Genomic DNA, 64,788 nt, shown 5'->3' with positions numbered 1-64,788 from the left:
AGGATTGCAGCAAAACGGAGGCTCACTTTATCCTCGTATAAATTCATGCCACACTTTTCATTTGTGACATCCATTTTTTTTTTAACCTATAAAATAAAACCACTAACCAACTAGTGTTGCTCTACCACTACAATGCCAAAGAAGCAGATTCAACACTGACCAAAGTGAGGAGAACATCAGGCACAGCAGCTCATTGGTGTTTCTGTTGATTGTTAAATGAATAAACTGTTTAGGTTTTAATCAGGTCAACCAAGTCGTTGCTTCTGACTAATCAAGGTTTCAGCTCAGACCACCATGCCACTGATAAAAAAAAAAAAAAAGAAAAGAAAATGGACATCTGCTTGGAAAAGGAAACAGAGCCGGAGTGTTTTAGTCTTCAAAGGAGTCGTTGTAGGTCTTTATCTCCATCTTTAATTTATGAGCTGCTGTCTGCCGGAGGCCAAAATCCACACGGTCCTTTGTTTTCTTTTTTTTTTTCTTTAAATAAGCTCCACCAAGAACATCCAGACTCCATCATGGACCACCGGCACATCACTCGCCGCCGGGCCGGGGAGTCCTGCCAGGAAGCCTGTGACCTGGTGGAACCGGGTCGAGCTCCCCGGTGGGTCAGGCTGTTTGCTTTAACCGAGCCGGTGACCGCATGCTCCGTCTGCTGGGCCCGCTCTGTCTCCTCAGCAGCTGCTCGTCCACCGAGTCTAGCTCCTCTAGCTCCTCTAGCTCCTCTCCACAGCCGCCCTGCATCAGTCAGGAGGAGATTTGGAGCTCCTGTTTGAGGCTAAAAACCACCAGCCTCAAAGGTTAGAAACGGGTTGTTTTCCTTTATGACAGTAAGAGGTCTGTTTCTTAATCTACAAAAGGATTTTTATCCAATGAACGGTTTCACATTATTGATCTCTGGAGAGATTTACTTGTGACATCGGCTCTTATAAAAACAGAAGGTGCACAAAGGAGGAAAACGTGCATGAGGTATACACAGTACATCCAGATATACTATATATACACTCACCGGCCACTTTATTAGTACCCATGCTAGTAACGGTTGGACCCCTTTTTGCCTTCAGAACTGCCTCAATTCTTCGTGGCATAGATTCAACAAGGTGCTGGAAGCATTCCTCGGGGAGTTTGGTCCATATTGACATGATAGCATCACACAGTTGCCGCAGATTTGTCGGCTGCACATCCATGATGCTAATCTCCCGTTCCACCACATCCCAAAGATGCTCTATTGGATTGAGATCTGGTGACTGTGAGGCCATTTGAGTACAGCGAACTCATTGTCATGTTCAAGAAAACAGTCTGAGATGATTCCAGCTTTATGACATGGCGCATTATCCTGCTGAAAGTAGCCATCATGGTTTGGGTACATTTGTGGTCATAAAGGGATGGACATGGTCAGCAACAACACTCAGGTAGGCTGTGGCGTTGCAACGATGCTCAATTGGTACCAAGGGGCCCAAAGAGTGCCAAGAAAATATTCCCCACACCATGACACCACCACCACCAGCCTGAAGCGTTGATAAAGGCAGGATGGATCCATGCTTTCATGTTGTAGACGCCAAATTCTGACCCTACCATCCGACTGTCGCAGCAGAAATTGAGACTCATCAGACCAGGCAACGTTTTTTCCAATCTTCTATTGTCCAATTTCGATGAGCTTGTGCAAATTGTAGCCTCAGTTTCCTGTTCTTAGCTGAAAGGAGTGGCACCCGATGTGGTCTTCTGCTGCTGTAGCCCATCTGCCTCAAAGTTCGACGTACTGTGCGTTCAGAGATGCTCTTCTGCCACCTTGGTTGTAACGGGTGGTTATTTGAGTCACTGTTGCCCTTCTATCAGCTCGAACCAGTCTGGCCATTCTCCTCTGACCTCTGGCATCAACAAGGCATTTCCGCCCACAGAAACTGCCCCCGCCTCACTGGATGTTTTTTTCTTTTTCGGAACCATTCTCTGTAAACCCTAGAGATGGTTTTGTGCGTGAAAATCCCAGTAGATTAGCAGTTTCTGAAATACTCAGACCAGCCCTTCTGGCACCAACAATCATGCCACGTTCAAAGTCACTAAAATCACCTTTCTTCCCCATACTGATGTTCGGTTTGAACTGCAGGAGATTCTCTTGACCATGTCTACATGACTAAAATGCATTGAGTTGCCGCCATGTGATTGGCTGCTTAGAAATTAAGTGTTAATGAGCAGTTTGGACGGGTGTACCTAATAAAGTGGCCGGTGAGTATATATATATATATATATATATATATATATATATATATATATATATATATTCAAACAGAATGCAAAAAAATGGCTTGTAGAGAGCCAAACTAGTAGGCTCTAAGGTTTTCTGTGTGTATTTAAATAATTTCAAATTATTTTACATGAATTGTATTTCTTAACCACTAGAAAAATTTCTGAAGAAATTTAGCAAGGCGCCTGCCACTTGGTGCGTACCGTACCGTCAGAAATAGCAACAGGAAGTAACACTGCGAATTTCAGGTTCCTATGGTCTTCACAGCCCTCACAGTGGCTGTTGAAAGGTGCCATGTTAAGTCAATGGACCTCCTAGGAGCCTCTTGCTAGCAGCGTTGTCATGGAGACTCACTGACAGCTACAGCCCTCTCTGTCTGTAAAGGTTGAAGAACTCTGGCTAAGCAGCTGTTGGTAGGACCTTCCTAAAGCTATTTCCGGTTAGCAACATGCTAACGGTTAGCCGCTAGCATGGCTGTGTTCAGTATCACCGGGTGATGTTACTCTGTTAGTTTGGTTGAAATCCTGTACTGAGAAGTGCCTAAAAAGGGAGAAAATCCTAAAATTCACCAAATCTGTCAAGCAGAAGTTTGTACAGGCTTCCTAGAGCTAATTCCGGTTAGCAACATGCTAACCGTTAGCCGCTAACATGGTTGTGTATGGTATCACTGGGTGAGTGTACTCTGTCAGTTTGGTCCAAATCCTGTACTGGGATGTGCCTCAAATAGGGAGAAAAAACGTCATTTATAACGTTGCCATGGTAACTCAGAATGGCGGGTGGTACAAAAAATACTTCAAGGGATCAGCACACATGTTTTGATATTCACACTGTGAGGATTATAATACAAAACTCCAAGTTTTCCATACCGGGAATCAATCCCACGACCTCTTGCATGCAAAGCCTGCACTTTCCATCTGTGCTACACTGTAGCGCCATATATGGGCATGCATTATTGGAAACATAAGTGGTTTGATCCAAAATGGCACCGAAAACTGACACATGGCTGAAAGTCACATGGAAATTTTAAAATGTTCAGAGGAAGTGACTGTGCGAATTTCAGATTTCTACATTAATCACAGCCACTGCAGTGAGCAATGAAAGTTGCCATTGTATCTCAATGGAGCGTCTAGCTCTGGCCCTCAGAGTTCCGTCGTCATGGAAACTCACTCACACACCTGCAGCGGCCGAAGTGCAGACACTTTGGTCACAATAAGTCCCATTGGATTATAATGGAGAACTTTGCCTCGAACAACGCACGATTTCTCCGGAACCGTAAATGGTAGAGACGTAATTTTTTCTGTGTTTATTTCGTAAAGGATAGGGGAAGAAGACTTGCTATCGGTTTTTGCTGGAAAAAGTTTAATAAAGGCGTAAAAAAATTATGATCTAAAGGACATTTTTATGAAATTTCAGAAATCCTCTGAAAATGATCCCGAACAAATCGCTCTGGCTAAAAAAGTATAAGAGATATCAAAATAATTCTTTCACTGTGAGTATCAGCAGGCTTTTGATGACCATATAGCTCATTTTCATATTTTTACAAAAATCGGTGTAGGCACAGCGACGATGTAAAAAAGTGGATGATGTGGGAAAATGCAGCTCCAAAGCGATTTCAGGATTTTGCACATTCGCTACTCCCGAACAAATTGTTCCTGTGGAAAAACCCGTAACAGTTATCCACAAAATTCATTTTTCTTGAGTGCCAGAAGGGTTGGGACATTCATGTGTGAAAGTCTCATGTCTGTACATAAAACGGTTTAGGAGTAGCGACGATGCGAAAACATGTGATGTTTTGGATTTTTAGACGTCATTTTTCAAAACCGCTCCATAGGAAATGAATGGGGGAGGTTTCGGGTTTTGTGTCGCTCTGAGGTGATTTGCGAAAAATCTATAAATGCCACACCACTGAGGGTTACATTTCCCGAAGCCTGACAAAAATACCTACGTTTTGATGTATAATTTGTCTACATAGAGCGAAAATTGAGCGAGTAAGGTCAAGTTGTTCGGAGTTTTGAAATCTTTAAAAAAGCTAGAGTGGCCCACTCTAGCGGTTGGAGAATTCCGTCATTGACTTTCATTGTAAACGATGATTTCGCTGATTTTTGGACATGAGCTTTGAGGAGTAACTGTGAAGAGACGATAAAAGATATCCACATCCCGTTTTCACTTCTGAGTAGGTCACAGATATATCTACAAACTGGAAGTTAAACGGTGTGTCGTAGGTGGAAGCATGGCGACACAGTACAGCTTTGAAAATGGTCATTTGGAGGCTTTTTTGAGGCTTTCTTTCTACCCGACTCCATTGATTAATATGGGTTTTTTGGGGGGTGGTTTTTCGCTAATTTTGTTGCCATGGTAACTCGAAACCCCAATAAAAGTAGTAGCACACTATTCCCAACCGAGCCACAGGTTTTGATGCCTATATTGTGGGGGTGCACGCTACGGTTCGGGATGCATTAATCGTGGAATAATAAAGAATAATATTAACTAGAAAAATTTCTGAAGAAATTTAGCAAGGCGCCTGCCACTTGGTGCGTACCGTACCGTCAGAAATAGCAACAGGAAGTAACACTGCGAATTTCAGGTTCCTACGGTCTTCACAGCCCCCGCAGCGGCCGTCGAAAGGTGCCATGTTAAGTCAATGGACCTCCTAGGAGCCTCTTGCTAGCAGCGTTGTCATGGAGACTCACTGACAGCTGCAGCCCTCTCTCTGTCTGTAAAGGCAGAAGAACTCTGGCTAAGCAGCAGTTGGTAGGACCTTCCTAAAGCTATTTCCGTTAGCAACATGCTAACGGTTAGCCGCTAGCATGGCTGTGTTCAGTATCACCGGGTGATGTTACTCTGTTAGTTTGGTTGAAATCCTGTACTGAGAAGTGCCTAAAAAGGGAGAAAATGCTAAAATTCACCAAATCTGTCAAGCAGAAGTTTGTACAGGCTTCCTAGAGCTAATTCCGGTTAGCAACATGCTAACCGTTAGCCGCTAATATGGTTGTGTATGGTATCACTGGGTGAGTGTACTCTGTCAGTTTGGTCCAAATCCTGTACTGGGATGTGCCTCAAATAGGGAGAAAAAACGTCATTTATAACGTTGCCATGGTAACTCAAAATAGCGGGTGGTACAAAAAATACTTCATGGGATCAGCACACATGTTTTGATATTCACACTGTGAGGATTATAATACAAAACTCCAAGTTTTCCATACCGGGAATCGATCCCACGACCTCTTGCATGCAAAGCCTGCACTTTCCATCTGTGCTACACTGTAGCGCCATATATGGGCATGCATTATTGGAAACATAAGTGGTTTGATCCAAAATGGCACCGAAAACTGACACATGGCTGAAAGTCACATGGAAATTTTAAAATGTTAAGAGGAAGTGACTGTGCGAATTTCAGATATCTACATTAATCACAGCCACTGCAGTGAGCGATGAAAGTTGCCATTGTATCTCAATGGAGCGTCTAGCTCTGGCCCTCAGAGTTCCGTCGTCATGGAAACTCACTCACACACCTGCAGCGGCCGAAGTGCAGACACTTTGGTCACAATAAGTCCCATTGGATTATAATGGAGAACTTTGCCTCGAACAACGCACGATTTCTCCGGAACCGTAAATGGTAGAGACGTAATTTTTTCTGTGTTTATTTCGTAAAGGATAGGGGAAGAAGACTTGCTATCGGTTTTTGCTGGAAAAAGTTTAATAAAGGCGTAAAAAATTATGATCTAAAGGACATTTTTATGAAATTTCAGAAATCCTCTGAAAATGATCCCGAACAAATCGCTCTGGCTAAAAAAGTATAAGAGATATCAAAATAATTATTTCACTGTGAGTATCAGCAGGCTTTTGATGACCATGTAGCTCATTTTCATATTTTTACAAAAATCGGTGTAGGCACAGCGACGATGTAAAAAAGTGGATGATGTGGGAAAATGCAGCTCCAAAGCGATTTCAGGATTTTGCACATTCGCTACTCCCGAACAAATTGTTCCTGTGGAAAAACCGTAACAGTTATCCACAAAATTCATTTTTCTTGAGTGCCAGAAGGGTTGGGACATTCATGTGTGAAAGTCTCATGCCTGTAAATAAAACGGTTTAGGAGTAGTGACGATGCGAAAACATGTGATGTTTTGGATTTTCAGACGTCATTTTTCAAAACCGCTCCATAGGAAATGAATGGGGGAGGTTTCGGGTTTGTGTCGGTCTGAGGTGATTTGCGAAAAATCTATAAATGCCACACCAATGAGGGTTACATTTCCCGAATCCTGACAAAAATTCCTACGTTTTGATGTATAATTTGTCTGCGTAGAGCGAAAATTGAGCGAGTAAGGTCAAGTTGTTCGGAGTTTTGAAATCTTTAAAAAAGCTAGAGTGGGCCACTCTAGCGGTTGGAGAATTCCGTCATTGACTTTCATTGTAAACGATGATTTCGCTGATTTTTGGACATGAGCTTTGAGGAGTAACTGTGAAGAGACGATAAAAGATATCCACATCCCGTTTTCACTTCTGAGTAGTTCACAGATATATCTACAAACTGGAAGTTAAACGGTGTTCATAGGTGAAAGCATGGCGACACAGTACAGCGTTGAAAATGGTCATTTTGAGGCTTTTTTGAGGCTTTCTTTCTACCCGACTCCATTCATTCCTATGGGTTTTTTGGGGGTGGTTTTTCGCTAATTTTGTTGCCATGGTAACTCGAAACCCCAATAAAAGTAGTAGCACACTATTCCCGACCGAGCCACAAGTTTTGGTACCTATATCGTGGGGGTGCACGCTACGGTTCGGGACGCATTAATCGTGGAATAATAAAGAATAATAATATTAACTAGAAAAATTTCTGAAGAAATTTAGCAAGGCGCCTGCCACTTGGTGCGTACCGTACCGTCAGAAATAGCAACAGGAAGCAACACTGCGAATTTCAGGTTCCTATGGCCTTCACAGCCCTCGCAGCGGCCGTTGAAAGGTGCCATGTTAAGTCAATTGACCTCCTAGGAGCCTCTTGCTAGCAGCGTTGTCATGGAGACTCACTGACAGCTACAGCCCTCTCTGTCTGTAAAGGCAGAAGAACCCTGGCTAAGCAGCAGTTGATAGGACCTTCCTAAAGCTACTTCTGGTTAGCAACATGCTAACGGTTAGCCGCTAGCATGGTTGTGTTCAGTATCAGCGGGTGATGTTACTCTGTTAGTTTGGTTGAAATCCTGTACTGAGAAATGCCTAAAATGGGAGACAATCCTAAAATTCACCAAATCTGTCAAGCAGAAGTTTGTACAAGCTTCCTAGAGCTACTTCCGGTTAGCAACATGCTAACCGTTAGCCGCTTACATGGTTCTGTTTGGTATCACTGGGTTAGTGTACTCTGTTAGTTTGGTCCAAATCCTGTACTGGGATGAGCCTCAAATAGGGAGAAAATACGTCATTTATAATGTTGCCATGGTAACTCAAAATGGCGGGTGGTACAAAAAAATACTTCATGGGATCAGCATACATGTTTTAATATACACACTGTGAGGATTATAACACAAAAATCTTACTCACTTACGCCGGGTTTCGAACCCACGACCTCTTGCATGCAAAGCCTGCACTTTCCATCTGAGCCATACTGTAGCGCCATATAAGATCATGCAGTATTGGGACCATAAGGGGTTTGGTCCCCCATTGAAAAACATTGGATGTTTGACACCTCATAGCTTGGAGATGCTTTATGCGACGTAGCCCAAATTTCTTGTGGAGCTTTCTCTCTAAAGGAAGAACAGACTCTGTGAAGCAGAAGTTGGTGAGACCTTCCTAAAGCTACTTCCGGTTAGCAACATGCTAACTGTTAGCCGCTAGCAACATTGTGTTCAGTATCACCAGGTGATTGTACTCTCTCAGTTTTGTCCAAATCCTGTACTGGGAAGTGCCTCAAATAGGGGTGCCAATACTTAATGTCACCAAACGTGACAAAAGTTCATGGGACAGATTGGCCTCCTTTAGAAACTCAGCCTCACCACATCTGGGCCCAGAACTCAACATTTGACCAAAATGGTGTGTAGTGCCATTTCCCACATGTGGGTGGTGCTGTATTGGCCAATTGGGTCATGTCTGGGCATCATGCCAGGTCCTGTTAGAAGCAAAGGCCCAATAGGAAAGCATGTGAAATCCAAAATGGCACAGAAAACTGACACATGACTGAAAGTCACATGAAAATTTTAAAATGTTAAGAGGAAGTGACTGTGCGAATTTCAGATTTCTACATTAATCACAGCCACTGCAGTGAGCGATGAAAGTTGCCATTGTATCTCAATGGAACGTCTCCCACTGGCCCTCAGAGTTCCGTCGTCATGGAAACTCACTGACACAGCTGCAGCGGGCCAGTCTAAAAGAAGTGCAGACACTTTTTGTCCAAGTCAGCCTATTGGATTATAATGGAGAACTTTGCCTCGAACAACGCACGATTTCTCCGGAACCGTAAATGGTAGAGACGTAATTTTTTCTGTGTTTATTTCGTAACGGATAGGGGAAGAAGACTTGCTATCGGTTTTTGCTGGAAAAAGTTTAATAAAGGCGTAAAAAATTATGATCTAAAGGACATTTTTATGAAATTTCAGAAATCCTCTGAAAATGATCCAGAACAAATCGCTCTGGCTAAAAAAGTATAAGAGATATCAAAATAATTCTTTCACTGTGAGTATCAGCAGGCTTTTGATGACCATGTAGCTCATTTTCATATTTTTACAAAAATCGGTGTAGGCACAGCGACGATGTAAAAAAGTGGATGATGTGGGAAAATGCAGCTCCAAAGCGATTTCAGGATTTTGCACATTCGCTACTCCCGAACAAATTGTTCCTGTGGAAAAACCGTAACAGTTATCCACAAAATTCATTTTTCTTGAGTGCCAGAAGGGTTGGGACATTCATGTGTGAAAGTCTCATGTCTGTACATAAAACGGTTTTAGGAGTAGCGACGATGCGAAAACATGTGATGTTTTGGATTTTCAAACGTCATTTTTCAAAACCGCTCCATAGGAAATGAATGGGGGAGGTTTCGGGTTTGTGTCGGTCTGAGGTGATTTGCGAAAAATCTATAAATGCCACACCAATGAGGGTTACATTTCCCGAATCCTGACAAAAATACCTACGTTTTGATGTATAATTTGTCTACATAGAGTGAAAATTGAGTGAGTAAGGTCAAGTTGTTCGGAGTTTTGAAATCTTTAAAAAAGCTAGAGTGGCCCACTCTAGCGGTTGGAGAATTCCGTCATTGACTTTCATTGTAAACGATGATTTCGCTGATTTTTGGACTTGAGCTTTGAGGAGTAACTGTGAAGAGACGATAAAGAATATCCACATCCCGTTTTAACTTCTGAGTAGTTCACAGATATATCTACAAACTGGAAGTTAAACGGTGTTCGTAGGTGAAAGCATGGCGACACAGTACAGCTTTGAAAATAGTCCTTTTGAGGGTTTTTTGAGGCTTTCTTTCTCCCCGACTCCATTGATTAATATGGGTTTTTTGGGGGGTGGTTTTTCGCTAATTTTGTTGCCATGGTAACTCGAAACCCCAATAAAAGTAGTAGCACACTATTCCCGACCGAGCCACAAGTTTTGGTACCTATATCGTGGGGGTGCACGCTACGGTTCGGGACGCATTAATCGTGGAATAATAAAGAATAATAATATTAACTAGAAAAATTTCTGAAGAAATTTAGCAAGGCGCCTGCCACTTGGTGCGTACCGTACCGTCAGAAATAGCAACAGGAAGCAACACTGCGAATTTCAGGTTCCTATGGCCTTCACAGCCCTCGCAGCGGCCGTTGAAAGGTGCCATGTTAAGTCAATTGACCTCCTAGGAGCCTCTTGCTAGCAGCGTTGTCATGGAGACTCACTGACAGCTACAGCCCTCTCTGTCTGTAAAGGCAGAAGAACCCTGGCTAAGCAGCAGTTGATAGGACCTTCCTAAAGCTACTTCTGGTTAGCAACATGCTAACGGTTAGCCGCTAGCATGGTTGTGTTCAGTATCAGCGGGTGATGTTACTCTGTTAGTTTGGTTGAAATCCTGTACTGAGAAATGCCTAAAATGGGAGACAATCCTAAAATTCACCAAATCTGTCAAGCAGAAGTTTGTACAAGCTTCCTAGAGCTACTTCCGGTTAGCAACATGCTAACCGTTAGCCGCTTACATGGTTCTGTTTGGTATCACTGGGTTAGTGTACTCTGTTAGTTTGGTCCAAATCCTGTACTGGGATGAGCCTCAAATAGGGAGAAAATACGTCATTTATAATGTTGCCATGGTAACTCAAAATGGCGGGTGGTACAAAAAAATACTTCATGGGATCAGCATACATGTTTTAATATACACACTGTGAGGATTATAACACAAAAATCTTACTCACTTACGCCGGGTTTCGAACCCACGACCTCTTGCATGCAAAGCCTGCACTTTCCATCTGAGCCATACTGTAGCGCCATATAAGATCATGCAGTATTGGGACCATAAGGGGTTTGGTCCCCCATTGAAAAACATTGGATGTTTGACACCTCATAGCTTGGAGATGCTTTATGCGACGTAGCCCAAATTTCTTGTGGAGCTTTCTCTCTAAAGGAAGAACAGACTCTGTGAAGCAGAAGTTGGTGAGACCTTCCTAAAGCTACTTCCGGTTAGCAACATGCTAACTGTTAGCCGCTAGCAACATTGTGTTCAGTATCACCAGGTGATTGTACTCTCTCAGTTTTGTCCAAATCCTGTACTGGGAAGTGCCTCAAATAGGGGTGCCAATACTTAATGTCACCAAACGTGACAAAAGTTCATGGGACAGATTGGCCTCCTTTAGAAACTCAGCCTCACCACATCTGGGCCCAGAACTCAACATTTGACCAAAATGGTGTGTAGTGCCATTTCCCACATGTGGGTGGTGCTGTATTGGCCAATTGGGTCATGTCTGGGCATCATGCCAGGTCCTGTTAGAAGCAAAGGCCCAATAGGAAAGCATGTGAAATCCAAAATGGCACAGAAAACTGACACATGACTGAAAGTCACATGAAAATTTTAAAATGTTAAGAGGAAGTGACTGTGCGAATTTCAGATTTCTACATTAATCACAGCCACTGCAGTGAGCGATGAAAGTTGCCATTGTATCTCAATGGAACGTCTCCCACTGGCCCTCAGAGTTCCGTCGTCATGGAAACTCACTGACACAGCTGCAGCGGGCCAGTCTAAAAGAAGTGCAGACACTTTTTGTCCAAGTCAGCCTATTGGATTATAATGGAGAACTTTGCCTCGAACAACGCACGATTTCTCCGGAACCGTAAATGGTAGAGACGTAATTTTTTCTGTGTTTATTTCGTAACGGATAGGGGAAGAAGACTTGCTATCGGTTTTTGCTGGAAAAAGTTTAATAAAGGCGTAAAAAATTATGATCTAAAGGACATTTTTATGAAATTTCAGAAATCCTCTGAAAATGATCCAGAACAAATCGCTCTGGCTAAAAAAGTATAAGAGATATCAAAATAATTCTTTCACTGTGAGTATCAGCAGGCTTTTGATGACCATGTAGCTCATTTTCATATTTTTACAAAAATCGGTGTAGGCACAGCGACGATGTAAAAAAGTGGATGATGTGGGAAAATGCAGCTCCAAAGCGATTTCAGGATTTTGCACATTCGCTACTCCCGAACAAATTGTTCCTGTGGAAAAACCGTAACAGTTATCCACAAAATTCATTTTTCTTGAGTGCCAGAAGGGTTGGGACATTCATGTGTGAAAGTCTCATGTCTGTACATAAAACGGTTTAGGAGTAGCGACGATGCGAAAACATGTGATGTTTTGGATTTTCAAACGTCATTTTTCAAAACCGCTCCATAGGAAATGAATGGGGGAGGTTTCGGGTTTGTGTCGGTCTGAGGTGATTTGCGAAAAATCTATAAATGCCACACCAATGAGGGTTACATTTCCCAAATCCTGACAAAAATACCTACGTTTTGATGTATAATTTGTCTACGTAGAGTGAAAATTGAGCGAGAAAGGTCAAGTTGTTCGGAGTTTTGAAATCTTTAAAAAAGCTAGAGTGGGCCACTCTAGCGGTTGGAGAATTCCGTCATTGACTTTCATTGTAAACGATGATTTCGCTGATTTTTGGACATGAGCTTTGAGGAGTAACTGTGAAGAGACGATAAAAAATATCCACATCCCGTTTTCACTTCTGAGTAGTTCACAGATATATCTACAAACTGGAAGTTAAACGGTGTTCGTAGGTGAAAGCATGGCGACACAGTACAGCGTTGAAATTGGTCATTTGGAGGCCTTTTTGAGGCTTTCTTTCTACCCGACTCCATTCATTCCTATGGGTTTTTTGGGGGTGGTTTTTCGCAAATTTTGTTGCCATGGTAACTCGAAATCCCAATAAAAGTAGTAGCACACTATTCCCGACGGAGCCGCACGTTTTGATACCTATGTTGTGGGGGTGCACGCTATGGTTCGGGCCGCATTGAGCGTCAAACAATTAAGAATATTAATAATAATAATAAGATAGAGACGCGTTTAGAGGTGAATAGTAATAGGTGCCTCCATGCATTTGCATGGGAGGCAGTGCTGTGCTTCGCACAGCACTGCCTCCTCATTGCAAATGCTATGGCAGGCGCCTAATAAAGAGTCCGTTTAGAGGTGCATAGTAATAGGTGCCTCCATGCATTTGCATGGGAGGCAGTGCTGTGCTTCGCACAGCACTGCCTCCTCATTGCAAATGCTATGGCAGGCGCCTAATAAAGAGTCCGTTTAGAGGTGCATAGTAATAGGTGCCTCCATGCATTTGCATGGGAGGCAGTGCTGTGCTTCGCACAGCACTGCCTCCTCATTGCAAATGCTATGGCAGGCGCCTAATAATGTTTTTTATGTAATTGGCATTGTAATTTTATCTTGTGATTTTATACCTGTGATTATTTTTAAGGTTGCCTTTTTTACACCTGGCTGGGGGACTACCGATGAAAATTAGCACTCTTTAACTAACTCGGATACATTTACATTGTTTTAATGTTGATTAATGTACACTGTCCCCTTTTAAATAAAAAAACAAAGTAAATAAAGTAAAATACAGTGGATGGGGAAAAAAAATATCAAATAGTAATGGCACAGTTATTGCAGTGTACAGGATTATTGTACAGGTTATTGCACAGTTGTTACAGTGTTATTACACCAGGTTATAGTGCAGTAGCATTGTAAAGTCTGATGGTAGCAGGGACAAATTACCTGCGGTAGCGCTTTTTACACACAAGATGTATAAGTCTGTAATTTTCACCTAACAACCCCAAACTTTAATTAGTATGAATTAAATTTTTTGCCGCCCCCAAAATAACAAAATGCGTGAGCATTTCAATGAAATTCAGTGTGAACCGATGTCCGCCACAACCCTGGCCCATCATGGTAGAGGTGTTCCTGCAGTTTGCTGCCAAATGCTGTCTGTGGCGGGAAACTACACCCACATGGGGGAACATGGTGGCGGCAGCATCATGCTGTGGGGATGATGGGAAGGATGGAAATCCTGACAAGACTTTAGACGGACGCGGCAGCTCTTAAAGTAACTTTTGTTTTTCGACCCACAAGCCCAACATGTTGAATCTCCCTCCAACTTCACAATGACGCGATATTTTAAAAAAATATATATATATAATACATGGAAGTTTGCTGCTAATGCGAGAAAAATGTGAAAAAGTTGAACAAGGATGAATTTTTTTTTTGCTAAGCATCATATTTAGTGGAAACAACAAACAGGACGGCAGGGGAAACTACGCTCCCAGTTATTTGCAGCCGTTGCCCAAAGGTGGGTCACTGTGCAGAATCAGCAGCTTTAAAGGTTTTACTTTAGGCCAAAAACCCATTACTTCCCTCACGGTTAGGTTAATTTCAATAGATGTATTTTCCGCTCACTAAAAAATAATTTGAAAATAGCTTCTTTTCCCTCTTCTCTTGGATTGTTTTTGTCTTTTGACCTTAACTTTTAGTTTTCTGTCGTTTATCTCTTCCGAGAGAGAAAAAAAACAGCTTTTTTCTGCTTCTTCCTGCATTTTAAAGCTCAGCTCAGTTGTTTTGTTGCTGCTAAATATTTAGCAGGTCTCTTCTTGCATTCTGACTGAGATGGTTCCTCCCCAGGTTGTGACAGCAGCAGGTACCAGGATCCCTGGCCTTCCTTTCTGAATCGTCTTACACAGACGTGGCAGGTGGCGAAGTGGTGAGGCTTATGGAAAGAGGACAGGGGCGGTTCTAGACAGGGGCCAACAGGGGCCCATGCCCCTGTAGAAATGGTCCTGGCCCCTGTTATGGCCCCTGTACTAAAGACATGATATTAAATATACTTCTCATAATTATTTGCAATGGCAAAGAAACCATAACTGATTGGTCACTTTGATCAATGTTATTATTATTTTTTTACCTATACAGTTTTACTCTACTTAAAAAGAATTTAAAACTTAAGAGGTTTCAGGTTTAGCTTTAGCTGTATTGAGCTGGGGGCAAAGTATTCAACAGCTAGATCAGGGGTCTGAAAACTGCAGTTCCAGAGCCACAAGTGGCTCACTTAATATTATTCCACAGTTAAATGTTGCCATTTTATTGTTGTTTTTTTATTTTTTTGTTCTGTCCCCCTGTGAAAAAACACTGGCCCCACCTTGGCCCCCCTGGTAAATTTGGTCTAGAACCGCCACTGAAAGAGGAGGTGGCCCACACCTCGTCACAGAGGAAGCATGGGAGGTATGGCGGGCCCAGGGCAGATGTTCCACATATCTGCAGCTAATCCCGGCGGTGATTTATGGAGATGTACTGGAAGCGAAGGTGAGGGCGGACATCAGCTCCTCTTGGATGGAAACAGGGGGGGGGGGTTGAAGCGTGACTAGAGGCTCCCTCTGGTTTGGATGATCACACCTCCAGGAATGCGAGGAGAGGAGCAGGGTGGCAGGGATGATGGATCTGATCCTGCAGCTCGGAGCGGCCCGCTGTTCTCCGCATCGGGACTTTGTTCCTGGACAGCCGGTTCCAGGAGATCCGGAAACTCTGAAGCCTGTTAAACCGTGTCTGCCGTGACAAGAGGGTGCAGGAATGTGAAGAGCGGGAATCGATTAGACCTGAATGCGTCTGTTCCACGGAGGGAGCCGGCACGCAGCAAATCACGTCTGCTCGCTTCAGACGGGCCTGTTTTCCTCTGCGCTGATGGGCAAACACACGATGCAGCATATCCAAGCCACTCCTGCACAGGAAGCCTTCTTTGACCAAATATGACCAGGCTGGGCCTCTCGTGGACGATAAACCCGACGCTGTGTGGAAAACCGAAAACAACCGCAATGAAATAATATAAATTCCTCCGCAGCAAAGAGTCCTTTTACAGGATTGGACGGCTTGAGCTGGACGGGTTTTTATTGATTGATTGATTTTTTTGGGGTGGGGAAATAAATATGTCCGTGACAGGAAAAGGAAAATACTTTCATAATCGCTCCGAGGAGCTTGAGGCATTTACGAGGTTCTGCCTTTGATGGGTTTTTACATAGAAACTGTTCTGTTAGAATAAAGACATAAAAGTGTTTGATCACAGTGTTAAAATTTACCGATTTACATCAACTCACAGTAATGTGCAAAAAGGAGGCAGGTTTTATTTTAAACTACTATCTTGTGCAACAGTTATCCAGAGCTGTGGAGAAGCCGTGAACATCTCACGAAGGTTTCAGCAAGACGTGGCCTCAGTGGTGTCCAAGCTGAGGGCTGGGGGGCCATTTGTGACCCCTAGACATTACTTTTTTTGTTTGTTTTTCCATTTCTTTATTCATTTCAAAACTGATATGGCTCAAATGGAGAAAATGGCAGCCAGATTATTACAGACAAGTTAAAATCTGGCACAACACAGAGTATTCGTCTTGCAGTTTTGTTTTATTCTGGACAGCCTGAAAAGTGCTCTCTGATCTTCAGTAACCGACTGGATCAGGTCAACGAGAAGCTGAGCCATCGTGAGGGACCACGCTCGCATAGACATATATAAAAGATATTATATTATATATATTATATATAAAGATATAATCTTATATTATGTCTATGCATGCGCGGCTATCCATCTTAATTTCGAACGCGGAAGACAATATGGGTCCAACTTCCGGGTTTTTGTGCGGCACTTCCGTTCCAGCGCTCCCCTATGCCAACTAATGTTAGCTGGGCTGAATTGGCAAACTATCGCGGCAACGTTTTCAAAAATTAGACATAGACAGCTTTATTTGTCATTTTGTATGCACAAAGTGCGTGCTGAGCAATTAAAGTGGCAGGTCAGTGCCACCGCCTCAAACTATTAAGGGCAAACTAAGAAAAAACGCTTTAATGCTAAATTAGCCTGAGCTAGCGCGTCACTCTTTTTCGTGTTTTAAATAAAAAAACGTAACAGCGAGTCACGAGGAGATCCCTGGTTGGTCGCCCGCGTTTATCAGCTGAGTTCCCGGAAGCGATTGAGGGAATAAACGCTGATTGATGTCATGGCAACAGCTGAAAATGCCACTCATTAACTGCAAGAGCAGCGATAGACACTTACAGAGGAAGTTCTCAGATGTTAGAGCCGCTGAACTTCCTGGTTCACATGAATCCATAGACAACCTTTGACCACCTCTACTTTCATTCATGCCATCTGTGGCCAGTTTGAGATGTTCTTCCAAAACTTAAAATGATGAAACACCGACAAACACCCTGGAAGATGAACGCTTTGCAAAGACCCGCCCTACTCTCGTTCTCATTGGCTAATGTCCCGACTCTTTCAGTTTTCATTGGCTGAGAGCAGCTTCAGTTTAAAACCTTGACTAAAAAGTCTAAACGGAACCAAATGGATCCGTTCTTTGCTCCACTGATCTCTATTATACACTGGAGTGCTGATTTTGCTGAAAAACTGAAGTCACTGGCCGCCATCTTGCTACTCCCTACTCTCACAGAATCCCATAGGATTTGGTTGCAACAACAAGCAGTTTTCTGGCTGTGTGAAAATGTTTCACAGGTAATTCTACAGTCAGTGGATGTACTAACACTATCAACTACTAGGAAATTATGTGCTGAAATATTTTACATAATAAATATATAAATATGTATATATATGTATACATATATGTAAATTTACATGAACCAAATTAATCTGTTTGCTCTCATTTAGGAGATCTTTAACCCTAAACTCCAGGGTCACCCGATGACCGCTGGAGATCCCCACTAGCCCCCTAACGACCCTACACGCATAACCAAGTATAGATGATGAATGGAGTTTAGATTTTTATTGTATTTTTTTTTTTTTTTTTTGTTCTTAAGTGCTTTTCACTTCTTTTTTTAATTTTTTTTTGTGCTTTTCACTTGACGATTTTGGTGACGATAAGTTTTGACACCCCTTACCGTAACTGGTTGAACAAAGAGGATCTCTGGAGGAGGTGCACAGATCATCAGCTCTGGTGAGATAATCTCATATTCTCCCTGCATTCTTAATTAAAGTTAAATCAACTTGACTTGTAGTATCCATGTATCATATAACAAGTATTTATTTAGTTACATGACCTAACCCTTCCATAGACAGCCTGCTCTATGACTCTATGTCAGTCAGACAGATGTGAGGCAGACTGCTGGGTCAACATCCCTGCAGCTCCAAACGTCAACCAGATCAAATGTACGGCATCAGAGAAACTCCCGCAGTGCACGGCCGGTCAAATAAACACTCACTCTCTTCAGTCTTCATTATGATTTTTTTTTTCTTTTCTCTTTTATTCAACGGACCAGAAAAAAAAAAATGATACAAAATGACAATGCGGCGTATTCCTTGAGGAGCCAGAATGGGAAAGAAACGTGTAAAAGAAGCAGGGATGTGAAGACACACAGAGGGGAGCGGAGGGCTGCCGTCAGACGTCTTCTTTGTGCCTGAGGAGAGAAACACAAACGTCAATCAGATTAAACCTCTAGATCAGAACAAACATCAGGACATAAACACAATGTCGGCTGAATTTAGGGAAACTACGTCCATCGTTAACAAGCGAGGATCAGCAGGAACTTTGCTGCTCTCAGCTACGGCCCAAAAGAGAAGCATCATCACCTTTTGGATCAGGCAGCGGTCAGGACCGCACGTTCTGGGCGTTTAAGCGCCAGCCAAACCAAACCCACGAGGTCAAGCCAGACCATCCTCTCTGCGGCTGTTAATCCGTCACACGGCGATTTGGTCATCAACACTTCATCACGTCTCGAACGCACGCAACACTGAACGTGGGGGGTGGGGTGGGCGCTCCAACACAAACACGGTCAAGCAGCCAGGGCACGTCATGGCGCTGAAGACCAGATGCCATCAGAACGTTCCTCTAGTGCTCGATGAAAGCCGCTCAGGCTCTGAGGCAACCTGGGCATCGGGATTCATCGGCCGGCGTTGGTTCCCATTAAAGACGCCTCAACTGATGTAGGACCGTCGACGATCAGTGGGATTTTATTCCCCACGCTGATTTTAGAGAAATCACCCTCTGGCACAGTTCAGAGGGAGGGACTGCTGATACACAATCTTTCTACAGGGTTTCTGCAGCTGTCTCCAGCTCACATTTATGAAATTTAAGACCATTATGAATGAAATTTAAGACTTTTATCCCGACATACAGAAGCGTCTAGAATCATTGCAGTCACAAAAATTACTCACAAGATAGGTGAATTTATTCAAACTGACTAAAAGATCGATCCATCTATCCAGATTGCAGGTGTCCAAAGTGTGGCCTTTGGAATAATTCTGAGTTAAAAATGGCAGAAATTAGGGAAATTGTACACTTTTTAAGACAAATATCTGAGATCTTTTTTCAGATCTTAGACAATAAGTTATTTTCTGATTGAATAATTCAATGTTAAATTATTTTGGATGTTTAATTGATAAAATGTATGGCCCCAGAGTAGCTTCAACTTGCCGATTTTAGCTCGTCAGAAAGTTTGGACGCCACTGATCAAGATAGATGATAATTCTCTGAATTTAAGACTTTTTAAGGCATTAAATTTTGATTCTGAAAGTTAAGACTCTGTGGTTTATTGATAATCCAGAACTCCTGGTAAGGATTTTCTTAAGACTGAATTCAATTCAGTTGATCTTTGCCATTTTTGTTTATCCTAGCGCTACTGAGCAAAATACACCTCAGGACACTTTCAGTTCGACATTAAGCTTGTTTTAATGCCTTTAAAAATGTGTTTTAATTGTAAAACTATTCCAATTTGTCAGAAAATTCACAAGGGCAGCTCCTACTCCTGTATTTCCTACTGTTGCTGTTTTCGGGGCTTCAAGCGAATGTCTTGTTCTCTGATGTTTCCCATTGTGAAGCGCGGCTGAGAGGAACGGACCGCTCCGTCATTTAGCGGTTATAAACCCCAGAATCAATGTCCTAGATTTACATTTTCATCGACTGTTAAAAGTAAAAATGTGAAACTGGTTCGTTATAAATGAATTAGAATTAAAGGATTTTCATTAAAAGTGTATTTATTTGATTTTAGGCTTTTTGCACATCTTTAACAGAGGTTTGGGCCTAGAGGAGAAGCCAAAACAGCCGACTCTGATGGTGCTCAATAATAGTCACAAGGCTCATGCATGCACCTGAACGCACCATAACTGGGGGAGCCTTTCTACTCGTCGATGTACTCGAAAGGCTCAGGAGGCTCGGGCTCCTGCTCTTCCTCCTCTATTTTGGGTCCGTGGGCTGAGACGGGTTCCACCAGCTCCTCTTCCTCCTCGCTGGTGTCCTTCAGGATGATGATGCCGCCCGTGTGAAGCTGGTAACAGAAAGAAAAGAAAGAGTTCGTAACTAGGTGGACTAACATGCTTCAGGTTGAGCGATCCATAGATTTTTAACCAGTTTGATCAGAACAAAACTGGAGAGAAATAGCCTAATCAAATAGGAAGATCCTCCCTTTAAACCCTGCTTTTAATAAATGCCGTTACACTTAACAGATTTCAAGATAAGTCTGTAAAACCTCTCCACTTCCTAAAGCCGACCGCTGAATGGAAAACAAACCCTTAAAAGGAAGGCGGTGTGACCGAACTTCAGACGAGCACAGACAACCTTTTGGCACGTGACGCCGCGCCGCGTACAGCGTGAAGCTCTGAAGCTCCGCCGGCCGGACCCGAGAATCAAACAGAGCTTCCTCTTTATGAGGCCGCGGTGAGCGCCTATTGGGTGACTCCACGCTGCCCTGCCGTTTACTGCAGAGGCATGTCAGCGTTTACAGCAGGGCCGCAGGCCTCTCTGCTTTATAGCCACGCAGAGGAAGTTTCTAGACTTTTAAAAACCAAGCAAAAGGTTAAAAACCCAAACAAACTTAAGCTTTAGTTTTTTTCTAAAGGGAAGTGTCCTCTCTGAGGTGTGGAGATTTTACAGAAACTGCATGTGAGACAGAATCGTGCTGGAAGCTTAGAGTACTGAGGCTTTTCACATGTGAACACGGATGCTGTGGGTACCGGTTTGAATGGCTGGTAGCGGCACGTCTCCGGCATGGTCAGGACTTTGAGCTGGGCCGACATCACTCTGGCCGGGTTCTCCAGGAGCTGGAAGTTTGGCTCGACCTCTTTCTTTTTCTCCTTTTCCTTCTCCTCATCCTTCTTCTCCTTCTCACCCTCCTGGACTTCCTGTAGCAGGAAAAACAAACAAAAGAAATTACTAAACTGCAGCACAGTCTGTCGCTTTTAAATCCCCCTTTTCTTTTATTCAAATGCCTTGAAAAAGTATTCACACCCCTTGACCTTTAACATTAATGACCAACGTTTGCTTCTTTATTGCTCCCATTTGTGAAATACTATCCATAAAATAAGAGTTACTGGCTATAAAAGTAAGATTCTGATCAGATATCTTTACATCGGTGCATCCATGATGAAAGCCATGAGTCGTATTTAAAGGGATTCACGAACATGTTGGCCTGAATATGTTGTAATCTTGCTATTAACCTAGAAATTGCTGCTTGTGATGAATAAAAACTCAACTACTTCAAAAATTTTGTATATCCTTAGTTATATTTTTCACCAATTTTTTCGCCTGCGCAATGCATGCTGGGTTAATGTAACCTACAGAGTCAGCAGAGTTGTTGACTGGTGTAAATTTAGACACTGTTGGCTCTAATTTCAAAACAATAAACACCAGAAAAAGTGAGTCATCATCGCTTCCCTCATGAAAAAGAAAGAAAAGTGAAATGGGGAAAAAAAACGCTGGAAGGACACAACTTCCCAAGGACCCACATTTGTGCTCTCACACTTTTCTCCAGAAGAATTTTATTAATAATTTTTAACCTACAAAACTGATGAAGGGGCTAACAGGAGGACGTCTCCCTCGCTAGCTAAAACCAACTGCTGCGCCTAAACCCCGCCGCCTTGTGAGCAAAAAGACGCTGGGAGAAACATCAGACAGGCAACACCGGAAGCTCATTTAAATCAGGAAGGTACTGACACTGTCGCCAGTACCGAATGTGAAATCACTGCAGAAACGGATCTAAAAGCAAGTAAAATGTTCTTAAAGTTAGTCTATTCGTCCTTGATTTGAGCCAGTAAATAAGATTATCTGCCAATGGAATGAGTATCTTTGCCCCTAAAATAAGATAATTAGACATCCTGCACTTGAAATATGGTGAAGGAGATGAATTGTTCCCATTTTAAGTGGGAAAATCTCATTCTATTGGCAAATCATTTCATTTACCTGCTCAAATCAAGGACAAATGCACTCATTTAAAGAAGATTTGACTTATTTTTTGTTCTGTTTGTGCAGTGAAATCACGGGCCAACACCGGACCGATAACCAAACCCTAAACAGGTGTTAATGAAGAACAGACCAATCAGATTGTAAGCAAGCTTGCTTGGATGTGGCCCATGCCTGAGCAGCAATAACCTCCACAGGAGTGTATCCACTGTGTGGTCACAAAATATAGGATTTTTTTGTTTTGTAACTTGACAAAACGTGAAACATTACGAAAGGTGTGAACACTTTTGCCAGTTATTGTCTGGTTTTAGGTAAAGCAGCAGATCTGAACAGTAGCAGCAGGAGGTCTCCTTCACGTTAAAGCTGGTCAGGAATAAAGAAAAAAAAACCTCGGAGGTGAACGACCCAGACGTCTGCAGGCTCGTCTCTCAGTACCGCCGCGGCAAAGCGAATTAAACATGCAGCACACGCCCAAAGAAAGGCCGGTGAAAGTCCAGCCTGGCTCTGGCTCGCCTCAGGGCGAAGATCAAGGAATGAAGCTCGGTGTGGGTTCAGACTCAAAGAGCTTAAGTGGCGGCAAAATGAATTCACACTTCAGAGACTCCAATAAAATCCCATTTAAACAGTTATTTTATTAGAATACCAGGGGCATTCAGTAAAGGCCGTAATAAAGTTTTCCCATCAGCCGATGCATGTGAACATTTGGTGAGTACCTCCCTGCAGAGTTAGAAAAAAAACCCAAAATCTGTGCTGTATCAAAAAAAGGCCTGTACACAGTAAACACAATTAGGTTTGTTTACGCATTTCCTCCCAAACGGCTGGTGTTCATCACAGAAAAGCAATAAAAGAATCTCTCCTTCATAAAACAAAGCAAGAAAACGGCAGACCGGTGAAGACGAAGGTGTTTGGAGAGCTTTCCACTCACCACTTCCATCTTCTCCTCCTCCTTCTCCTTCTTCTCCTTCTCCTTCTTCTTGGCTTTGGCCGTGATGGAGAGAACGGCGGTGGAAACCTGCCACGCAAACACACACACACACGCAGACATTTCCACGAGGTAAGACAACACCAGAGACAGCTCTTCTACAAACATCGCTTTAAAAAAAAAAAAAAAAAAACGCACAAAATGCTGGCTGACCATAAAATAAACATCTGCCGTTACTTTCTCCGGCGAGAGCATCTCAGAACAACGGAGAAATGCTAGGAAAATAAACATTCTAGGGGAAGAACATGATGAGTCCTGAAGGTGGGCGTGTGAAATTATGAACTAGTCAATATGAAGCGAGATTGTTTTTCACCCCCAGAATAAAAAATATGTCAGAAATGCACCGCGGCGCCTGAAGCTCTCACCTTCTCCTTCTCTTTCTCCTTGGGAACCTCCAGAGCCGGAGGGTAGGCGAAGGTGGACGGCTTGCAGTTGGAGCGGTACTGGACCTTCGGCATCTGTACAGAACGGGACAAGCGGGACTTTTCAGAGAGAGACGCCGGGTTTTTACAGCCGTGTGACACATGTAACATAAACACCTATTTTCAAATTATAAACATCTGATCATTCAATCCAGGTGAGGTGAAGCAGAGAGACGGCTGAAAGCTGCAGCGGCCCTAGACCCCAGATAACCAGACTGCATCCACTTCATTCATTCTTACTTTTAAAGAGCTTTTCTGCACAATATTTTGGGTTTTCTCCACTTTTCTAAAACAACACAAGCACAACTATCCGATCTGACTTGCAGGCAGCTTCTAACAATAATACAAGGTTCAAGATGGCGTCCCAACCAAACCGCTCTACTGATCTTTCTCAAAGGAGGTAATGCATTATAGTAGCCTTCTATCAGCCAGCTGGCTGGCAGTGTGCAGCAACGGGTGGAAGAGGGGCAGCCGTGTTTTAGTCGACACACTTCCATAAAAATAAATGAGGTGGTTTAGTTTTTGTAAGCCACCATAAGTACGACCAAGTTCATTCATATATATATATATATATATATATATATATATATATATATATATATATATATATATATATATATATAACAAGCACCAGACTGAGGCACGTTTATTTCAGCTCAAATCAAGACAATGTGACGAGAGTTTTGGTCAAAAACAAAAACAAAGGCAGCACTCGAGCCTGGAAATGATCGGATTACAAAGATTGAGCTTTAATCTTGTTTTTTTAAAGCCTGTCTGGCAGGGTAGCATTAAGAACTGCTGTCTTAATGTCTCAGAGAGCCCAACAGAGTGACTTTCCCCAGTGGAGCATTACTGCTTTAATCAGACCCTAATTGTTACAGGAAGTGTAAACAGGTGCACCTGTTTACACGTCAAGAGTACAAGTCTTGGTTTTTGAACAAACGGATTGAAATAATGCACCAACACAGAAGGTGGCGACCACAACGTTGTCATGACCCGTAAGTTTATTTAATTTCGAAATGCTGTCAAATGTAAAGAAGGTGTGATTATAACAGAAAAATCCAGTTGATCCGGTTTTCCAAATATGGTTGTAGCCAATCAGAGTGACGTAAACTTGGTAGAGCTGAATATCATTACTGCAACCAGCCCTGTTACTGGGGAGGGACTTTTAGTCTGATAAAATAATAAGCTGACGTTATTCTTTTTAATGAAATCCTTTTGAGTACTTATACATGCAGCAATATCAACGACATGAAACTGTTTATACAGTGATGTCATGTATAAACAAACTAAAATATATTTAGAAGAATCCAATTGGTGTATATAAAGTAATAAGAAAAAAAGCTTAATTTTTGAATGAGAAAAAACCCTTTAATAAATAAAAGTGAAATGATATTTCTGACTGACTGAAGATAGATCGGACCGATCCCTATTCTTCATTTCTTCTCACAGCAGCAGACTTTACACACCAGGTGCTTCTGTTTGGTGTAAGCTTTCAGGTTAGGAACGGTTCACTAAAACAAGGTGATTGAAGCGTCTCCAACTGCGCCGTGCTGCAGGATGCAGCAATCTGAAGCCGAGCCCAAAGCTTCCTGCCCTCCTACGTTCGCTCTGTGTTATTTAAAAGCTTTTCAATCGAGCAGATTCTGGTTCATGTGCTGCGTACAAACAGCTCATAAAGTGGCCCTGATATGTCAGGTGCTCCTGATTTGAGAGGCAAAGAGGAGATAAAGCCTATTTAATGTCAGCTTAAAGCTACTGGATGTCACACTGATCCTTTGGCACCGTTGTCCGAGGGGCAGGAGGCCAAATCAGGCCCACGGCAGAAAGATGGCGTCACATGTTCTGCACCAAATACTAAATCAGATGCAGAATTTTGCTTAATATAATTATGAACTGCAACATAAAGTAGTGCATAATTGTCAAGTGGAAAGGAGATTATAATTTTCTACATTTTTTAATGATAATAATAAAAATCTGAAAAGTGTGGCCAGCATCTTGATTTTGGTCTCTTTACTCCAATACCCCTACATTAACCATTTGCACCGTAGTGCCTTATGAAATATCCATAATATTAATATATAAGTAACTACGGTCATAATCAGCAAACTAGATGAGTCGTTTTGCAGATTAAAAGCATCTTTCTGAAACTAACCTTAAAGTAGGTGTTAAACTAATTAAGCCCATATTTCTGTATTAAACATGTTTTTATTGGCCTGCAAGCAGGAAATCATTATGCTTAACTGAAATAAAGGCTTAAAAACATCAGTCTGTGTGTATTTAATGTATATAGTTAATTTTACTAAGAATATTATTGAAATGTTAATTTATTTCAGTAAGTCAGTTAACTAATTTCTTGAATGTGACTTGAGTTGCTATAAAAACATCTGAATGCAATAGGATTCAATTAACGGGCATCAGAGTTTAAGGGGTGACAATAAATGCACCAGATTTCTTTGTATTTCTAGAATTTGGATCTTTTCGTTGTAGACCCACAGAAACTAGAGTTTTTGACCGATGCTTCACTTCAAGCATCTGTCGGAGGCGGCGACCACAGCCAACGTTTTGGTACCTTGAGGTCCTTGTTGAGGCCGATTATGGCGGTCGGTGTGAAGGCCAAGGACAGGAAGTGCGACAGAGGGAACCAGAACCAGAACTGGGTGAAGACCAGCAGGCCGACGACCGACGGCATGTGAGTGTGGCCGGTCCTGGACTGCAGAGAGATGCTGACGTTGCGTCCGCCTGGGCAGAGGAAGACGGTAGAGGTTTCAGGCTGAGTGGCGTTACATTGTCAACGTGACCGAGAAGAAAATACAAATCTGTCGGGTTGATTATGCAACAAAGAATAATGAGAAGCTGTGTGATAGTCTCATCTGACATAATAATGTAACATAATGGCTGTAAAACAAACAGACCTAGTTTTATAATACAATAGCCTTAACTTTACCTTTCAACACCAAATATATCTTCACTAAAAAGTAAAAAGAAAAACACCGATATTTTCAGCAGGTTAATCTGCAGCGGTTCAACGTTTCAGCTTTCAGACAACAAACCTTTTTATGCAGCACCTTTTGCTATGCTTTTACATTTCAAACAGAATATTCTGTAACCTGATGAGGTTCTTCATTATTTCACACACATTTCTGAAATAACTGAATGTTCTTTAGATTGAAAAACAGAAAACTATTTTACACTTCAGCACAGATATGGTACAATGCTGCTAACAACACGACACAAACCCTAAAAAAAAAAAAAGTGTAATTTCTTTAGATTATAATTGTTTAGACAGTTTTGCTCGACTTGCATCATAATGTGAACCATAGAGGGTTAATAAATAGGGTAAAACATCACACTTGCCATCTATTTTATACTGTACTACAGATTCCCCATCTGTGCGCTTTAACTTTTTAACAATGCTAAGCAGGAAGTAAGATTTCTGATCAAGGCCTTCTTGTTAAACAGATACTGCGTTCAACAGCAATTGTAGGAATATTAGTCACTTTTTGCCCCACAAAACATAAACAAAACTTTTTAGGGAAAGTCAACCATAATGGGGACTAATTAGTAGTCAGTAACCAATTAGACAATTAGTGAAATGATATATATGTCACAGTTGGTGGTACTGTTACAGTAAGCAAGTCCTGGGTTCAAATCTTACCCTGAGGTGTGTGTGTGTGTGTGTGTGTGTGTGTGTGTGTGTGTGTGTGTGTGTGTGTGTGTGTGGTTATTTGTCCCTTTGTGAAGGATTGGTGACCTGTACTGGGTGTACCCCTAGAGACAGCCCCACACGACCCGGCTCAGACGAGCGGGTGTAGACAATGGGTGGATGGATGATGGTGAACCAAATAAAAAAAGGTTAACTTTTTAAAGCAGCTTTCGTCTGATGCACTGAATGCCGATTGTGTTGTAAATGATGACATGATTGACTGTGAGGTTAACTGGGGCTCGGTCCAGGATGTTCTCCGCCCACAGATAGCCGTCTTTTGGCTCCAACCTCTTGTTATGTTTGGTCATAATTAACAAAAGACAGCGTGACGAGCCAAGTACACCCAGACACGCATTGTCTGCAGTGTCCTGCATTTTAAATGTACATATTAGACCAGATTTCTCTTAATTTGAGCAGCACTGATTAACGAGCCTCTTCTTTTGTTATTTTTAGAACAACCTTTCGCAGCCTGCACTTTGGCTGCACCACATTAGAAAATCCTGCCATAATATTAATAATGACGAATAAATCCGCAACTTCCTGACTTGTGTTATTCTCATCTGCGCTGGTGTGTGGGGTTTCACCGCAATGACACCAAATCCATCAGGCTGATTACTTCGTGGCATGCAAAGTGTGGATTCATGACACTTAGAATAAAATTGCCAACAATTATTTCTCTCTCTGACATCAGCACTGAGCAAACTGATATTGCAATGGCTGTAAATTAGTGATATATTGTGCAGCCTTTTACTGTGCATTTTAGACATTATTACACTGGTTAGGCTTTTAAAAATAAAACCTGGAATAAAACCAGAATAAGCAAGGAGATAAATGGGAAGGTTGATGATCTACATGCATATTCTATTGAAATACAAAACAAATAGCTGGTTGTAGATAAAATACTTCTAGAAATTCATATATTATCATATTGGCCATGGGGCAGATGAAAGAAATCAGGAAACTCAAGGATTTTCTTCATATTAATCTTCCTCTACCATCCAGACAATGAAATATAGCTAAAAAAACACTTAGTTTTCCAGACATCCAACATTTGAATGGTTGGATTTAAGCAACATATGTATACTTTTTTATCTTATATACAGTCGTTTTAGGCTGAAATAATGCTATTGCATATTTTTATTGGAGGTATATATATTTTTTCTACCAATCAGTATGAGCTTCATGTTTCAGCCGATTTTGTTGCTCCTTTAAGCCAGAAACGTCTCAATTCATTGTGGTCCTGCGATTTTGCTTATCGTGACAAACTATCTTGTAATGCTAAAAATAGGAGACACTTTCCATAAAAGCACAACTCCCTGTCTCCGAGTGAAAAAGGTGAACGACACTAGTTAAAGTTGCAACATGTGCATTCGTGTCCAGAACAAACAGGAGGAGGCCCAGAAGACTAAGAGGGAGGGGGAGGAACATGAGGATGAACTCTTCATCTCTTCCCAAAAGGGAGCAGCTCTTCCGACTAAAAGCGAGCGCCGTCTTGAACAATGGCGCTTAATTCATGGGCTGTCGTCTCCCGCCCGCTCCGGTCTGAGGTCGTCGGCATGACTTCAACACAAGAGCCTTATCTTGACATCTGAACCAGACTCCTTCCCGCGCAGCAGATTGAACGATGGCCAGCATCGCTAACGAGCTCTGCTCACCGTGCCACAAGCCCGTTCTTAAAAGTCTCTTAAAATACTTAAGAGTATGAGCGCACTTGATGAGGGGACCCCGCCTCCCAATCGCTGTTTTTGCCAACTCTCAGTCTGCAGAGGCAATTTACAGTCCAGGGAGTCCAGAGGTGCAAGCGTGACCGTACGAACATATGCATGAGGCGTAGGAATAAGTAAAAACAGCGGATTAATAAACCATATTCATAGCACTGAAGAGGCTCGAACCGTTGAGGCGAGAAGGAGAGGACGACTTGGATACGGAGAGCGAGGGAGGACGAGCTGGAGGCCGACATTTCCTGCCTAATGAGGACCAGTGATCATGAAACTGAGCTCTAATCGCTTCCGCCAGTCAAATTAAATACAATTACGCTGCACCTCAAACACTACTAACGACCTGCAAGACCCAGAACACTTAAACATTTACACCACATGAGCCTGAACATGCCTGACATCCAAACAGGACCTGCCGGAGCTCATGTTCCCTCTCTGGATGGATTTTTGATGTTATTCAGCTGAACGCAACGACTTTGGCTGCAGAGATGGAAACCCCCATAAAGAAGCACCAGCGATCAGGGTCTGCACCGGGTTTATTGCTCCGATTTGACAAAATTGAGAAAAAAAATAAATAAATAAAAAAAACCTCATGGACTATACACTGCAAAAACAGTTCTAAAAATAAGTAAAATTTTCTTAAAATGAGTGTATTTGTCTTTGATTTGAACAGGTAAATAAGACTATCTGCCAATGGAATAAGACTTTTGCACTTAAAATAGGAACAATTCATCTCCATCATCTTATTTCAAGTGCAAGATGTCCAATTATCTTATTTTAGGGGTCAAAATACTCATTCCATTGGCAGATAATATTATTTACCTGCTCAAATCAAGGACAAATCACAAATTTTAAGAACATTTTACTCATTTTTAGATCCGTTTTTGCAGTGTAAGACTAGAAAGCTGGAGAGAATCAAAAAGGAAACTAGTAAAAAAAAAGAAAGAAAGAATACAAACAATCAACAGCTTCAGCAACGTTTATGAGGGAGGCAGAAGTTGTTTATTTCTCTCTTAGCAGAATCAATAAACGGTTTGACTCTAGTTAAACATTACAAGATGAAAACGTCCAAATGTGAACATCTAGCTTCAGCAGTGGGACGCTTCATCCAGAGTAGAGCTGGGCGGTATGGCTTAAACATAAAATATCCTTATTTTATTACTCCAAATCCGATTAATACATTTTCCCCGCTCCTTTTTCATTTCACAAAAATACATTTTTAAAACTTGCTTTTATGTCAAGCATTTCATCTGGGAGTTGACGTGAACTGAAAGTGCAACTAAATACAAGCTGTGAACCATGTTTGTGAAACAAGACGCCGGCCCTGTGATGGTAAACAATGAAAATATAACAAAATGTTTGCTGCTAGCGGTCTTACGCAATGAGCTAAGAACGGGCTTCCCTTTACTTGGGAACTTCAAACTAACTTAAAAAAAAACAAGTAAATGAGTAAATTAAAGTGTCTTGTCTAATGGTAAAAAAAATTTTTTCCTCTTTGCAGCATTTGACAATATATTTTCCTGACAATATATTTTCCTAACTATATTCAGGATTGGATGCTATTCTCTTCATGGAAGCCCAATGAGTGCATTTGCAAAATAAAATCAAAATTTTCCAAAAATGTAATCTTAACTATAAATTTGAATGAATCGATTAAATTGATTTATCGCCCAGCTCTAATCCAGACTGTTCACAGCGCTGTAGTGTCCCACTAAACTATCCACAGCCGGTCACGCTACAACTATAAACGTAGTCGGGATTTTACGTGATGGAGCAGCACAGAATAGCTCGTTTTACCCCCACTTCACAATTAGGGCTGAACAATTAAATCGCATTTTCAATATAATCGCGATTTAAAAAAAAACGCAATTTTCAAATCGCAGAGTCTGCAATTTCTGGCTATGTAACAATTAGTGAATCAGACACGTCCTTTAGGTGTCGGTAAAATGTTTAAAGTGGGTTTGCCTCCACATGGAAGGGAAGACAGTTGCAGCAGTGAGATAATCTAACTTTATTACTTGTTTTAGAGTTTATATAATCATACATAGCATTAAGTACAGGTCAATCAGTTTAATACATTGACTTGCTTGTTGGCTGCACTTTATGTTCAACAAGGATTGATGGAATTAGGAACTAAAAGCTGTTCTCTTGAATAATATTCTGATCAATAGAAATATTAAAAGTTCTTGTTTTAAATAGTCCTTGTTTACAAACATCTTTATTTAGAGGGCATTTTTGTTGCTGGTGGTTAATGCGGAGAAAAGTCAAAATTGCAATTTTGGTTGAAATATATCGTAGTCAGAACGCAATCATTTCTGCTCTGAGTTTAGATGCTGCGGGTCTTTTAGCAACTAATCTGCACAGCGAGGAAACAAAATGATTTGTTGTTTGTATATATTTAAAAAGACATGGTAAATCAAACTGAGAAAAAAATCGTATTAAATCGCAATTTTAAGAAAAAAAAAAAATAAATAAATAAATAAATCGCAATTAGATTATTTTCCAAAATCGTTCAGCCCTATTCACAATGATGACTTTTAGAGAGTTGGCTTCTCTACTGAACTTTCCAGGTCAGTAGAGACCCTTTAGGTCAGGGATCTTCAGCTCCAGTCCTTGAGGTCCAGCGTCCTGCATTTTGTAGACGTGTCTCTGCTTGAACACCCCTATAATAATCAGGTCATTAGCAGGACTCTTAAAGAACTTGACCACATCCTAAGGAGGTAATTCAACCATTTGATTTAGGTGTGACCAGGAACACACCGGACCTGGAGGCCTGGAATTGAAGAAAACCTGCTTTAGGGGAATGACCGTACTGTGGCTAGGGCAGGGCAATATGGATTAAAAAATAAATCTCCGATTTTATCATACCAAATCCGATTATCCGATTGTGAAACATGCTTGTAAAACAAGATGGCAGCCGTGCCATAATAAACAATGAAAATATAACAAAACATTTGCTGCTAGTGGTATTACACATTGAGCTAAGAACAGGCTTCACTGCACTTGTGAACTTCAAACTAAGTTAAAAAATAAAGTAAATAAGTAAATGAAGTACCTTGCATTATGGTTAAAAAAAAGTTTCTACTTAACAATATTTTGACAATATATTTGCCTAAACATATATTCAGCATAACATGCTGTTCTCTTCATGGAAACCCAATGAGTGTATTGGCAAAATAATAATAATCCAGATTTTCCAAAAATGAAATCTTAAAGAATTGTAAATCGATTTATTGCCCAGCCCTAACCGTGGCCAGATTGTTTTTCAGATTATTGATTAACCAGTGTGATGATAAAAGCCTAAAATGCCACATTTTCCTCCATGACGCGTCTGCTGCATCCCTAAACAAGACGCTCCATGACATCTGGGACCTGGAACAGAGCGCTACTGGACCACCTGACAACGTCCCATCACTATCAACGTTTATTAATACAAACAATTAAGTTCTGCGATTTTATGTTAGTTAATGTATGAAAGACATCTAGTCAAAGATTTGCTTATATTATTCCTTTGTTACTGTAATGTTTGAATGGTCTTGTTACTGAAAAGTGCTTTATAAATAAACTTGCCTGGTCTTCATGATGCTGTTTGCAGGGTTCCTACAGCATAAGGCAAGTTAAATTCAAGACTTTTTAAGACTTTTTAATGCCACTTGAAATAAAAAGTTAAGACCAACTTCACGATAAACAAGAAAAACCTGGTTGCGACAACTTCACCCAAATGTTTATTTTAACATAAACCATTACTTTCTGGCCCAGTAGACATGTTTAAAATTTTGAAAAACATTCCATATAGGAAGAAAGCTAAAAACACACAAATTACAGATATATTTTTAACAACTACTGAACTGAATTCACAAACTTTGTTTTGTTCTCTACTAAAATAAACTATAATTCAGTTTTAAAAACCACAACATAACCAGTGCCAACTCTTTTTCCCAGCTATGGTCCGGCCGCAACAGTTTTTATTGGTTCCGCTATCGGGACGGAACCAATAATGGTTACATTAAGCCGTCTGGTAAATTAAAAAAATTATAATTGTGTCAATTATTTTACTGTTTGGTAAGGATTACAAAAGCAAAATCCTATTTATGACCTGGTAACAATTTTAAGACCTAAGAAAGATTGATTTTAGACATTTTAATGCCAATTAAGGCCTTAGTTTTATATTACAGAATTCAATGCCTTTTAAGACTTTTTAAGCAACCGCGGGAACCCTGTGTTTGTTCTCCAACAAACCTCCACAGAACAGATGGATTAAGGCTGAGATTAAATCCTAATTACATGACTTTACTGAGCAGAATTGCAATGTGACAAAATGTGGAAATCCACACAGCATGGATACATCCGCCACAGACTGTAGATAAAATATTTTAGACTACAGCATGAAGGCTGCATTCACGCATTTGGCTCAGAAACTCGTCTCCTTATCTCTGTGTGAGGTTACCTCCATAAAAAACAGGGAAAAATGCCCATATGTGGTTTTAGTCACTACGGACCTCTCAAAACTAAAACCCCGGTATCAGGTCCTTACATCTGTTGGCCAAATCAGAGGAAAGCCTCGACGTGAGGGGGGGCGTCAACTCTAAATGCCTGCCTACAACTACAGCTGGCTGCTCTGTCGGGGTTTGGAGTGAGAGACGACGTAATCTACGGTCATCTGGACAGAGCAGGCAGCACGGCTTGTTTCATGTGTCTAAAGAATGCCTTTTCATTCTGTTTTTACTTATTTCGTTAACATAATGTCTCTATTTTGGCTTTTATTTAAAAGGTTTTCCATTTCTCAAATGTCTGTTTTCTCATGATTGCTTTGGAAAGGGAAAGACTTTAATCTGTGGGGAGAAGAAAATACCTTAAAAACTGAAATGGGGGAGGAGAAAAAAAAAAAAAAAAAGCTTATTGTGCTCTTCAACAAACATATTTATTTCAAATAAAATAACTAGACGCTGTCCTACAGAGTGCTGCTGTCGTTCAGGTTGCTCTTTCCTACAGCGAGGGGTTGGTGAGTCACTTACGCCAGGGGTGTCAAACTCATTTTGGTTTAGGGGCCGCATTCAGCTTAATCTGATCTCAACAGGGCCACACGAGTTAACTCATTGCAAGATTAAATAGAACTAATAAAAGTGGACTTGTTGTTGATTTTTATATTAAGTTAATTTCACTTTTACACAATATATTATGAATAACCTCAGCGTTTTTAAGAAAAGTATGTGCAATTTCAACAATACTTTTACTCAGTTAAACATTTACTTGTGCATTATGCCTAAGAACTGATCACAGTGATTATACAATGTTGAAAAACATTTATTCACATTTTTTGGAACTTAAAAACACTGTCCTGCATGACAAAATACATCAAACAGATAAAAATTAAGAGATGATTTGAATTTTTCCACACCTGAAGCTTAATCTGCTAATTAAAACACAGCGCCCCTCGTGGACAATATAGGAACTGCATATTTTCAATTAAACAAAGTACATGTTTTTTTCAATAATTGTTTTTATCATTATCTTCCTTTTATCTTGTCCACTTGTGAAAGTCAAATCTGATGAGCTCTTTGTGGCATCTTATTGCCACATTGCCAGACAAACACTGGAAAAAAAATAAATTAAAAAAAATACTTTTTTTTTTTATAATGATAATGCATTTAATGATAATGCATTTAGCCCGCGGGCCGTATGTTTGACACCCCTGACTTACGCTGACTGCCCGTGTCCACAAACACTCGCACAGGCATACAAACACCGTCGTGTTATTAAGCAGCGCAGACCTTCACGTCGCGTCCCTCCCCTCCCGGCGTGGAGTGACCGCATGAGGCTGAGGCGACCACCGACCCGTTTAAAATCTGCCGCTCGGTGAGAGACGAGGGTAAACCCCTCAGCCGCTCTCTGTCTGGAGACTGACCTGCGTCGAGGATTCCCTGGGCCAGGATGGCGCCGAACTTCGCCATGACGTCGTCGTGTTTGTCGTTGATCACTTTGGCGTAAAGCTGCCTGAACTGGTTCACCTAAACCAAAAGCAAAGGATCGTGTCATCAAATAAATGACGATGCATGCATGTTATTTATATCTCTAAAAAGGTGAACGCATCAAACTGCAACACTTGAGCATTTAGCGCCATTTTCAGGGCATTTTAACCAACCAGTGTGGTGCCTGTGGGGTTTTAAAGCGATCAAACGCTGGGCTGGATATTAAAAAAAATTACAATTGTGGCCAGATCTTAGTTTTCCATTAACAGTTAGTCCTAATAAAACTGTAAATCAGACGCCTATTAATGTAGAGGACAGCTGTAAAACAGAAAGGCTGCAGGAAACATAAGTTAATGTAACACCCCCTTTGATGTTTAGCCGTCTGAAACGTAGGAAAGCGATCCCTGCACCGCCGCGCATACCAGCTCGAGCTTTTAGATCTGTTGCAGTGCCGAGGAGAAGCCTTTGAAAATGTGTCTGGCATTTCTTACCAGTCGGTGACAGAAGGCCGCTGTGCCAGCAATAGTCTCCCTTTAAGCCTCTCTCCTCCAGTTTTTCACCCACCCTCTGGTTTGGTTTAGGAACTTTTATTTTCTTATGGACCCCATTTAAAGTTAAAAGGTTATCCTCTGTGCTCCTCAAGAGGGACGCAAACCTCCAGACAAACTCGCTGATTCTGGCTGCAGAGAAGGACCCCGGTTCTCCTGCGCGCTCACCTTGGGGCAGGTGACTTCGGTCTGCTGGATCATGATGAGGGCAGAGGCGATGAGGGCCCCCTGTCGCACATAATTCACCGGATCGTTGGTCATGGGCTCCAGCAGATTGATCGCCTCCTGTGAAAATAAGAGGAGCAGAAAAAAACAGAGGAGTGAGTTCAGCTGCCCGTCATAAACCTTCAGCTGGGGGGGAAGGAGGGATTGTAGATCTATAATCAAATACACTTCCAGACTGTAATTAAGGGGCTTAATGCACTGAATGATTAATAATCAATATCCCCTTAATGGCATTTTTTTTCCATGAAGGAGTTTGGAGGATTATTGGAGGCAAAGCAAATCAAGGATCATTTGATGCAATTTATTTATACACTTTTTTTCCCCCCTCCAGAAAGTAGGAGCATCGTCACACAAGCAGAGCTGTGCAGGTTGCTTTAAATTTCACATATAAACCCCAATTAAGTGAAGTTTTTTAAACAGAAACAGCTAAGGTTAAGTCAGCCAAGCAGTATTATTACTGTTACCCCCAGACCAGCTGTAATTATAACACTTTTTGCAGGTGGACTCACGACTGACTGGATGCACTGGCCTAACTTTTTTTTTTAAGTTAGCTACACGGCAACAACATTGAGGTGAAACCCAACTTGGACGTAAAGCAGACTGTCAACGACTTGCCGCTGGTCCAATAAATCCGACAAGCGGGTAAGAAGGCAGAGAGAAGCCAGACGGCTGTGAGGAGCGCGTACGATCTCTCCTTTTGTTTCTCGTCTCCTCATCGCCGGCTCATGGGGGGGGGGGGCACCCATTGTCCTCAAAGGGAAAAACTTTATTGCGTTTGAAGGCAGTCCGACACATCAGACACTGAAACGAGAGCGAGTAAACATGCAGGCAAGACCGAGACTCTGTGGGACTCGATCCTGGAAGAGCAAACACTCACAATCCAACGGGAAGTTTAAATACTGTTTAGTTTTAGGTTGATTTTTTTGTGATTTTCCTTTGCTTAACCAATATTTGAAAGTGAAGCAAATGGGAATAAATGAAAGGATCTTCTTTTAGCACAAACATGCTAACTTTATGCATCTAGCACGTCTTTAACTTGTCCAAACAGTGCTTTCTGTTATTTCTGGCACTGAACTTTCGCAGGAATCCATTTTTTTTTTTTTTGTTGTGTAAAAACAATGAAACTATGAATCACTTTTTTGGTTTTCACTAGAATTATGTTTTCGAATCCTTCTCCTTCCCGACGAACAGATCACTCCACCAGTGGAGCTTTTGTTTGGTTAAATACAGGAAAAGACATTATCAGCAGAGGCAAACAGACCTCACAAATTAATGACATTAGTGTCATCCATATCTGGTTTCCCTGGACGACACAGTTAACAATTACTCTCCTCCTCATGAGCGCCGCCAAGGAGGGAGGTCAGCCTCTCCTCCGCTCTGCGGCCAGTCCATCACTGCAGCTTTTATTTCTCTTCAGCACTTATGGCCGTAACCAACACCAGCAGGCAGGGAGGGAGGTGTCGGGCCCGCGGAGGAAAGAAAAACAAACCAGGACGATGACAGCGGAGGTAAAATAAACGCCGTTTCATCGGTGCCGTCGGCTGAGACGGCGGCGCTGCGGGCCGATAAGTCAGAGCGTAAAGCCGGCAGTCGTCTACCACATCCTGCCCATGCTGCGTTATGGGAGGAGGAGGGGGGGTAATTAGTGTCCTAGCCAATCAGCAACCCAGGTAGGCAGCTAAAGGACGCATTAATTGATGCACGCTGCTGCTGCTGCTGGGCCGTTTCCTTCAGCTTTTGGTCCTTTAAACAACTTCAGTGTTTGTAAAAGCTGCCTAGAAGCCGCATAACTCATAACTCAGTCCACCGCAAAATTATTTCCCCATTTATATAAAATGTGTGAAAACAGTATCTTGTGACGGAGCACGAAAACAATGAAATCTTTTCCCTCCCATCTGCAAGGCGAGCAAAAAAAAAAAAAAAAACACGTCTTACTGGCACAAAAAAATCAGCGTTTTTCATGATTCCCCCCCCCCCCCCCTCTTTTCCTTTGATACCGAGGTGGAAACAAGCAAACTCAAAATGCAACGTAACGTTGCAAAAATAAATAAGTGAACCGGTTTTCTCTACATCCAGAGAGACAAAAACAGCTGATGTGGTGAAAAACGTTGCTACCTGAGACCGATCACATAATTAAACGGCACCCCTACACCCGCCTTCCCCGCTCTCCTGTTTGGACTTCAGAGAACCCGATCACAAGGACAGAGTAAGGCCCGACCACAGAGTGCCAACTCAGATCATTTTAGCAGCTAATCTGCCGTGAACTTTCCACATCTGAGTCCCCCCCCCCCTCCGCCTCGATTCTCCTTAAACTACAGGACAAGTCAGTGAATCTAAAATAAAAGAGTTTTCAGACGGTAACCAAAGTGCACGAAGCAAAGGTAAAAGTGTGTCGGGATGTTCTGCAGGGGGGGGGGTCACAGAAGGAGAGAAGAGCCTGAAGTCTTCTGTTGCGTAACTTTCATAAATGAGGCATCGACCAGCTGCTTTAATGAAGTCCTCGTTCAGCGGGGATTATCTTCACATCGCTGACGCACGCGTTGTGCCAGGAGGATGGAAGATGGAGTGGAAACAAGGCTGGACGTGCTGGACTGGTGCTGTGGAAGTGGGCGATGATGACTCCAAACATAATACCGCTTTTTAAAAAAAATGACATTTTTAAATCTGCGGACAGCGGCTAATCAGAACCGGTGAAGAGGACGTGGAAGCAGGACCGTTTGACCGTTTATTTATTTACTTTCTTTTTTTAGGTATCACATTACACATGTCAGCTTAAATAATAATACATATGATTTAGCAATGGTATGAAGGTGTTACACGATTGTATCTGTTGCTTTATGTCTGTTGGTTGTGCTGTTCTTTTTGTGTCTCTTTCCAGGTGATGGAGCAGACAGAGGACGTTTTATCATTCTCTTCCTTTTATCTCTTCTTTCTTTCACCTCTTCTTTCTTTTTTTTTTCCTTCTCTTGTTTTTCTTTTACTCTCCTACTTTCCCATTGTAGTGTCCATATAATTTGACATTCTCCCTGCAGGAATCACAATAAAGCTATTTGCACGCACAAATCAAGCAGAGCATTATGGCGAAAGCTGTTTGCTCCACTTGTGAAAGTAAAATCTGTCGAGCTCTATTTGGCATTAAGATATCAATTCTTATTGCCACATTGCTAGACAGGACACTGGGGGAAAAAAAAAAAAAAGGACCGTTTGACCCGAAGAGCCAGACGTGTCAGAAGTACTCACTTTGTTGCCCGTCCCGGCACAGCAGATGCCCAGCGCCATGGCGGCACCGCAGCGCACGTGCGGATTGTAGCTTTCCGACAGGAGAGACACCACACTGGGACACTGCTCTGGAGTCCTGGTGGGGAAAAACACAGAGGAGAGGGATAATTAAAGGGGAAGCAGTTTAAAGCTCCAAGTGGTTCCCAAACCACACCACACAACATGGGCGCCACGTAAAACGATGCAGGTTTACAACATAGAGGCGCTGAGACAAAGACGGAACAGTAGATAAGGACGCTGAACGCCGCCTTCAGGGGAAAACCCCGTGCTTGACACAACGGAGATGATTGATTTCTTTTTTTTTACTTTATTGGTTAGTTTCTGGTTCTAGTTGGTTCTAGTTTCCATTTGGACTTGAGGACCAGAGTCATGGTGCGTTCTCCATCCTGATCTGCACCGAACACCCGACAACAACAAGACATCTCAGCCTCACGTCACTCACCCTGACCTTAAAATTATAAGGAAATCACTTTAAAAAAGTTAGAAAACATGGGAGGAAAATGAACTTAGTGCTAAAAGTTACACAAGCTTCAAGTAATTTTAGGACTGTGGTCATTAAAAACCTTTAGGGAAACATTAAAACGAGGTATTTAATAAAATGTGTTTATAATCTGATAAAATGTTGGCCTTAACATGGAAACACCCCCAAAAAAAAAAAAAAACCTTCCTTCAATTCTTATTGAATTTAATTTTTTATTTAGTCCCGTATTGGTCTTGCTAACGCGCTGTTAGAGGCAGCAGCTCTTCTAACTCATAAAAGCTGCAGAAATCATCAACATCTGGCCGTGTAACAAAGTGAAAAAGAGCAGATCTCGTTTACTCGCCTGTGTCTATTACCGGCACTCATCTACATGCAAAAGAAAAGAACCTGGGTTATAATAGAAAGCCAATAAACCAGGGAGGGTTTCCTTGTTGACACTTGCATTTAATTAAAGTCTAGACCATGTCCAGTAAGTCAAAAACAAATTAGGGAAACAAAAAAAAAAAAAACATGGAGTGATATATCTTGGTTAGTAAGACCTCATAATAACAAAAGTAATGCCAAAATGTAAAAGAAAATGTACATAATATGTCTGAAATACGTTTTTTCCTGAACTATTCATGCCACAAAGCGTCCATGGAGGGACGGTAAATACAAAAAAAGTAACTAGATGGCCTTTAGCAAACCCGTCTTAATTTAGTTTACACTTTTTAACAAGAATATCTCATCGTCATAATTCCAGAAACTCAATAATTTAACAATTTCTACAGTTTATTTTTTTTAAAGGTGCAGTGTCTGAGAAAAGATGGAAATTAAACAATACATTTAGCAGAATTTGTCTTTTTTTCCATTTTGTTCTAACCCCTAAAGATTTTTATTTTTCCTCTTGCTATAATGATGCGTCTTTTTACCATTTTCCATGTTAAATGTTCAGAATAAAAGCCATTTACTGATCTTTGTTAGAGAAATGCACTGAAGGTCCTCACATCTTCTGTGCTTCTCTCATCATACATGGCTAACAATCAGTGGGGGTGAAAGGTGGGGGGAAAAAAAGGCTTTACAGTATAACCACAACAGACCACCGCTACCCCCCCCCCCACCCCGGGTCACTGCTCGTTTCGTATGGGGGTGGAAATAGAGTGGCAAATATAAACAGTGGGACGGCTGTGTTGAGGGAAATTACCTCCCTGAACCGCTGGCACGTGTCCAACGAGGAGACATTCATCTGTTTCGTATAGAGTCTGGCTCACGAGGTGAAAGGGGGGGGGGGGGGGGGGGCAGCGAATGAGACAGGAGAGAGCGCGAGCCGATTACACACTCTGGTCCAGACCCAGCGAGGGAGGGAGGCAACATCTGAAAGTTTTAAACCTGCGATCGCTTTAGGTTTCTTCCAACGCGTGGAGGCAGAGCCAAGCCCACATCATGGACGGCTGCAGCCTGGGACACATTTAACCGCTGCCCCTCCATTCTGCTGTGGGGGAAAGGGGAGCGATAAACGCCGTGGAGGAACAAACCGGAGACCGTAACGCGTCTGGCACTAGAGCTGCGCTGCTTTCCAGGCTCGGCTGGGGAGACGATACTTAAAAACGGACTGAAATGCAAAAGCGCCACCAAAACAAAAAAAACAAAAAAAGGTGAGTTTCTGATACGGACCGGCACCTCTTAAAAAAAATAAACAGCTTTCAACAACGAACATCTGCTGGACATTTTTTTTAGAAAGACGGAGAACCTAGACACAAAACTAGAAGAGCCATAATCTAAATGAGTCTTTTCTATTAACTTGGGGATGCCGTTAAAGAGCAGAAGGTGAAACTTTTTTCTCCTTTTAAAAAAAAAAAAAAAAAGTGGATGACGGGGAGAATCGTCTGCGTGGGAAAGGGAGGACCTCTGTGAACGTCTTGCTGTGGAAGTTCTGCTCGTGATGGGATTATTGCTGCAGCGGCGCCGCTAACTCCACACCCCCCCCCCTCCAAACCCGGCGTCCCTTTCAGAGACCTTCTTCTTCTGCTCAGGGTGACGATGCGCCTCGTGCTCCGACCCTGAGCGGCTCCAGCAGACCCCTGCGCCTTTGCTTGCGGGACCCAGTGACCATGCTGACCGAGCGTCCGACAGCAGAGAGATCAGAGCCACCGCCCACGCTCCGGCCCGCCGTATCATGTCCCAGCAGCTCGGCAACGGTTCCCACGCAGGCGAGCCGCCCGAGGCCCCGCTGAGGTGGGCCGCGCTGCTCATCGTCCTGGTCATCGTCCCGACCATCGGAGGAAACATCCTGGTCATCCTGGCCGTGTCGCTCGAGAGGAAGCTGCAGAACGCCACCAACTACTTCCTGATGTCGCTCGCCGTCGCCGATCTGCTGGTGGGAGTCCTGGTGATGCCCATCGCACTCGTCACGATCCTTTACAGTAAGTATTACGGGGAGGATCTTTTTTTTTTTTATTTCATCCTGCCGCACCGAAGCAGCGAATATTTTATACAGGGTTCCTACAGCATAAGGCAAGTTAAATTCAAGACTTTTTAAGACTTTTTAATGCCACTTGAAATAAAAAGTTAAGACCAAATTCACGATGAACAAGATAAACCTGGTTGCGACAACTTCACCCAAATGTTTATTTTAACATAAACCATTACTTTCTGGCCCAGTAGACATGTTTAAAATTTTGAAAAACATTGCATATAGGAAGAAAGCTAAAAAACACACAAATTACAGATATATTTTTAACAACTACTGAACTGAATTCACAAACTTTGTTTTGTTCCCCACTAAAATAAACTATAAATCAGTTTTAAAAACCACAACATAACCAGTGCCAACTCTTTTTCACAGCTATGGTCCGGCCGCAACAGTTTTTATTGGTTCCGCTATCGGGACGGAACCAATTGAGCCGTTCAGTAAATTTAAAAAATATATATTTGTGTCAATTATTTTACTGTTTATTATAATTTTAAGACCTAAGAAAGAGTGATTTAATACATTTTAATGCCAATTAAGGCCTTAGTTTTATGTTACAGAATTCAATGCCTTTTAAGACTTTTTAAGGATCCGCGGGAACCCTGTTATAGAACGAAAAGCCAAGTTTTCCCCTTTTCCAATCCAACCGTGATCAAATCCAACCTGTATGGACCGAGCAGTGATTTAGTAAATTAAAAAAGGAGAGCCTAACAAAAGCTGTTTAAAGCAAACTCTTTTTGATGAAGCTAAAAATTGTTATGACTCAAGAGAAGCTGAAAGTAAAAGTAGGAGCAACGACTTTTACTTTATTCAGTCCTAAACGTTTAAATAAAACCCCGGAAACTACGAGTCGAGCAGTTCAGATGAGAAGAAACAAAAAGATTATGAACAATTAATCCAGTTTCCTGCGCGGTTTAAGCTGCACCGCTTCCTAGTGGATTAATAAGAAAAATATGAAACAATGCAGCTTCCATTTAGATCTGTTTCACTATCCTGAATAAAAAACGGCTTCATGGCGGCTGATTTACGCCTCTATTCTAACGCAACACCTCGATTCCAGGGGTGACGGCGCTGCGGCGAGGCTGTTCTTCATTAATTCAATTGGAGGGTAATGGCCCAGATAGTCATTATGCGTCTCACACAGACCATGGCGCAACACCAGGCTTCCTCCGTCACGATGGTTTTCACAAGAGCTGAATGCTTTCTGCCGCCGCGGCTCCATTTTACCTCCATCGTAAGCCACGACAGCCTTGAAGCCAAGACGTTTCACATTTAGGCTGGATTTCAAAAGAAAGGGAAAAGTTCAAGACAGGCTAAAACAAAAGGGGGAGAAAAAAAGTAAAAGATAAGTAACAAAAAAAGTGTAACTAAGTCTAGTTTGAGTATTTTCTTTCGCGTGGTAATGACTTGTACTTTCTTCTTGCCTGACTATAACGAGGAGGCGTCTTTTTTTTTTTTTTTTTTTTTTTACCCCTGGGATCTTTGCAGACCCGCGCAGCCGTCTTTAGCCTCCATTCAGACCAGATGCAGCTCACAGAGAGCTGGCGTGTGCAGGAGGAGGTCAAGGAGACATAAACAGGGACATACAATGTGTACATGAGGCTGGAGTGAGGCATAACAGAGCCGACTGAACAATGTGAGACTGTCAGGAGGAGAATCAGCACCTCATACCAGAGCAATGGGCGGGGGGGTTAGAGACCCTCAGACATACGGCACAGGACCCCGTACCCCTAAAGCCAGCGACGACATTTAAAAACGACAAGGAACAGGAGGATCACCGTAAATTAAAGCTGGTTTTAAGCGGGACGAACGCGTCCTTAGAATATGTGAACAATGCTAAAAGCAGCGCTGGCCAAGGGGTAAAAATAAACACGCATGGGGCGGTGGATACTTGGCGTGTGTGCGCACTAGAAATCCACACAGCCATCCTAGAAATGTTCTTTACCTTCGTGCTAAAACCATAAACGCCTCTTAGCTCCGTTTATACGTTTAACCCAGAGGGTAAATCGTTTAGATGTCCATTCATTTGACACTGGATACTTAATTCATTACAGCAGAGTTTATGAAAAGTGAAACCCTTACCCACCCACGGGTCTAAATTCAATTAACTAAGTTAAATCTAACTTTATTAAGCTAAATAGCTATTTTTTTTTTTTGGCTGATTTTACATATAGATTACTAAAACAACAGCACCTAAAGTACAAAATACTGCTAATAAACACTATAACGTTTAATGAAGAAGGATTTTAGCGAGCTATTGCCGTCCTTTTCGTCAGGACTTCTTGCTCCATTGCATCATGGGGCTTGTAGTTCAGCCACAGCATAATGCTGCCAGGCATTTTCTCAAAACAAGTTAATAAAATAAAACAACAAATAAACAAACTAGCTTGATTTTTTAAAATATAATTTAAGAACTTGTACTTATCTGTGTGTATTTGGGATTTTTTTTACTTTTTTGACTTTTTAAAGTCCTTGTACAGAGCCTGTGTGCATGTGTAGCTTTGCTGCTTTTGTTAGGATTAACATTAAGTCCAGATAAACATGAAATTGTTGGGGAAAAAAAAGAAAATATTGTACCAGACCTTTAAGACTCAGTTGAACAACAGTGAAAAGCTCTGCAGTAGCTTGATGATTTTCACGGACCCGTTCTGCTGATCCTCATCACAAAACTTTAATTAACATTTCACAAAAACCGCCAGAGAGAGACGGAGAGGGCGCCGCGTCTGTCAATGAAAATGTTTCCAAACTGACCCAAACTGTGAGTTAACCTCCCCCCACAGAAACATAAATGAAGTGGACATGATCATAATAAGCAAACAAAATAGGAAATATTTCCACAAACCAGTATTCTGTAGAGTTAATAGAGTGGGAGACAAAAGCCAGAACAGATTTCTTGCCAGTTTTACGCCTGGAAGTCAAAATAAACACTACTGTTGAGCTGAGGCTCAGCCGCAATCTACATGAAGAGCTTCCAGCTCCATAAACAGGCAGCCGACCCTCAGTTTCCAGTAAAGACATTCCTCACAAGAATAAACAAACATCAGATTTTTATGTTTTAACATGTGATACATGTAAAATGTGCAATCTCTTCAGCAGCATTAAAATCTCCCATAATAATGAGAAAAAGTTTTTTCTGGGCAAGCAGATTAGAAAACTAAACGAGCTCCGTCATTTAGCTGCTAATTTAAAAGCCCTGGTCCACCCAGTGATGACCACTGTACCAGAAAATGCTTCATATTCACCACCGTCGTCTTCTCCTCAGACTCTAGGTGGCCCCTGCCGGATTTCCTCTGCCCCATCTGGCTCTTCCTAGATGTGCTCTTTTCTACGGCGTCCATCATGCACCTCTGCGCCATCTCCTTGGATCGCTACATCGCCATCAAGAGGCCCATCCAACACAGCCAGTACAAATCCAGAGCCAAAGCGCTGGCCAAGATCGCACTCGTTTGGCTCATATCGATCGGTAAGCACACGACTTATCCTCCCTCCAAGTAAACACATCCGGGTGTTTCACGACCTCCGGACCCGCATCCTGCCTTTTAGACGTCCCGGACATCTTACAGATTTCTCCTGTGTCCATTGGTCAGATTATGAAAAACTTGTAACGTCAAAAATGAGTAAATACAAAACGCAGTTTTCAGTTTAGGATTTTATGTTTTACCGACAATGGAGGGAACCAACATGTGAACCAATACTTTTAGGCTATGAATTAACTATGATTAGCCACATTTAATTGGCTGATATTCACTAGCCACGCCCACGCTTACTCCAAAAACGGAACAAAATACGTAAAATGTTCTTAAAATTTGTGTATTTGTCCTTGATTTGAGCAGGTAAATAAGATGATTTGCCAATGGAATAAGATTTTTGCACTTAAAACAGGAACAACTCATCTCCATCATCTTATTTCAAGTGCAGGATGTCTAATTATCTTATTTTAGGGGTCAAGATACTCATTCCATTGGCAATTAATCTTATTCACCTGCTCAAAGCAAGGACAAATACACTAACTTTAAGAACATTTTACTTATTTTTAGATACATTTTTCCAGTGCATGATAACTACCCGACCGATAGAACAAAGATCCTGTTATAAGACCTGTCTGACAACACGAAGTAGGCTAAAAGCCCAACAAAAGAACAGCAACACAAGACGACACATCTTGCAGCCTTTACTTGTTTAAAACTCTACATTCTGCATCAGGAGTCAACATTGCTGCACGTAAAGCGCAGAGAAAAAGTATTTACCCCCCTTAAAGACTTCTTCCCTTTGCTTTGTTTGCCATACTTGAACGATGCTCTTCCTTTGCATCCCAATAAAGATACTCAGCCTGTTGGATGGATCCTTAATGAGCCCAAGGTGACTTTAACCACCTTAATAATAATAATCCTTATACGGTTCAGTCCAAACCAGATACCGCTGGAGTCAAACATCAGTTTTAGACTTTGATATCTGGTATATTCTGGGAATAATTGAGTTCAGCCGATGATCCCATAGTCATTGTTACTCATCTGGCCCTTTTGGGAAAAAATGGACGGCTCATCCCTCCACCGACTATTAGTCACACAAAACGTCTAAAGTAGTCGTCTCTATTTTTTTGGTCAGTATTTTTCCCCTTTAAGAACAAAAGCTTTAGATTTAAGGCTTTTGGCAGCTGATGTCAAGACCCAAATATTTGCCGGCGGCTGTAAAAAAAAAAAGAAAAGAAAAAGAAACCTTACATAAATGGGAAAGACGTGGGGTAGAGGAGGGAATGTGATGGAAGGTTGTGTCGAGGCCAATTTATCCTGGGAGTTTTCCTATGACTTACTGGTTATTTAAAAAGGACCGCCAACGAAAACCCAACAGTGTTGTAGCTGACCATGAACATACCATAATGTCCTCGACTTAAAAAGCTTATTATAGGCTTTGACATAAAATCACTTCAGGGAAAGCCAGCTTGTTCTTCTAAAGACATTTACCCATGAGAAATGGATCATTAACCTTTAAAATCACGCCTTAAATCAGGGGTGTCAAACAAACATACGGCCCGCAGGCCGGATCCGGCCCGCCAAACAATTTAGTCCGGCCCTGTGGCTAAATGCATTATCATTATTTAAAAAAATAAAATAAAAAAAATAAAATATATATATATATATATATATATATATATATATATATATATATATATATATATATATATATATATATATATATATATATATATATATTTTTTTTTTTTTTTTTCCAGTGTCCTGTCTGGCAATGTGGCAATAAGATGCCACAAAGAGCTCATCAGATTTGACTTTCACAAGTGGACAAGATAAAAGGAAGAGAATGATAAAACAATTATTGAAAAAAAAAAACATGTATTTTGTTTAATTGAATATATGCAGTTCCTATATTGTCCACGAGGGGCGTTGTGTTTTAATTAGCAGGTTAAGCTTCAGGTGTGGAAAAATTTAATAATTTTCTCAATTTTTATCTGTTTGATGTATTTTGTCATGCAGAACAGTGTTTTTAAATTCCAAAAAATGTGAATAAATGTTTTCCAACATTGTATAATCACTGTGATCAGTTCTTATGCATAATGCACAAGTAAATGTTTAACTGACTAAAAGTATTGTTGAAATTGCACATACTTTTCTTAAAAACGCTGAGGTTATTCATAATATATTGTGTAAAAGTGAAATTAATTTAATATAAAAATCAACAACAAGTCCACATTTATTAGTTCTATTTAATCTTGCAATGAGTTAACTCGTGTGGCCCTCTTGAGATCAGATTAAGCTGAATGTGGCCCCTCAACCAAAATGAGTTTGACACCCCTGCCTTAAATGATCGTTCTACTCATTTTAAGCACAGGTAGAAGCAGAGTAATTACCGATGCTTTCTGCCAGTCCTAACTGCATCTTCTTGCCTCCCAGGTATCGCGATCCCAATCCCAATAAAGGGGCTGAGGAACCTTCACAACAACATCACCTTCAACGGCAACCACACGTGCCTGCTGAAACCAGACACCTTCTCAGAGTTCATCATCTTCGGCTCCCTGACGGCGTTCTTCATCCCTCTGACCATCATGATGATCATCTACCTGCTCACCGTGCAAGTGCTGCGCAAGAAGGTCTACCTGCTGCGGTCCAAGGTGTCCCAGCGCTTCAGCTCCTCGCCCATCTCCACGGTTTTCCAAAGCGACCCGGCCTTGGCTTCGCCTCAGGCCGAGCAAACGAACATGCTGGACGTCCGGCTCTCCCGGCTCCAGGACAAGCCGAGCGCGGGGACGATGGGCGCTCCCACGGAGAAGGAAATATCCTTCCGCAGGATGTCGACGATGGGCAAGAAGTCCATGCAGACCTTGAGCAACGAGCAGCGCGCCTCCAAGGTGCTGGGCATCGTCTTCCTGCTGTTTGTCGTCATGTGGTGCCCGTTTTTCATAACAAACATCACCTCCGCCCTGTGCTCCGGCTGCGTGGAGACGGTCGTTTCCCGCCTGATGGAGATCTTCGTGTGGGTCGGTTACGTGTCGTCGGGGATTAACCCCCTGGTCTACACGCTTTTCAATAAGACCTTCAGGGAGGCGTTCGCGCGTTACATCACCTGCGACTACAAGAGCTGCACCACCAGAGACAGGCAGGGGCGGCAGCTCGGCCCGAGCACCGCCGACTGGACCCTCACCAGCCTCTCGTTTAAATCCTCCGTGGCCGAGAACTCCAAGCTGTTCATGAAGCGGGGAATGAGGAACGGCATCGGACGAGTGAGCTACCAGAGTCCTCTGCGGTGCCAGCAGGCGACGCAGCCACCAGGGGGCGTCCTGCTGAACACCATCCTCTTGGCTGAGAACGAGGACTTCAGGCAGGAAGAGCACGTAAGCTGCGTATAAATGCAAAGACGAACTCTTTAAAACACGACACGGTTTTACGGTGCGTGTTCGATCTCAAAGGGCCGCCTGTAAGGAACGCTGCACGGTGACGAGGAAACAAAACCTACGGTGCCTCGCAGGAAGGGGTTCCTACACCCTTTGACGTTTCGTCATGTTACAACCACAAACTTTAAAAGGTGTTTTATTTGGATATCATATAAGCGACCATCTCAAAGGGTAGTTATAAAGCGACAGGAAGGATATTTGAAAGTGTTTTACAAATAAAAACCTGTAAAAAAAAAAAAAAAGAATCTGGACTTGTTTAAGCCTGAAAATGCTTTGCTGTAAACCAACTGCGGCTCCGGCTGCATGTTTAGAGTGGTTCTGCTGGAAAGTGAACGTGAAAAACTCGAATCTTTTTCAGCCTCTAAATTGCTTTCCTCCAGAATTATCCCATTATTTAGCTCCATCTACCGTCAAATCAACTTTCCCCTTCCTGCTATAGAATCGTCCCTGACGTATAGGAGTAGCACCATCAAGTTTCACCCCAAAAGATGGGGTGGTTTCAGGGTGATCTACAGTCTTAGTTTTTTTCTTACAGTGTCCTGCATATGTAGGCCTAAAAGTTCAACATTGGTCTCATTTGATCAGAGCATCTGTTTCCACAGGGCTGTGTTGTGTCCCCTACATGGTTTGAAGCAAACTTCAAACGGGACATTTTATGGTTTTCTTCTTCATCCTGGGTCAAAAGGTCAGATTTATGGTGTATAAGAGCAACAGATGAGCTGTCGATATCTGTAGCTCCTCCAGAGTAACCATAAGACTAACGTTAAGCTTTGGTAATACTGCAGCTGTGACTTCTCAGACGATGGATTGACCGGCGCGAGATTTTTATAACTTTACATATTACATATTATAATTTTACAGCCTAACCCTCCTTTAATAATCTCCACAACTCTCTACCCAACATTTCTGGCCTCCATGATGCTGCTTGTTCACTGATGTTCTCCAACAAACCACTGAGGCCTTCAGAGAACAGCTGGATTTATACTAAATTACACAAAGCGAATTCGTAAAGCAAATGGTTTGATTTCATTTTATTATGTGGGGCATCATTTCCTTCAGCTTTACAATAAAATCCCAGTACAGTTCATTGAATGTTGAGGTTGTAACTTGACAAAAAGGTTAAAAAATCTCAAAAAAGGGTTTGAAAGTTTTTGCAGACCAAAGTACCTTGATGTGTAAAGCTGCAGATTTAACTCTTATCAAATCTGTTTCCTACTTTTGATCCATAGAACAATGTATGCGTTATCCTCAGCGGGCCTTTAAACTAGGGCTGAACGCTTTTGGAAAATAATCTAATTGCGATTTTTTTTCTTAATATTGCGATTTAATGCGATTTTTTTTTCAGTTTAATTTATCATGTGTTTTAAAATATATACAAACAACAAATCAATTTGTTTCCTCGCCATGTGGATTAGTTGCTAAAAGACCCACAGCATCTAAACTCAGAGCAGAAATGATCGCGTTCTGCCTACGATATATTTCAACCAAAATTGCAATTTTGACTTTTCTCTGCATTAACCACAAGCAACAAAAATGGCCTCTAAATAACGATGTTTGTAAACAAGGACTATTTTAAATATGAACTTTTAATGTTTCTATTGATCAGAGTATTATTCAAGAGAACAGCTTTTAATTTAATTGGACGTCAGTCCTTGTTGAACATAAAGTGCAGCCAACAAGCAAGTCTATGTATTAAACTGGTTGACCAGTACTTAATGCTTTTGTATGATTATATAAACTCTAAAACAAGTAATAAATTTAGATTATCTCACTGCTGCAACTGTCTTCCCTTCCATGTGGAGGCAAACCCACTTTAAACATTTTACCGACACCTAATGGACGTGTCTAATTCCCTAATTGTTACATAGCCAAAAATTGCAGACCTCTGCGATTTGGAAATTGCGTTTTTTTTAAATCACGATTATATTGAAAATGCGATTAATTGTTCAGCCCTACTTTAAACACAGGGAATATTTATGATGTGGTTTGTTGACATTCGTGAAGAGGGAGCTTCAGTTTCCCGGCTGTAGTCAGGAAACAGCTGAAAATGAGGAGCGACGGTTTCACTAAATGAACAGAAGTTGCTGGTTGGAAACCCAATCCACCCAATTCAGGCCAAAACTCAAGACAACCTGGAAAATCTTTCAATTTTGCGTTATAAAACCATATTCTTATGCCGATCCTTAAATTTGGATTGTCTAAATACGCCCTAAACACTCTCACACCACCTTAGATTCAAAACACACGAGTCATTTAAAGAAAAAAAACTTTTGTAAAGGGCAAATTTCTTGCACTCCTAAAAAGATGTTTTTGTATTTTTATTTTGCTGAGTGAATGGGAAGTTCTCCTTGCGTGTGTCCTGCAGCCTGAGGTATGTACATATGAAGGAACGACGAGATAAAATGCTAAATGTTCTGAATAAAATCCTCTGTTTTGCTGAACAGGGCAAATCTAAGCTGTGATGTCATTTTATTCTTGCAGAATATCATCTTGTGCTTTCATCCTTTTAGAGAACCAGAACCTGCCCAAAGCACAACGGGACACCAAGATATTTACCTTAGAAGAAAACGACTAAATAAACTAAATTTGAGAGGAATAAAAACAGTCTTTCAACAACTTTTGGGTCTGTAGACTCAAGCTGCTTGATGTTATAGTGATAAATGAAGATTTTTCTGCCTCTCCTCTCTTTCTCATCTGTGCTTCCATCACTTTGTGTTTGCCGTGAGCCTCTGTCCAACCCGCTAAACATTACATTAGCAGGTAAAATGCAAGTCTATAACACTTGTGAGTATATTGCCCGACAATTACTGCACTCCAAACGGTACTTTGCAATATAAATACTGCGCACATTGATACTGTGCAGCCTTAACATTAGCAGTGTATTCAACTGCCACTCATTTGTGTTTATGCAACAGATCAGGGTATTTTTCAGGGACGGACACAATGCAAAACACAGCAGTTATATGTGTGTCAGCCTAAATAAAAAAAATAAAAAATATGACTAAAAGGAGCAAGAAAAAGCAGAATTGCACAGAGCTGAGGAAGCTTTGCCATCAAAGTGTGAGGAAGGTTTATTTTAGCCTCGGCCACTGACTCCTTACAAGAGCTCTATTTATTTATAATGAAAAAGAGAAACTCGGTAGACTCAAACTTGGACTATGCACTAAGTGAGTCATCGGGGTTGGAAAAGCGCAGACAAAGTTTAATCCTGCGGTTCGCGAGTCTTTCTAAACAACGGAGATTTAGGGAGGGTTTTTTTCGAGCAGCCAATTGATCACATAACCATTCAGAGCCTTTTTTGGACTTCAATGTGTAACACGCTGATTATTATTTGACAAGCCATCAAACAACGCTTGGATTCAACGATTAAATTCGTATTAATGTAAGAGAGAAAAGTCCCTGTAAATACGGCGCCTTGATAAAGTATTCACACCCCCTCTTTATTTTTAACCTTTCGTTGTGATCGTCACAAAGCTAACTTTGATGGATTTCGTTTGATAAACTGAAAGTAAAGAAGTTCATGATCGTAAAGTGGAAAGAAAAGGATCCTTTGTTACCAGTTGTGAAAAGTGAGCCTTGCATAAGTATCCATCCCCATGATTCAGCTGCAATAACAAAGCTGAAGGAGTATAACTGTGGTATAATTAAAAATATATCCACTTTATGCATATTGTAAAAAGAAGAAAAAAAAAAAGCCTTTATCATAAATCACTTATTCTCATTTTGTTACCAATCATTATACCAAACGCACTTTTAATTAAAACGACACTTGATTTAGTTTTAAGTTCGCAATGCATTGCTTAAATTACTGTGAAATCTTTTGTGAAAGACAAAAAGCCAAGAGATGAAGGCATTAGCTCTGGATCCTACCTGAAGAGAATGAAGCCGATGGACTCGACGGCAGCTCTTCTGACGTCATCGTTCACGTCGCTCACCTTAATTAGAAACAAGCAGTCAGATAAAGAGCTAAAACTCATCTTGAATCGTTTTTGATGATGTGGCTTTTTCAGTATTGCCCCTAATGTAAATTTAGCTTGCAGATACCGCCCCCTACAGGACAAGGGAGTCATCAAAACACCAGCGATGCACCACAGAAACATAGCCGAGGGAGCAAACTTGTTCTCTGCTACTGTGTTTTATTTTCAAACCATCAAAAAGAAAACATGGAAAGCCGATAGAAAAGGTTCACATCTAGCAGAAATTAAAACATACGAAGCATTAATTTTAAAAAGCTACTGGGCCCTTTGCATCTGCGCCACAGCCTGGTGGATGAAGTGCTTCCCAGACAGGAAGTCAAAACTCACGGCGACATGCAGCAGGCGACGGATGGCCTTGTTGTTCCCAGAGCCGCAGTATGCCATCCCAACGGTGTACATGCCAGATCGCCTCAGGATGGGGTCCTATCATACACGGTGAGAGAAAGCAGAGAGTCCAGCCGTGTTTGTTTGGGTTTGAGTCGTTTCCCCACAGCCAACTTTAACAGAATGAATCCTGGCACCGAGTACAGACGAGCCTCACGTGACGTAAAATAAACAGTTCGCTACAAAGTGCTCAATGCATCAAACGTAGTGCACTACAACGGCCTAATAAAGAACAACGGCTTTAAGGTTATTTTGAAATAGCTTTGTACCCTCTGGTGATAAATCAAGCCCGTTTTTGGTGATAAATCTATCGGGCTATACGTTTTACCTTGTCTCTGCAGAGGCTTTCGATGAGGGCGTCGGCCTCCTCCATGCGTCCGTACATCACCATGGCGATCCCCACGGCGAGCCCGCGTAAGATCTTCTCGTGCTGCGTCTCCTGAGCGTAGCCCACCATGTCCTCGATGGCCTGGGCCGACTTGGAGCCCAGCATGACCAGACCCAGAGCCAAGCCCGCAGCTTCACCTGGGGGTCCACACTAAACCGTCAGCACGCTGCCATTCGAACGTTTCATCACTGAACAACATAAAGTAGCTATCTGTATGAAAAATAGACACGTTTTAAGGGCTGCCGTCTCACTAATCAGTGGGGTAGAGATTATTAATCTGTTGAAAAATCAGTCATTTTAGTCAACATTTTATCTACAGATTTTTAAATGAAAAGCTCCTGTTTTTCTCCTCACTGCCCCATTACAGTGGTCTGCATGCATCCTGTGGAGTTCGGCTTCAGTCATTGGCTGCCTCTGAACTGCACTTTAAAAACAATCCAAGTGTCTTAAGCATTTACCTGAGAGACAGATTAGCCAGCCCTAAAAAAAAAAAAACGTAACCTGGCTACCTCACCCGTTTACCTCTGTACTTTACTTCTAAACCACATTAAAGTGTGTAGATAATATTAATAAAATAAGTAATAATAAAATACAATTTAAATCAAGAGACGCTCCGACATAAAAATTAAATTGCAATGACTAAAATGCAGATAGTTTTTGTTCAATCTCATCATATTTAACAATGTCAATATTCTATCTTTTTATTTTCATATACAACAATTATGGACTTAGTACGCTAGTCCTTAGTAGAAAGCATTAATTCCCTAATTTAGTTGCTAAAACAATAAATAGGATAAAAAAGTGGATTTTTGAGGAAAATCTGTGATGTAGATTAGTACAGGGTTCCTACAGCATAAGGCAAGTTAAATTCAAGACTTTTTAAGACTTTTTAACGCCACTTGAAATAAAAAGTTAAGACCAAATTCACGATAAACAAGATAAACCTGGTTGCGACAACTTCACCCAAATGTTTTATTTTAACATAAACCATTACTTTCAGGCTCAGTAGACATGTTAAAAATTTTGAAAAACATCCCATATAGGAAGAAAGCTAAAACACACAAATTACAGATATATTTTAACAACTACTGAACTGAATTCACAACTTTGTTTTGTTCTCTACTAAAATAAACTATAAATCAGTTTTAAAACCACAACATAACCAGTGCCAACTCTTTTTCACAGCTATGGTCCGGCCGCAACAGTTTTATTGGTTCCGCTATCGGGACGGAACCAATAATAGTTACATTGAGCCGTTCAGTAAATTTAAAAAATATAATTGTGTCAATTATACTGTTTGGTAGGATTACAAAAATAAAATCCTATTTATGACCTGGTAACAATTTTAAGACCTAAGAAAGACTGATTTAAGACATTTTAATGCCAATTAAGGCCTTAGTTTTATATTATAGAATTCAATGCCTTTTAAGACTTTTTAAGGAACCGCAGGAACCCTGTAGTAATAATAATAATGTTAATAATAATAAATTAGTGGCAGACATGGCAGGTTTGCGTGGTACTGCTTTGTAAACAGTGACTAAGGAAAGACTAGATGCCTGTTGCAAAGATCAGGAAGCCTGTTTGGTGATTTCAGAGGCTTACCAGTGACGGCGTCATCCTGGTAAAGGTTGGACTTCAGCAGGTCGTAAACATCCTGTCTGGCTGTTCCCAGAGCAGCTAAACCCAGCCCAAGCGCTCCGCCGTGACGGACAATCTGCAAAAGAAGACATAAACACAGACAATTAGACTTTGTTTTCTGAGGTAAGAGTCCACATTAGTTTTGACACAAAATTCCCAAGCGTGCCCCTGAAAAAGGGAAAAACTTACATCGTTGCTGGCATTCTTGAGTTGGCCGAGCAGATAATCGATGATGTCGCCACCGTGATTGGCATGAATAAGGCCCAGAGCGTACAGGCCTCCTCCTTCCTGGTAGGCAGAGCCGGGGGACGTGTCTTTAGGCAGATAGGTGGCCATTAACTGGAGCGCCTCTTTCTCGTGACCCTAACACAAAAAAAAAAACAAATCACAAATGTAATAATAGTTTTATATTAGTCAGTGGTTCAACTTTAGCCACGCAGGGTTCAAGTCTCACCTTATGAATGACCCCCAGACTCGCTGTGGCTGTAAACTTTGCCCAGTTAGTAGCTCTTGCTAACCACTCCAAGTTTTCTCTGTAAGACAAAAAAAAAAACACTAAACTTGTTCAAAATGATCTATGGTGTATACACCCAACTCTTTAATGTGTTTAATTCATCGTTTTTACCTGAGGAACTGATCACTTGTGGTTCCCGTGTGCATAAAGGAGTTGGCGATCACTGTGGCCGTGTGACACACCGAGTTTCGGACCGCGTCCTGAAACGCCGAAGAACCAAACATTAAGCGACTTTTAACGCCTCATCTAAGAAGCAGGTTTGGCTTTTCCATCTCAGCGCTAGCTTAAACTACCTTTGTGTTTTTCAGAATCATCAGGTCTGTGTTGTTATTCCGGATGAGGAACTGCAGGTGCAGCTCTATGGACATCTCCCCGCTAAGGATTTTGATCATTTTGGCGTTCTGGTCTTTGGGTTCTTCCTTCTGCAAAAACAGAGACCATGAGGAGAACCAAAGCAAAGATTTTTGATATTTAAACAGAGAAAAGAAACAACAATGCTAAATAACCTAAAATACTTACGGTTTCTGCAGCCTTTCCAGCTGGTGAGCTTCCGGCCTTTTCGTCAGTCTCCATTGCTTCACTGCAACACCATCAAGTAACAATTGAATTAGTTTAGTTTAGTTAATCGCCTTCGGTTCACAACCGATCGGTCAAGCTGGCAAGAAAATGTGACTCAGAATATCTTTTAGTCCTTTGTACCTGTCTTTATCTGCTGTGGGAACGGTGCCTGTGTTGGTGGAGCCAGGCACGGCGGGGATGGGCGTTCCTACGGTGTGCAGGTTCTGAATGACGGAGGAGAGGAACTGCTGGCTGGCGCTTTCGTAGAGGTCAAAGCAGATCTGGTAGGCCATCAGCAGGTTGTCCTCTTTAACCAGCTTCTCCAGGATGTCGCTTACAGCCTGAGGGTCATCCAGGAAAATCAGGCACTAAGGGTGGAAGAGAGAAAGCAAAAAATTAAACATACGTTGTAAGCTTCAGAAACGTTTCGAGACTCAAAATCAGTTTAGAGTTTGATTAAGAGATGGTATTGGATTTTTTTAGGGATGCACGATATATATCGGACCGATAAAATATCGGCTGATATGGTGGAATTTATATCGGCCCGATAAGTAAATTCTTCCGATAAAAATAGCCGATAAATTAATTGCATGTGGTGGAATTTTATTCAGGCAGAGTAGCCCCAAAGCGGGACAAGACCTGTAGATTTTGCGTTCCTTACTATCAGGACCCAGGCTTGGCTCCATTATTGCTTGACTATAAATAAAGAAACAAACTGGGTATTAGAAGATGACAACATTTTGCAAAAACCCTTTCAGCAAGAATTTCGAGAGGAGGAAAGAAGGTTTGGATTTTAACACAACAAACCCTAATAGCTCACCTGAAAAAAATCGTCATCATGTCACCCTCATTTTTGAGAATACACTTTTATTGACTTTATTGAATTTTTATATGAACAGATAAATTCATGTTCGAAAATTATTTGACTTGACTCCAGAAATACCTTTGCTGATAGCCTTCTGAACATTTTTTAAGAAGTTGCACTTTTTTCTTTGACTTTTGCTGTGGTTATTTTTGAGGGTGCACTTTTTTTTTGACTTCATAAATGCCTTTGGAGTTAAGTGATAGATTTGTTCAGTAATTTTTAAGGGATGCTCTTTGTATTCTAAACTGATTTGTGTCTTTTGTTATTAAAAGCAAATTACAGACTTTTTTGTGTGATGGTATAAAAAAAATAAACATTTGAAGAGGCCAAAAACCTTTTGTTTGCTGTCATAAATAAGCCACAGCTGCTAATAATTTTTTTTTCATAGCACAAGCTGCAGATTATGCAAAACTATATTGAATATGAACTTATCGGTATCGGAATCGGTATCGGTCATGAAAAGCAGAAAATCATCGGTTATCGATATCGGTTGAAATTTTAAATAACGTGCATCACTAATTTGTTTGTTTGTTTGTTTAAAAAAAAAACAGCAAAATCACATATCTATAATTGTATAAAAACAGGATTTTAAAATAACTATATATGCATTGCAAAAATAGAACTAAAAATAAGTAACATTTTCCTGAAATGAGTGTATTTGCGCTTGATTTGAGCACTTAAATAAGATTATCTGCCAATGGAATGAGTCTTTTTACCCCTAAAATAAGATAATTAGATATACTGCACTTCAAATAAGATGGAGATGTGTTGTTCCCATTTTAGGAGCAAAAATCTTATTCATTGGCAAATAATCTTATTTACCTCCTCAAATCAAGGAAACATGCTCTCATTTCAAGAAAAAAATTCTTATTTTTAGTTCTATTTTGCAGTGTGTAGGCCAAAGATTATTCCTGGAAAAACTGTAAGTCAGTTTCTACAATTCTGCCAAATGCATCTGATATTTATAGATAAAAGGGGACATATTATGCATATACACTTTTTTTGTACTTAAATACGTTTTGTTGTGTATTTCGAGTCTCTTGGATTGTGTTTCTGATGGGTCGTATTTTTCAAGCCACTTAGTTTTCTCGACTCTCTTTTACATTTTTTGAACAGTTACATCACAGCATTTGCTGCAGAGCGGCTAAACAAGGTCACAGACTTCTGGCTAACCTGTTTCGTGAATCCACCTTTTTTTTTTTTTTTTTTTTCGACTGCCATTTTGTAGCCCAATGCTTGGAAAATACAAAATTTGCTTGTTGAGTGTATTAACTCACACAACTCGTTACACCGTCCTCCAGCTCATACTACTACAAAATGGTCAAACCGGGTGAAGTTGAACGCTCAGTGACCTGGAGGGCAGCGAGGGTTGAAGTGCCTCCTTTGGATTTAAAGAGAACACCGAAATGAGATGCTCTCAGACGCACCTTAAAACGAGGGGAATAAGAGGGGCTGTGGAGCTAATTAACAGGGAATTCAGACCAAAGCATCACTGTTCCACTTTATATGGAGCACAACTTGATGATTTCAATGCCAAAAAGTAAGGCATTAAAAAGCCTGATATTTCCCTGTTAAAAGTACACTGTTTTAAATATATGCTGACTTTGTTTTGTAGAAAGTCAGGCATAAACACTGCAGTCAAAAAACAAAAAAACAAAACCTCAACCCCTCGAGCCAATTAATCTAGAGAACCACTGGAGGTGTGATGTGATATCTGGCACCAAGATGTAGACGTGTGTGTTTGCTGTGCCAGTAAGTGAAGATGACTTGTGTTATGCAGTGACACAGCTTTCTGGTTTTAACAGGGCTCCCCCTAGTGGATCAGTTGGGGTACCTGCAATAAAGATGGCAGACGTGTGTAAAGATCACGCAGTCGTGTAACAGGATGGGTTCCACTCTAGACAAGCTCCGCCGTGGTCAACCAAACAATCAGAGTGCATGTCCTCCTTTTTTATATCCAGAGGTTGTCGGATGAAAATAGACAATGAGCAGTACCAGCATTGCAGCAGAGCTTGAAGAGGTGGGAGGTCAGCCTGTCAACGCTCAGGACCTTACTCCACACAGGAAATCAAACTGGCCTGCGTGGCTGCCGTCCCAGAAGGAAGCCTCTCCTAATGATGATGCACAAGAAAGTCTGCAGGACATAGATTACTGGAACCATGCCATGTGGTTTGATGTGACCAAGATGAACTTAGTAGGTTCTGATGCCGTGAAGCGTGTGAGGGGGCAACCAGGTGAGAAGTACAAAGACAAGTGTGCTTTGCCTACAGTCAAGCATGGTGGTGGGAGTGTCATGGTCTGGAGCCACATGAGCGCTGCTGCTGCCGGCTGTGAGGAGCTACAATTCATTGAGGGAACCATGTGCTGTGACATACTGAGGCAGATCATGATCCAGTCCCTTCAGAAACTGGGCCACAGGGCAGTAATCCAACATAACGACCCCAAACATAATAAAAAAAAAAAAAAAAAAAAAAAAAAAAAAAAGAAATTGGTAAAAGTGCTGGCCTGGCCAAGCATTTCACCAGACCGAACCCCTGTGGAGCATCTGTGGGTTTTCACTTAGAGATGTACTCACTGTTGTTGCCAGCAGTTTAGACATTAATGACTGTGCACATTTTGAGGGGACAGCAAATTTACACTTTTATGCAACCTGTACGCTATCTACTTGACATTGCATCAAAAAGGCATTTGTTCTTCGTCTTATGAAAAGATAAAACATTTACAAAGCTGTGAGGTGTGTACTCACTTCCGTGAGGTACTGAATCTTCTGCAACAATGCTGAGCTAGGTGTAATATGTCAAAGAGACATCTACAAGGATGGGAGACCCAATGCTTCCCAGCAGGACATCACAAAAAAGCATCACACATCTACCTAGAGCTGTAGGTCCCTCATGGAAGGGGTGCACACACATCCAACAATCAACATGACAAAAGAAAACACCGCTCACCAGACCAGGACAAGTTCTCACATTGCTAATTGATTAAACAGTTCTGAAATTAAACAGGTTGTTTATACACGCTAACCCTGATGACCATATGTGCTACTAAAGGTAACAGGTTTTTAACATAATCGAAATGAATGAATATCCTGTATAGGGGACACTCAGATCAAGAGCCGTCTTATTGAGCTGATGTTCAGAGAGTTTCACAGCAATTACCTGACAAACGTTGATGAAATCTGGCTTCTCCAGGTTCATGTACAGTTTGACCAGCACTCGCAGCACCTCGTTACGGAACTTCTTGTTCTGCATGAGGGACATGCAGACCTTCAGGCTGTAGGCGAGGAGGCCGCTCACATCATTCTGGGAAGAGAACCAAAATAATGAACAAAAATGACCAGGAAATTTAGAAACAAGAAACAATGAACCACAAAAGCAACTATATTCTAAGTCAAAAAATATTGACAAAATCTCACAATATATGCAAGAATAAATCTGAACCATACTTGCATTCTAAAAATGCAATATATTTGACCAACATCTGGAGATATTTTAGAAGGTATTAAGTGTTCCAATACAATATGACCAACTATTTCAGTGGAATTAGAGGACACTGACTGATTCAAGGATGGTCTTCTCAAAAATGTCCAGACGCCGGGTTCTCCAATGCGATGCCAATCGCCTGTTTGTACTTGTGATCGTCCAAGCAACGCAGGAACATCTTGTTGACGATGCCCTCGAGACGAGGGTCGATGCTCTTCTTCTCCTCATCCTCAGACAGCTCGGCATTCTCCACCCGCAGCTTGGTGTAGTGATCGATGCACTTGGCTGACAACAGAAAAGGGGAAAACCTGTTAAGGTCTGGCTGATGTCAATATGATTTTCATTTCTACCAAAATCACATGATGATTAAATATTAACTTTTTTGGCAGTAATAACAGCCGTAATCTTGTTTGGCTCACCGATGATGGTCTCCACATATTCTGAGTCATCTGTCACACTGAAGATATCCCCAGCTCCAAGAGCATAGTTCAGAGACTCTTCAAATGCACCCAGGTGGTAGAAACCTTGGAGGCCACCAGGGCAGCAAATTCTCGCTACAAAAATGTTTCATCCTCATACAAGACCTCACTGGAAATATAAGAGAACTAGTTATGCTCCACTGAAATTAAATGCACTGCAAATTCTCTTATCCAATTATAAGACTCACTGTCCGCAGTTTTCATATCAAGCTATTGACTGTACTTACATTTTATCTACAGATCCTGAAATCTCAGCCCAGAAGTCGTTCACAAGGGCGTCTAGTTTATGCAGAGCAACCTCCTACAAGTCAAGCAACAGCGTTGCTTACAAACTGATTTACATATTTTACATCTTTAAACAATACATTGGGAAAAGAATAGTACCTTATTTACTTTACTTTGAAAAGGTTATGCCCTAAATATGCATTTCAAGTGTTTTACCATCTTATTACAACAGGTATATTTCTGTACAAATAATATTTACCTTGAGCTGCGGCTCCTCCTCGTCAAGAAGGGAAATTATCCCAGCTTTATAAAAGACAAACACAATGAAAGCTCACTAACAGTCTTAGCTTTTGTAATGCAAAAAATCAACACAACGCAAGAGCTGAGGTCTTCTGCCTCCTAGTATACTGATTTTAGGGGACCCTTCCTATTCAGTTTTTCCCAATTCAAATGTGGAAATGTTTACTTTAAAAGGCAGTTAAACCACTTAAAGAATGATTCCTTCTCTAGTGTGACAAACCAAAACAATTGGAAAGGGAACGCTTATATTCCTGTTGTAGCACTGGAATAAAACATGTCTCATGGCGTTGGGGTACCTGAGATATTAATATTTATCGATTTTAGGTTGTAACAAATTATGATAAAGCATAGATATAGAGTAATAGTAGTACAACACTTACAACTGGAGAGTTAATTAAAGGGAATAAAGGTTACGCAAGATGTAATGACCCAAACAAAGTGCTTATGGGTTACGTATCCGGTGATGGAAACACGTTACCGGTTTAAATTGATAAAATGTTAGGTCTATAAATTGATACGCCATGACATACATCCAAGCCCAAACTATGTAAACCAATTCAAAGTGTAATAAAAAAAGTAAGAAAAACGGATAATGACATCTGGTTCATTACTAAACGCAGAGTCAAACTGAAGATGACGGAGTGATATTTTGACTTCTGCCAATTCCATACTACATATATTCTATATTGCTTTTGACAATTCTATAGTTTATTTCCGCTTCTGATGCATGAGTAGTTTTAGCTATAGTTGTAAATATTATATTTAGTTACAATAAAACCCTACAAAGCCCAACAGGCGGTATGTTTTGTCCGCTGTCGCCGGTTGTTAGCACTGTGTGACTCAGCTAATTCAATGGCAGCTAGCTGAAGTTAAATCCTACAGATAAAACTCTTCTGAGACTCACCGGCAGACGTTATCATGGCTTGCTCCTCTAATAATTCACCGACTCCACTATTCAGATTGCAAAAGTAGACTTTTTGACTTTTTCCCCGAGGAGACGATATAAGAGTTACTGTATGTGGAAACGTTCAGCACCAGCTAAAGTTCTTTTTTTTCTTCCAATAATACCGCAGGCCCCCTTTGTGAAGGACCTTTGGGTTAGCTGTCCTTTTTTTGCCTGATTATAAATCCTGGCAGAAATATTACATTATTCAGCAAATGCCTGAAACATACAACCATTGTAAAAATAAATAAAAGATGCACACACAAAAAAACAGTCACAGTTGCTTTTTATTTATTTAATTATGCTGTATTGCATTTGACGTAAATCATTTGTGGAAAGGCATTTTGAAGGCAACCTATTTTGTTTGACAACGCTCCTCCTCTCTTCCACAGTACATAAAAGATGTGAATTTTCCGAAGGAGGACTAAGTAAGCACACGAAAGCTACTCACCGTGCATGGTGGATCCAAACTTATAGTATTCACAGGCTAGACACTAAGCAAGGAGGCAGGGGATTGGTGAAACTTCCAGTTCAATTCAGTTTATTCAGATAACGCTAATTCACAACACATGTCATCTCAAGGCACTTTACAAACTCAATTCTATTGAATCATCCAATAATACACCAGACAAATAGCTCCAATGGATTAACCACTTACTGAATGTCAGCAAATGGAAACTGGAAGAGCATGAGTTGGTGACACCACCATGGAAGAAAAAAAACAGTCCATGAAAAGACAGCTGAAGTTGCTGATCTTGACCAAATCCTACCAAAGACTTGACAGTTCCAGTCCGAAGGACTACACATAAGCACTGATCATGGCAGTGCAGGAGCAGGCCTTGCAACAAAGAGAATCAAGAATCTTATTGTCCCCATATGTTAACATAGTGAAAATTATTTTAGACAAACAGGCTCAGGTTGCACAGATTACATATAACAAGCAGACACAACAACAAGACATTATATTTCCACACGGAAATTTTATTTCTATAAGTGAAATCAGTTGATGGCACCGACCAACACGCTTCCTGAGAAGCTTAAAGCGTGCAAATAGTCTTAGGATCTGATGAGACTTATAGTTGAGTCCAAAAAGTCTGATAGAAGTCCCTTTGCGAACGATATGAATTACTCAGCTCACTCATGTCATGTCATGCAGCGTGAACTGTCTCCAGATCTTGTAGACAGCATCCCAGAATCCCCTGTGCTGTCCTCATCACCTGCGCTAAATCCTTCCTCTCCTGCACTGTGCAGCTCCCACACCACAGTGTTACGCTGAGACATACATTTTTCTATTTTCAGTCCAGGAGAGATGGAAATGGAGGAGGAAATGTGAATGCCCCGGAACTTTATGCTCTCCACACGCTCCACCACCTCCCCCTGTATGCAGAGTGGAGTGTGTTCAGTTTTCCTGGACCTCCTGTAGTCCACTATGACCTCCTTGGTCTTGGTGGTGTTCAGGATGAGGTTGTTCATGGCGTACCACCCCGTCAATTTATGGACTTATCTCTGTGATGATCTCATCATTGTTGGACATTAGACCCACCACATTGGTGTCGTCCTCCAACTTCCCTACCATGATTGTGAGGTGGATAGCAGAGCGGTCGTGGGTGAAGAGAGCAGGACTGAGAACATAACCCTGCGGCGTTCCAGTTGTTGAGGATCAGTGGGGTAGATGTGTGTTTCCCAATCCTCACCACCCGGGGCCTGTTGATGAGGAAGTCACTGATCTGGGAGCAGAGCGGTGAAGATAATCCCAGGCTTTGGAGCTTCAGAGCCAGCATGTCTGGGAGCATGGTGTTGAAGGCTGAGCTGAAATCCACAAATAGCATCCTAGCATACAGTAGGCGTTGAGATGCTGCAGATGAGTCAGAGCCACGTGAAGTGCCAACGAAACGGCATCCTCTGTAGAATGAATGATGCGTCTTTGATCTATTTCAGAAGGATCCTCTTGAAGCACTTCACGATGACGGATGAGAGCAATAGGACAGTAGTCACTGAGCCAGGTGTTTTCTTGGGAACAGGCACGATAATGGAGGATTTCAGGCAGGCAGGGATCATGGAGTGCCGGAGAGGGTTGAAGATGTTCAGAAAAACCCATTGCGAGTTTGTCAGCACATGATCTGAGCAATGAAGGCTCAGATCCACCCACACAAGCAAAACTTCAAGAAAAGGTTCCACATCTCACAGCAGGATGTAAGATACTGCCAGGGATGGAATACATAGAACACCATAAAAAAGTAGCAAGCATAGTACAGAAACATATGAACGAGAGGCTTCTAAATAAAACTAGGAATCACCTGTCAAGGTGGTGGAAAAAAATCGAGCTTAGACCTTGTAGGACTTCCAGGTACAAACTGAAAATGTGGTAATGGTCAACCAACTGGGAAACTGAGACAACTGATTAACAATAAGCGGCCATCCATTTTAATGGAACATCAGGACAAAGGAACCTGATAA

At 41.5% G+C, this 64,788-nt stretch overlaps 2 protein-coding genes across 2 annotated transcripts; one reads left to right on the top strand and one right to left on the bottom strand.

Annotated features, from left to right (window-relative positions):
• Window positions 1–17,947: 17,947 nt before the first annotated feature.
• Window positions 17,948–60,911, bottom strand: LOC118556360 (26S proteasome non-ATPase regulatory subunit 1-like). Its single transcript, XM_036133725.1, has 22 exons — window positions 60,804–60,911; window positions 60,460–60,669; window positions 60,061–60,204; window positions 56,179–56,405; window positions 55,999–56,059; window positions 55,773–55,901; window positions 55,591–55,679; window positions 55,420–55,498; window positions 55,155–55,328; window positions 54,930–55,041; window positions 53,268–53,464; window positions 52,883–52,978; window positions 52,449–52,513; window positions 38,706–38,820; window positions 35,409–35,525; window positions 34,629–34,731; window positions 25,872–26,041; window positions 23,243–23,335; window positions 22,821–22,907; window positions 20,671–20,838; window positions 19,820–19,985; window positions 17,948–18,119 (listed from the first exon to the last, which is right to left on the bottom strand). The coding sequence occupies exons 1-21, from the start codon at window positions 60,831–60,833 to the stop codon at window positions 19,839–19,841; spliced, it is 2,613 nt and encodes an 870-aa protein (XP_035989618.1). The 5' UTR covers window positions 60,834–60,911; the 3' UTR covers window positions 17,948–18,119; window positions 19,820–19,838.
• On the top strand, window positions 41,190–49,374 carry LOC118561570 (5-hydroxytryptamine receptor 2B-like). Its single transcript, XM_036133726.1, has 3 exons — window positions 41,190–41,627; window positions 44,937–45,137; window positions 47,581–49,374. Exons 1-3 carry the CDS (start codon window positions 41,381–41,383, stop codon window positions 48,531–48,533), a joined length of 1,401 nt encoding a protein of 466 aa, XP_035989619.1. The 5' UTR covers window positions 41,190–41,380; the 3' UTR covers window positions 48,534–49,374.
• Window positions 60,912–64,788: the final 3,877 nt, after the last annotated feature.

The sequence above is a fragment of the Fundulus heteroclitus genome, unplaced genomic scaffold (assembly GCF_011125445.2).
Source record: "Fundulus heteroclitus isolate FHET01 unplaced genomic scaffold, MU-UCD_Fhet_4.1 scaffold_669, whole genome shotgun sequence".
NCBI lineage: Eukaryota > Metazoa > Chordata > Actinopteri > Cyprinodontiformes > Fundulidae > Fundulus > Fundulus heteroclitus.
The sequence above is the reverse complement of the archived record's forward strand: the minus strand, read 5'-3'. Positions and strand labels throughout refer to the sequence as shown.

What these genes read in the sequence shown, in the direction of transcription:
- LOC118561570 (XM_036133726.1), top strand. Translation starts at nt 41,381, where the DNA reads ATGTCCCAGCAGCTCGGCAACGGTTCCCACGCAGGCGAGCCGCCCGAG. An exon ending in ACTCGTCACGATCCTTTACA is followed by an intron (nt 41,628 to 44,936) that starts GTAAGTATTACG and finishes TCTTCTCCTCAG; the next exon opens with ACTCTAGGTGGCCCCTGCCG. An exon ending in CGTTTGGCTCATATCGATCG is followed by an intron (nt 45,138 to 47,580) that starts GTAAGCACACGA and finishes CTTGCCTCCCAG; the next exon opens with GTATCGCGATCCCAATCCCA.
- LOC118556360 (XM_036133725.1), bottom strand. Translation starts at nt 60,833, where the DNA reads ATGACTCAGAATATGTGGAGACCATCATCG. An exon ending in GTGCCGGGACGGGCAACAAA is followed by an intron (nt 35,526 to 38,705) that starts GTGAGTACTTCT and finishes TTATTTTCACAG; the next exon opens with GAGGCGATCAATCTGCTGGA. An exon ending in GCCTCAACAAGGACCTCAAG is followed by an intron (nt 23,336 to 25,871) that starts GTACCAAAACGT and finishes CGTTCTGTACAG; the next exon opens with ATGCCGAAGGTCCAGTACCG.